The 72,089-nt window shown below is 36.7% G+C and overlaps 2 protein-coding genes and 1 long non-coding RNA gene across 5 annotated transcripts in view; all 3 read right to left on the bottom strand.

Annotated features, from left to right (window-relative positions):
* Window positions 1–2,504, bottom strand: part of LOC124173040 — a 6,984-nt gene extending 4,480 nt beyond the window's left edge. For 2 of the 3 annotated variants that reach the window (XR_006868351.1, XR_006868352.1), the window contains exons 1-2: window positions 1,817–1,903; window positions 1,363–1,579 (exon numbers count right to left, since the gene is read on the bottom strand). This is a non-coding gene — a long non-coding RNA (uncharacterized LOC124173040). Of the gene's footprint in view, window positions 1–1,362; window positions 1,580–1,816; window positions 1,904–2,025; window positions 2,090–2,390 lie in introns of those variants that run through there. The other variant, XR_006868353.1, reaches the window with a different exon arrangement.
* Window positions 2,505–38,529: 36,025 nt separating this feature from the next.
* On the bottom strand, window positions 38,530–60,360 carry LOC124173275 (zinc finger protein 271-like). The gene is made up of 4 exons (XM_046552793.1): window positions 60,170–60,360; window positions 59,665–60,028; window positions 42,471–42,543; window positions 38,530–40,486 (listed from the first exon to the last, which is right to left on the bottom strand). Exons 1-4 carry the CDS (start codon window positions 60,358–60,360, stop codon window positions 38,736–38,738), a joined length of 2,379 nt encoding a protein of 792 aa, XP_046408749.1. The 3' UTR covers window positions 38,530–38,735.
* Window positions 60,361–66,975: 6,615 nt separating this feature from the next.
* The window catches only part of LOC124173274, an 11,954-nt gene continuing 6,840 nt past the window's right edge, over window positions 66,976–72,089 (bottom strand). The window contains exons 6-10 of the mRNA XM_046552792.1: window positions 71,760–71,885; window positions 70,565–70,718; window positions 67,673–67,734; window positions 67,410–67,529; window positions 66,976–67,020 (exon numbers count right to left, since the gene is read on the bottom strand). Coding sequence (XP_046408748.1) covers window positions 66,976–67,020; window positions 67,410–67,529; window positions 67,673–67,734; window positions 70,565–70,718; window positions 71,760–71,885 — 507 coding nt within the window. The remainder of the gene's footprint in view (window positions 67,021–67,409; window positions 67,530–67,672; window positions 67,735–70,564; window positions 70,719–71,759; window positions 71,886–72,089) is intronic.

Here is a 72,089-nt window from a genome sequence, read left to right as displayed (position 1 = left end):
GACTCAGTAAATCATCTTATTCTCCTCAATAAATTGAATAAAATAGGAGTACGAGGGCAGGTTAACCAATGGTTTCAATCATACTTACACGATAGAAAACAAGTGGTAGAAATTAATAGTGTTATCTCAGATCCCCTACCTCTAAAATGTGGGATTCCCCACGGCTCAATTATAGGACCTATCCTGTTTCTAGCCTTTATCAATGACCTGCCTGAATCTCTCCTGCAAACTACCCCAGTTATATGTGCAGATGACACGAACATCATATTGAAAAGCAGCAGTTGTGAAGTATTACAGCGAAAAGTTAACGAAATGGAGTGCAATTTACAAAAATGGTTAAAATTTAATGAGTTAACCCTTAATGTTGATAAAACAATCTTTCTTGATTTTAATCCCACAAAACAGAAGTCTGATGCAATAAATTTAATTCTAGACAACTTTACAATCAAGGAAGAGCATCATACAAAATACTAGGAGTTTGGATTGACCGCGACTTATCTTGGGATGAACATATAAATAAATTAGTAGGAAAATTAAACTCACGTGCCAGTACTGTGCTATGCAATGCGCATATTAGCTAAATCCACAACCCTCGATGTTCTTCAGTAGTTTATTATGGGCATATTTACTCAAGAATAACACAGGGAATTATCCTATGGGGATCCTCGCACTACATGAAAAAATATTTCAAATGCAGAAAAGAATTTTAAAAATAATGAAACAGGTTCCTTTAAGAACACCCACCAAACCAATATATGCAGAACCATGCATTTTACCAGTACCATGTATTTACATATTAGAAACAGTGTCCTTCATTCACAAGAACCACATGTCTTTTGAAAAAAACTCTCATTTTCATAACTATAACACCAGATCAAATGAACTCATCCATCTAAAAAGCCATAGAACAGCTAAAAGACTGAAAAGTTTCAATCACCAAGGATTCAATATTTATAACAAACTGCCATCTGCAATAAAAGATCTAGAATATCAGAAATTCAAATTATCCGTTAATATCCTGAGAAAACATTTGTTCTATGATGTAAAAGAATATATGAACTGTGTCTTTTAAGATTTATCTTTGTATACTGTTCTTAACCAAAATGACCTTCTTGTTGTACTTCTGTTTTTTGTAATTGTAACTCATTACAACAAGTTGTATATTTTGTTTTGTGATGTAACTGACTTGATCTTTTTTATGTAATTGTACTTTTTGACGACTCCATGCAAATGTATTTTGCCCACGGATAATAAACCTTATTATTATGAATACATTTAAAAGGCACCCTGCCCTTGCAAGTCAAAGATGTTAATCCTCCCTTTAATCTAAACAAATGTTCACAAATATTGTTGCAAACTTACCAAATGGAGGCATGCAGAACTTCACGCCCAAGATACCCCATTCCTCACTGAGTTGAGAGCCATTTCATGACCTGTGACACTGAAGACCAGTTATAGCCTACGGTAATATTCAATAATCTTATCTCCATCCAATTTCACCCATGACTATGCAACAGCCTGCACTGTGAGGCCAGTATTTTTTTTATGTGGAAGAAATATTAACACTTGCCAAGGCATCCTGAAAAAAGGGGGAAAAAATTATCACTATGAGGCGTTCACTCTTCAGTTACTTAAAAACATGAGATCATAAAATTCCATTGAAAGTAAAGTTAATTATTGTATATGAAGACTAGTTAATAGTGATGCATTAAATGATTGCACACTCCAGTAATTGAGGAAAAATCTCTGCGATTCTGCTACATTTTACTGCTCAACTCAATATTTCAAGAGTGTTTGGTAGGGGGTGAGTTCTCACCAACGTGCAGTACTGAACAGTTGCACTCCATTGAATGAAAAACTTAAGCGTTCCATCGTGCACCCACAAACTCGCAGTATGAGCACCCACCAGACATACATTGATCCATACAATAGAAACACAACAGAACTAACTCAATGGTAATGAAAACTTAAGTGTACTGTTAATGAATTTCATAATGAACGACGGTAAACAGAGTCTAGACTTACCTTTCACGAATCCTGGCGGAATACGGTGGTTGAACCCTCGAAGAGGCTTCTAACTTGCACTGCCCTAGCCAAAGTAAAAAAAACTTGTAACCACTGAACACTTTTTCTCACTAAGAACACGATTTAACAAGAGTTAAAATCACTCGCGAAAACTTACGTTAGTGAAAAATACAAACGAAAATTCACGTCAGTGAAAATTAGGAATACAATAAGGTCAGAGTACGACGGGTGGACATGATAATCGGATATGAAGGTGAAATGAAATGAAAAGTGATAATGGAGAAGCTGAAACCACGTTAAGTTTGACGGATGAAGTAAATGAACAATTTATGTGAAAATGAAAATTCTTGAGAAAATCTATTTACTAAAGGTTTGGTGAACGAAAACCGTCCCTCAACCATTCAAAAAGGAGAAAAGCATCACGACGAACACAAAGCATGAATTCACATATCAACAAAGTTAATATGTGTTAATATGGCCACCGGCAACCAACGCCGGATAGCGGGTTCTTCCCAAAGTGCATTTCGCGTTGCGCGCACGATGGTTTCGCATGGCTTCGCTGTCTTGAGCAGACGATATGATCTAGCGTAAAATTTCATGTGAAGGAGGAAATCGTAATGGTACAGCATTGAATTATCAATGGTATTTTAGTAATTTCACTTCGCCGATAATAAATATCCAGAGAATCGTCAACCTTGAGAGACGCTTATTATATTATCTCAATCTTTTTCCATCGCCACCGAGTGACTTGGAGACATATTAATTAATAAATCCACAAAATCGTCGAATAAATACCACTTATCCCATAAAACACATTATGCTAAGTTAATTGCGTAAGTCGTAAAACCTTTTATTTATAGCAGATCGATAATTAGAGCGAATGCATTCACATAAAATAGGATATGAAGCAGCCGTCCAAACTAAGCAACTTCACGGCAACGCGTTGCCGTCATGTTTATATCATCCACGGCGCAACGTCAAAGGATAAACTGTTGCCGCTTCGTTGCCTTGGACGTTTACATAAACGTCGGCGAGTGTGCTGGCTGGGATAGCTGGCTATTTAGTGTACTTGTTCTTTACTATGTGACAATATTATATACGAATGCATTTTTATATTTGATTCGTAATTGATTGATTTGATAACTTTATTATTTGCTAAAATTATATATGTTAGATGTTTATAAAAAAATTATGTGCTCGCGTATAAAAATTTTTATTCGAATAATTTTTTGTTTAATAATGTTTTGTGTACATATTATTGGTGCAGTCAAAAATAAAAGTGTGGTATACATGTAATTAAATCAGTAGAGATGGTTGCCTTACCGATCTTGATTAAAGGTGTTTACTCCATTCATATACCTATTCTAGTTATTATCTACCTATATGAACCCATAAATGTAAACAAAAATGCATCGTGTAACCACACAAATTGTGTAAATGCATGAATAGAAAATAGAACCTGTTCTGATATGGTCAATGCCTATGTACACATTCCATTCTGGTCCGCTAAAGTCATTCATGCATTCAATCAATAACTTGTACATGTTTATGTGTGGTGTAAACAGGTGTTAAAAATATGAGGGGATGATTTTGAAGTGACTCATGGATTAGAGAATGGGATGTGTTTTACTTTATTGATCAATTTTGTTTAATTAATTTTGAGTACATGGAAAATTGTTTGTTTTTAAATGTGTTACACTCAAAGCTTAGGTTATTTCTAGAATCATATTTGCACCCATTTTTGAAGTTTATTTACTGATGAGATGTGGTTTTTTTATAGATGAATTTTTTTATTTAATTTGGAGTACATGAAAAAAATAATTGTTTGTGTACAGATTGCAATGAACTACCTGAACGGGAAAGTCTTCTTTTCTAGTATATTTTGCGATATTTTGCAGTTTTATTTTAATGACTGTCTTCGTGGGCAGTTCTAAGTATTAGTGGTGAATGACATTGTTGAAGGAACAATTTGTGATAGTTCATGTAGCAATCACTGAGTCCCAGAGATACTTCATGGCTTCCTCTTGGTCACATTTCATCTATGGTCTTTAAAAATGATAAAGATTAAAAAATTTCATTAATGTGGAATGAAAAAAGTTCATGTTAAACGTACATGTTTAAAATAATGCAATGAACCTCAATAATATATCACTCATCGTTGGAAATACCTCATTTTTCGATTGTAAGCCTGTTGCATATGTAAACCTCTAGTGGTGCAATACGCAAATGAAGTCTGGTATCTAAACTAAACCTTGCTAGCCTGGTCAGTTATGAGCTAGGGCGTCAATGAGCATGGAGTTCGTGTAAAATATTTGCTGTCTTTTTCGTTGAAATTCGATTTATTTTTGAGGTCATATGTTAATGTGAACTTTTTACCCCCTTTTACTTAGTTATTCTCAAGTTTTTGCGTAGGCCTATGTCATAGAAATGAACGTAATATATTAGAAATTTTTAAAACACTGAGTATTTTGTGGATGATTTGTTTGTGGAGTGAACTGGTTTACAGGTAAAATGAGTAATAGCAGTGAAAAACACAAACTTGTATTGCCATTGGGAATTTCCTGTAGTCTTTACAAAGGAATGTGGTGCTCTCCTAAAATTACAAAGCTAATTTTTTTCGAGTTTAGATTAAGTTAGTTAAGGTTATTATTGTATGCAAATAATATTTTTGCATGTAAAATATATATATACAAGATAAATAATTCATGATTCTCAGTATTCTTGTTGCTAGAGAGCTTCTAAGTTCCCAACAATTACCAAATTCTTTAATGCTACAAAAACGCCCTGTGACATCAGCGAGTAAGCAGACTCGCTCCATGGCAGTAACAAAACAGTAGTGACGATAACAGACATCTACGACGATACTGATTCATAATGTGAAGGGTGTATGGCATTGGGCAATGGTTGACTCCGACTTCGTAAAGACGCATCCTGGGAACATTCTGAAGGTAGATTAATTCATGGCAACTTATTTCTTCTCCAGTAATGAAGATTTCTTTGTGCAGAGTTGTGAAGCCGCGAAATTGAAATGTTACATAAATTAAATCAATAATCTCATTTCCTAGTAATCTAAAGCTTGGTTTGTGTCTCATTTAACTACTGTCATTTACTCATTGCTTTCAATGTGTACTTGGTGCAATATTGGAATATGTGATGTAAACGTTTTGGAGAAATACAACGGATCACATTCTACGCTGATTTACTTGGCATTCCTAAGGTCTGGAAGAGAGACATACCGTGTTTCAGCAGGTTGTTAGGTTCAAGTGTTAATAAATTTGAACGTTTGCACTGTTGAGGCTAAGGTGATGCCAGAACATTAAGTGACAACAATAAGCTTATACTGTGGAAATTGCCGTGGATGAGGAGGATGAGAAAGTAATAAGCACTATTTGTCAAGATGGTGCTGCATCTTCCAGTTTGCATACACTCTTTAAACCTGTTAATTATTCAGGATAAATATTTCACATGACTGATGATGGAATTGACGTATAAAAAATTAATTGTAGAGAGAGATACATAGGTTTTTCTAAAACTTGGACAAATAGTCTACTGGCACCACTTAAACCTATTGTTTACTGGCCTATGATGACACGCTCAGCCAACATGGCAGTGGGTCATTTTGAGCGCAAGATTAATGTATAATTTTCAAAGTGAAATTCTACAAAAAATACGCAGCTTAGAGAAGAACTGCTTTCACTTTAATTTACGGTATGAAGGATATTTTTTTATCGCATAATCATTCATTTTCAGTAGAATTCCCCATTCCGAGGGTACCCCTGTGCAGACTTAGCGTGAAGAAAATGATTATTGTTACAACATATTCACTTCAAATGTGGCAGGCCAGATAACTGTAGAGGTTGCCTTGTATGATTTTGTCTACTTCGGAGTAAGTGAGGGGTTACATTTTATTGATTTCCTTAGTTATTGTTTTATTCCATTCTATGGGCATGCTTTCCATGACAAGTCTGAAATCTCTTGCATATGTTTTCATTCCTTTCGTAGGTTGCCTTTGGAAGTAGCCAACCTGCCACTTTATGCCCACTGTGGTTGAAAAGGCCCATCAAATTCAATGATTTCAGATATATTTGTCATATTTTGGATGCAGAATGTTATCTGAAAAATTTTGCAAAATTTTGTGTGGAAATTTCTTCAGCGTGATTGATTCTTTTTTCATTGTAAGCCCTGTGAAATCATTCAGGCAAGCAGATATTAACTTGTTCGTGTTGATGTACCATGTAGCCTGGCCTTAACAGTTTCAAGTTCATATCATCGAGAATGAAAAATTTAGCAAAAAGATTGTATTTGTGGGCTCAACTGATTATAGCAATAGAAAAAATAACTAAATCTTGTATTTGATGAATCACTTAACACAAAGGGCAAAGTATCATGCTTAGTGACTCCAACAAATATTACGTGCCATATTTACGAAAAAGCAATTCAGTTAGAGATCAAAATTTAATGGAACATTAAAGTTTTTAATGAATAATATTAAATGTTATGAAAGGACCTTTACAATGATCGACAGAGCAGTGAAAAGTGTTCAGCATTCAACAAAATACATAAATTGATTAATTTTTGCAAATATAACCCCTAAATTTTATGTTTGAGTTGAATGAAACAAATATCTTGAATTCTATATTCTTTGAGTTATCACAGACAGTTCCGTCTGGTTTTAGTTTAAGCTCATTATAATGTTGCAGGCGTTACTCATGCGAGATTCCCGATCGAGGTTACTCGAGTGGGGTGCTCCTGACACCACATAGAACATTAAAAAAAATGGGTTAGACAACACTTCATTTGAAAAAATTGCTAAGATTAATGTATTTTTAAGTATAGCATCATTGAATCTACAATGGGACATCCCATAAAGCAGTAAACAATTTAATTATGGTTATAAGCAGTTTCCAAATGCAATACAATAAAGATGTACAAATGGAATTAGATTTTATAGTAAAGGAATGTAATGGAAGGGAGAAATTTAACTTTGAGTTTAGCATTTAATCATCTGAAAGTACTTATTTTGATTTAAATCAACTTTCACTTGCAGTTTTAATGAGAAGGGAGAGCATCATCGTCACGGCAGAGGTGACTCACAATTGCCCAGAAAAACGATGCTCGATTATAGTGTTGACATGTCTGAAACAATGACCACTGTGACTCGGTGTTCCATCTGAGAAATTTTTGTTCACACTTCTAATACGTACCTGATAATACTTGGATTATCCTGAGACTATACTTGGGGGTGGTGTTCCCCCAAAATTTATAACCTAATCCTCATATGTCTCCTACAAAAATTACTTCTTTAGAATCTTCAATATGCACTGTGAATAATGTTGTCATGGCATTAGCACGGTAGTCCTTTTTGGCTGTGTGCTGACTCATATTTCTGTAACTTATCAAAGTTTTGTAGTCTAGGTTCCTAATGAAGATAAACACATATTGATATTTTTACACCTTATTTTCCTCGTCAGTGATCTTTAGAATTTCTCTTACAGTCCTTGGAAATATAAATCATATTACTCACGCAATTTCAATTATTGCACGAGCAACAGAACAATTTTCTTTTAATGTCTTTATTCTGCGGACGTACGATACATCTACCACTTCTTCCTTCTCTTTGCTTCATAGCACTTTCACAAGTTGATAAATGAGCAAAATAAGCTGTCTTACTTTTCAGCTCATTTGAGATCATTTTATTTCCGATCTCCTCCTTATCGACTACCAACTCCCTCAAAATTTTTTGCATGAATTTTGATCTATACATCTTTCTTCCTAGATTTATGTTATCGTACAGACTGTCCCAATGGTGGTGCGTCATTTTTGACCTCTAATTTTAGTAACTCCCACTCCAGCAAATATTCGTGAAAATTGGCATACTTGTGGGAAAAGGTCCTTTGTTTTGTTAAATGCAAGCAAAACTTTAGAATTTTGACCCTACAAGGTGGGCCCAAACCAAAATTATGAATTCGTCCTATGGGGTTTCAATGTTAAAAAAAATCGAGATAGGAAAAAGTCAGAATTTCATTGATCAGAATATCAATTCTTAGGTTTTCGGATACGAAGAAACCGAAAATAACTCTTTCGTTCATGAAAATTCAACTGTTGACCCAGTAAGTTCACGGTCAAGAACATAAGGGTGCTTTAGTCATTTTTGCTGTTCATTTATCAGTATTGTTGATATTTTGACCTTAGGAGGTCACAATGGGGGTCAAGGGTCTTAGAGGTAAACGTCGGGCCATCATGACAACCAGCGTGTCAAACCATGGGTTTTTAAGGGTTCTTACGACAGTTTTGCAGTTCATTTATCAGTATTGTTGATTTTTTGACCTCCGTAGGTCATAATGGGAGTCAAAGATCATGAAGGCATGCTTTGATATATCAACGAAACTAATGTCGCCAACCAAAGGGTGACCAAGTGAGTTGTGTGGTACACATAGTGCCCATTTTGTCAAGTCATTAACCTCCTGAGGTCATAATTAAGGTGGTCAATATTCACGGAGGTCTGCACAAAAATATCCAGGGAATTAACCGGCTAGCCGGAAGGTTTTCAAGGTTCCCCCAAGACAATGGAGCGGTGAACACCATGCTAAATTAAAGGTTTAAAATGTGTTCCAAAGGGTGGTGCCGTTCCCATTTCAATGTTACTAAATTTGTAATTAGGAATGGAGATTCGAAATTAAGAATTATTATTAATGGGATGGGGGGTTGATTTGAGCCAATTTCAAACTTCACTGTGCATTAAAATAAATGTAAAATTTTGGTTTATAGTAATGAGAAAGTCAGTCATATTTATAAATAATAGTAGTAGTCGCCTAATATCGCGCGTGGGTTGAAGACACAGCACCATTTTTAAAATATTGCTTCGTCCGAAAGCATAAACTGAAACATAAAAGCAGTGGATGAATTTCATTTTTAATTTGGCCAAATCATACAAGTTGATATAATATTTTCAAAAGACATTAAGAGCAAAGAAAAATAACATAAAACAACAGAATGAATAAGATAATAACCTGAAATGTGAACATAGGGTTTTTATTAAGCTTGTCAATCATCCAGTTGCTGAAATGCTTTCGATAGCCATGATCTCCTTCATGAAGCTCCTACACTATTCTCACTTTATAAGGCTTCAAGTTTAGAATTTTTAAAGGTTGTTGTAACACAGATCTGGAAATGTCCAATGAAAGTGCGCGACGGTGGATGGATCTTGATGGAGATGCAAAGACTGAAGCCACAACTGCGTTTCTGTGCTTTGATAAGATTGTTGGGTGCCCTTTACAATTCCTCTTCTTGAGATGTTCCACGATGAAACAATTTCCCTTGCTTAATTTTTTGTATAACCTGTGGTCCACTGTTCTTCTAAGGCAAACTCCATGCTCAAAGAAAATTTTACGAATCGTTTTGATGACTGACTTTCCATTTAATGTGTAAGTTTGGGAAGCTCCGACCGCCCTTGTGTGGTCCGCTCAAACTCCATTACCTTTATATTCATCTCTTGATCCCATATGTTATGTTTATGTTGAGAAAATGTTTGAGTTATCTATGATCAAAAATACAAATTAATATTGAGTAATGAAACTAATAGCACTCATCACTACAATTTCAGCTACTCCTGCATATTAACCTTCAGCTTACCTTAGCTTCCCATTAACAACAACCAATGCGGAATCGCCTTCACTTTGCTACCTAAACATGGAGAAAATCGAACGCTAATTCATTTTTCTGTGACGGTGCTGCAAGCTGGTGAGATTACGTCACCATCTCTCAAAGATGGGTTTCAATTTTTTAGTTGCCAAGCCACGCCTTCCGTGGTGTAATTGCGAAGCTCTGACCGCCCTTGAGTTCTCAGCTCAAAATCCATTACCTTCATCTTCATTTCCTGATCCCATATATAGGTAAATAATCTCTTAAAGGATCACAACCAATCAGATGAAAAACCGTTAAAAGTGATATCCTTCTTATCCATTATGTTCAGTCAAGAAAATCGCAATTTCTTTCACCCAAGTGTTGACTGGCAGTATCGTGAATTGGTTATCCCTGTGCCTCCATCTTTTATAAGACACTAAAGGTTAGAAAAGCCCGCTGTCTGTGGGTTTAAAGGCCTCATCCTGAACTACAGCATGATCATATCTCTTTTGAGTTGCATCTGAGGATCTGATCTGCCATCTTGTGGTTCAAATCCTATTATCTTAGAATTATTTGTCCATCGTTTTGGATTAAGATTTCTGGAAGTTTTAAAAAGGCATTAAAGATGTTTCTTTTGTGTAATTATAATCATTTCCCATGTCAGTAACAGAAGTAATTTATTTTATGCTTCAGGATTGCCTTCTCTGTATTGGGAATAGGAGAGCCGAGGAAGGAGCAAATACTAATTTCAACTAGATTGCCTTTTCTATTGGGTAATTATTTGCAAATGCATTTCATTTAAGTTTTCTTAGTATTATGCACAATAGCATGATTGCCCTACTTTGAATAAGCATGCCTTTCAAGTGCAAGGTTTTTTCGATAATGTCGTCCAACTGAGTCTGAACATAATTTATAATAAGAATGATTGCAAATATTTCTTGTGTTATATCCATGGGAAGTTTTTTGCCACCATGTATTTCATACCTGTTCCAAAGTTCACAGATTAAATACGATATTCCAAAACTCTATTTTAATGAAATATTCATTTTTATATTTACGGTGAAATAATCTTATCGCAACGTTAGTGCGTAAAAATAGCTTGTGGGAGCTCTGAACCATGTAACTCAGAGGCTATCTTTAGTCATTTCTCGTGAGCTGATCATTTTTGACTTTTTTTCAGAGGGGGTTTTGATTTACACAGGCGTTCGCAATTTTGGCATGCCGTCTGAGGGACAGCTGCATTTTTTAATTTTGAATATTTTCAAAATTACTATTTTAAGTCTAAATAATTATCGCTATCTTGTCATTTTGGAGTAATAAGGACAATAGTCTTAAAAATTAACTTTTTTATTACATATTTACTAGAGGACCTGGTAAACCTCACATCACCTTCATTTATCAAACTATGTATAGAAAAAATCTATTCTTCGTTCATCTTGCAAAAATCTGCTGGCTAAAGTGACATTCTTCTCCCAACCATGGCACGGATTATGTAATCATTATGTTATAAATAATTATATCAACAATTAGGCACCTACCTTTAATTTTTTTGGTTAGTGCTGTTTATGGGTTATCTTTATTGAATGTGATTAATTAATAATACTGGCTTCTGTTTGGATTAAAAATTGTTCTAATGAAGAAGCATTTGCAGTTCTTGAACAGTAGTTTGCTTCACTATTGGCTCGTGTGCACAACGCCTACAAGCTTTCGTATCTGGATTGCCCGTGGGGGTAGAGGCTAGCCAGTGTGTTCAGCTTAGAATCCATTGCCTTCATCTTCATTTGGTTATGCCATGTCTCAATAATCACACCATAAATCACAACCAATCCGAATAAAAGTAGTAAAAAGTTATATCTGTCCTTATCCATTATGTTCAGTTGAGAGTATCGCAATTATTTTTGCCAGAGCGATGACTGGCAATATCGTAAATTGGCAATCCCTATACTTTCATTTTTTGTAAGGCACTAATGATTAGGTAAGCCCGTACGTTCTCTATGGGTGTAAAGGCCTCTTTTTAAGCCACAGGACGAGCCGATATCGTGCAAGTTGCATCTGATGAATTGATCCTCCATTTTTTTCTTAAACTTCTGCTATGTGAGAAGTGTTATTACATCATTTTGGATTGAGATTTCTGTGAGTTAAAAAAGGCATTAGAGAAAAGTTTGCTTCATGCGAGTATAAAAATTTTCCCATGTCAGTAACCAACTTAATTTATTTTACATTTCAGGATTGCCTTCTATGTATTGGGAATAGGAGAGCCAAGGAAAGAGCGTTTACTGATTTCCACCAGATTGCCCTAATCTATTGGGTAAGTAGTTTCGAATAGAATGAACAGAAGACGAAGTGATTGATTAATAATTATTCCATTGCTAAACATTGAGCACGCTTGTTGTGTCCTTTCAACATAATCGTCTGAGTGATTGAGGAATTGGTCGTGCCTCTAGACACGATTTGCTATACCTTCTTTATAGGATGCTGCCTCCAATTATGCGCAACGAATTTTATCTTCGTCCCGAAGCTCATCGCGTGTTTGAAAACGCTTACGTCCTGGCCACGCAATTGTGCATGTCAGATGGAATCTTTTAAAAGGAGCTATTGTCCATTTTCAACGTATTTCAAGGTTACACAGTCGATTCGGTAGTCCCATGGTTAAGTAAAGTAACATAATATATGTGATGGTGTATATGGGGAAGACAATTGTGAGCTAAGTTGTCTTGCATTTCTAAGAGGAGAGAAGGAAGTGAGGAGGAAAACCTGGTGTAAGCATGCCTTCAATTTATGGCACCTAGGGGAATAAGACTGCGATTCATTTGGCAGAAAGAAATATTATACCTGACTTGCCCTCCAGAAAGTAACCGAGCAAATATTGATAATTATATGATGTATTTCTAACCATGCCGGCATCCGCCATTAAGAAGTTTCTCAGGAACATTTTTTTCTATTTGAGTACAAGAGGGCAGCACTTTTCTACAACATTTCAATGAGTATGACGCGTTTCGGCTCACAGAGTCATCATCTGGTACGAGACTTGAATATTAAATATTGTGGGAAAGTGTTACCATCTTTAATTTAAATATTTCAAACTTCCACTATGTAGCACCTGCATCTGATGAATTTCATCTATTGTTCTAATTTCTTTCTCTTTTCCTCTTCTTTAGCAGCCTATTTTCCCATCGTATTATGTCACATGATAGATTTTCGAGCATATCATCTCTATTTTCATTCTAACCTCACTTCCCTCATTATTATAGGTTCCGTAATAAGCGATTGGTGCTCCTGCTTGGTAGAAAACTGTCCCGACATTTTTAACGTAGCTATATATATATTTTGGTCTCCAGTGGGATTGTTATTTCCTCATAAAAACGATGGTTGTGAGTGATTGAATTTCAAAAATGCCATTCCAGAGCAGTTTTCTTTATATTCTGGGTTGCATAGTAAGCGAGATATTTTTTCTCTAGTCACGCTTAAACTAGTTGTTATGTTCCCACACTGCTATTGACAAGTTTTAACATGTTGCGTACTGGGGTATTTAAATTCCTTTTAACCCCCTGTTCCGGTAGTTATTTAAACATCACTCACTGAGCAAACCTTCCATCTGAATAAATACCATAACTTATTTAAAAATTAAAATTTTTTCATGCAATTTTGAATGTAATAATTGAGTAATTTCAGAATCTCTTTGTGGTGTGATACTCCATGAAACATTTCCCTTGTGGAGTGGAATGCAGCAAGTTGAGCACACACAACTTGTTTCTTTTCTAATGCTTCTCGTAGCGCACACTTTGCATCTTCTAGTGTGATATTTTTTCGTCCCCTCTCCCACAATAGGAACGAGATGGTGTTTCCTAAGGTCTCTCGACAAGCGCTGTGGGTGATCTCTCGAAGGGGCCCACCCCGGCTGATCATCGCAGTCATCGTCTGCGGATGATTCATTCGACTCCTGGCTACTTGCTGCCCACTCTTTCACGATCTGGAGCAAAAAGCCTTTGAATTGAATGCCATTATTTTTGTATAGAGTTTTATAAACACTGAAAGCGTTGAAAAGAGCACGATTTATTAGCCAAAGCACAGCTTTCTTCGACCATTTCATTGTTTTTCTCATGAGGAAGTAATAGGATAAGTACATATCTACCCTTTCAACACCTTTCATGCACTCGTTGTATTTTATAATACAAGTGGTTTTTTTGATTCCCTGTCCTGTAACCCAATCTTTTACCTTTGAGTTACCCATGCTGGCATTATGAACAGTGCTAATCATTCTTACTTACCTCTTGTTTTTCCAAACCACTAGAAACACCTCACCTTTACGAGAGAACGTGCTCTGTCCATTTTTCAAATTTTTTGCCTCACTCTTCAACATGGTAGGGAGGAGTCCCCGATTTGGTCTTATGGTTCCAAACGCTCTTACTTTGTTATCTAAGAGCAGTTCTGCAATTTTCACACTATTATAATACATATTTGTCTTAATAGACATGATGCCAAAGATTGAGATGTGGCTTCAAAAGAGACAAGATGGTTTGTTCTAATTTTTTTCCCTCCGCCAAATAAATTTCTACATTACTAATGTAGCCAATATCACTTTAGCAAACCATTCCAACTAGTAACCCATATTTTACAATTTTTGCTGGATTATAGGTCTTGATTTTCAATCTTCCTCTCCATGGAATCATGGCTCCATCAAGTGACAATTCCTGCTTTGGTTTGTATACATTTTGAAAAATTTCAACCAAGTATTCCACGGTGGGTCTTATTTTATGTAGTCTATACGAAGTATCAAAGAATGCTTTGTTATCATTAAAATGGCACGCTTTCCATATCTGCTCAAATCTGTTTCGCGTCAGTAGCTCTCTAAATATTTTTGTTTCGATGAAAGGATCTGTACTCCAATACTCCTTCAGTGTATCTTTCCTCACTTGACCCATCAGAATCGAAATAGAAAAGAATTTTTTTCATTTAAGCCATGGTTGTTTGACCACTTCCCTGTTTTTTGCGATTATTTGTGTTTATGCATATTTTGACAGTAATATAAATTGGATTGATGGCACATCATTTCGAAAAAATCATTGTGAAGAAATAGTGGGACTAAGTCCAGGATATTAGTGGAATTTTCTGGTAATTGCTTCACCCCAGGTTGGCCCAAAAAGTGCTCTAAATGTCTCTCAAAATCTATTTTTTCCCATGAAGTAGAACTTCCTGCCAAAGTATTGTCTTTATTTTCACTTGCATCAGAGTCACTTTCACTGATAGCTAGAGGAATGGATTTTCTAGTTTTCATATTCACCAAAACATTAGAATCGCTTTCACTTTCGTCGCTCTATTCGTCATACCCTAACGATATATCTGACAAATCATCAGCACACAAATCTAACACAATTTCTTCTTCATCCAATGTCTTGTCCTTCTGATGTGATGCCATAATATGGAATATTCTTATGAGTGGTTTTTAGAGCAGAAATGCGAGTAAAACTTGACACCAAATGCACTTTTTACTGGGACTCGGGGACACACCAACTGCTCTAGACACATTGGGAGAGGAAACTAACCCAGAGGCAAGAAACAAGAAAGAGAGCATCAACTTCCTCCATGACATGGACGAAAAGAACTGGGGGCCTCATTGTGAGTCCCTCAGTTCCTTTTGTCAAGAATGTTTATGTTTACGGAGAAGAGTAGTCCACTTGCTGAGAGTGCATCTCGAAGAAGCAGCAATGCAGATAAGGGTCAAACTCGCTAGATAAAACGAGGCCATGTGGATAAAGTCTTAGGAAATAATGAGCCAAGGCTGTGGGGTAACTCAGGAAAAAGATAAATAAGATGCCAATGCTGGTAAGAGAAGGAACGCTGATTCTGGGTGGAGGTGTTGATATTGGAAATATGTGCCTATTAGGGCATAATGCCTTTGGTTTAAACATGGTTAAAAAGCAAATGTTTAGAATATAACTTTACCCAATCAAACATTATGATGCATCAATTCATTATGAATAACGAAAAACTGAAAAGGTACTAACAAATACTTATTGTACGCATTAAAATTGATTAGGTTGATGCACCTAAATGACAAGAATCTATGTCATCCGTCCAAAATGTTCAGGAAAAAAATGACAAGAATTCTCGCCATCCGCACGCAATGGGTTAAGATACCTAATAATTTGATGTTTCTTCTTTTTGATTGCAGCCAATATTTAATCTTTTCAAACCAACGCTGATATTGTGTGTTACTCCTTGCTGACCATTTTCACCACGCCTGCTTCATACAGCCAACTTCTGCTGAATCCAACGCCCGCTCAAATAAATTATTTCTTTTTTCCCAATAATGGCGAACAACATTCCTAATAGCAACGCTGAGCAATTTGTTGAGGAGAGGCTCATTGCTGGATTGCTGACTGGCTCATTCCTCCAGCATAAAGAGCTGCTGGACTTGTTGGAAGATGTCGATGTTCGGTACATGCGACAAAAAACACTCTTGCATGTTGGTGTGGGACTTGGAAAAACTGACTGGGTGGAAGAGTTATTGGCAAGAGGGGCCGACACAGACATTACAGATGACAGTCAACAGAATGCATTGTCATCAGCTGAGGAGATGGTGCGGCAGTTCCCTGATGATGTAGAACGCTCAAAAGTGCTGCAGTTGGTGACATTGGTTCACAGGAGGGACCAAGTTATTTTGCGTCGTCTGGAAGCATCTAATAATAGGAGCACTGATCGTTTGACAACCGTGGCTAGCCCAGAATGTGATATTGCATCTATTAGGTCCTCCTTGGACTCATTGAGGCGAGAGATGAAATCTCTTATGCGACAGCTGAGCTCATCATTGGAGGAACTCAAGGCACAGGTGTGTGGACGTGATGCACTGTTGCGTTGCCTGGAAGAGGCCGTGACGTCAACAGCGGAGGATGTGACGTGTATCAAGTGTGGTCTTATTGGGGAGACATCTTTAAGTCAACCTACATCCGATCCGGCCAGAGCTAGGCAGGAGTGCGTGGACGCCATGATGCGAAAGACTAGGATAGTGTATGGAAATCGAGTTGATGGAATGCGTAGATTGTATGAGAGACTATACGATGAAGATGAATTCACTGCTAGCATTATTAAATGTTTGAGTTGGAATGATCGGGTGAAAGTGATGGTGGATCTGGAATATAATCGCATTGGAAGGATGAAGGAGGAGTTTGTGAATTTGGATGGGGCTCTGGAGAATGGGAATAAATGGATCTCATACTGTGACTTGGAGAGTGAAACTCTATATTTTGGTGCAAAGGATACTACATTTAATTATAACAAGAGCATAAATTGTCTGTTAGCTCGGGGCCTTTCTCAATTATCTCTCAAATTAGTTTTTAACAATGAGGGGAAGCCTTTTAACAAGGGAGATGTCGAACATGAGCTTGAGTGGATAAGGGCTGTAGAGGAGGTGGAGGAGAGGAGGAAGAGGGGACAAGAATTAGAATGGAGTATCACTTATGCATTGGAACGAAGGACACAGTTGGCAAGGGTTCATTATCTCGCTGCCTCTGTCCCTCGTGTTATCACTCAAAATGGATCCACAGAAGGAAGAGCTCTTCTGCAGCAGCAAGCCCCTCTCGTCTTCCCAATGTACTCTGGCCATGTGATGCAAGCACTGCTCGCCAACACTAGGGTGAGTACCATTTCTATGTCTTACGCTGCTACTTTCCCTTTCTCTATATACCCACAAAACCAATTCATCAACCATTCTTATCTGTTGTCCTCCCTTTTGTAACCTATTTTAATTATATTATTGTCAGGAAATGGAATGGATACATAGATGTCTTTGCATTACAGTCTGAAGGGTTTTTCTTCGTTGCTATTTGGTAAAAGAGATTAAAATGATCAATCCAAATGTAAAATATTTGCACCTATTTGGCATTTTTCAGTATTTCGTGGTCGTCATAAAATTATTATAATAATTTTTTTAATAATGAAAACAAAAGAAAGCGTTAATTCACTTATTAATATCACACCAGTTTTGTATAATGCAAGATTTATTAATAATTTATTTAGCCAAATGAAGGTTCTGGATTGGAGATATGTTTGGCATGTTGTGGTGAAATGATACGTCTGGCGTGTAATTCAAATTTCTTCTTTGTGTTCCTTGAGAAGTTTGATTTTATGGCTGCGGAGAGTTTTTCTTTTACCTAATTTACTTCCATGAAAGTATATTAACTCATTCAACCACTCCATACTCGCAGTCTGAAATTACTTTCATTAGATAGCATGAGTTGTGGCTGTGTAAAATCTGCTCATAAACAACATGCATTTAAGATGGCAAATATTGAAGATCATCAAACTCCAATCCAATGGATACTAATATTTTAAAGTTTAAGTTAATATAATATTGTGAGGTTTAAAATGACCAATATTCAGATCCATGAAACATCCATTGATTCATACATTTGGAAATTCTACACAGTTCAGCTAATTGTTCCCATTTTTTGACTCATGAAAGCAATGAGTCTGTATAGAACGTGGGTTTGTTTCATGATATTTGATAACTTTGTGTAATGTTTGGCATAGAAGTTTGTAAAACTGGGGTTATATCTACTTCTGCTATCAATAGAAACCTAATGATGTCATTGTATATTGATTGTGATGTTATTTTTACATCCTTTTATTTCTATTTTCTTCTTTCAGCGGTGAATGTGGGGTGAATTACTTGGGAGAATAGGATGGAGCCAGTCATGAGGACGGAAATGCCATTTATATTCATTTTATTTTCATCAACGCCTCTCTTTTTTTTGCAAATTTTCCTTTACTCTGCTGCTGTTGCATCTCAAATAACCAATAATACCCCTATTTATTGTTTTTTTAATGGAATGTTGTGTATTTTTCTGCTTAATCTAGTTATCACAGTTAGGAATTTTTTTGTGTTTATTTGGTGGAAATATAATTTAATTTTTTAATATTTTATATTTTTCTCAGTTTTCAGTAGTTATGTTCAATTCCAATTTGTTGTGCTCAATATTGTGTATAATGTGTTTTCATTTTTCATCTTATTCACCTGGAAGGAATTCATAGGTAGGGAATTTTCCTTCGCTCTTCTTTGATTGATGGAATACTTGTATTTTTTATTGTATTTCATTTTATAGCTGTTAGCCATTGTCCACACATATCCATTAGCTACATATTTTGCCTGATGTTCTCATTTTCATCTATGGTCTTAATGTAAAGTAGTTCATTGGTGTTAATTTCTACAGTGTTTGTTGACCAATGCCATTGCACGTTATTTGCCTGCTGTTGGCCACTGATGGTGGAAGAATAAAATTTTTAGTGAAATATAGTATGAACATCTTCTCGCAAGAGGTGATTATCTTGTAAGAGTTGATCTATTATTTAAATCAATGATTTTTAAATTGATATGGAATTATTTCAGTCATTTTTATCGAAGACTTGAATGAGGTTATTTTTATTGCTTCCATTAATTAGCATACTATTTGGTATTTTAGCTCTAACCTTTCAATATCTAATTCCTTGTAATTGTTGTTCATTTTTATACAGTCTGCTCTTTCTTATACTTTCTGTTTCAAAGGTGCAAGGGAGGAGCATTGCTTTCATTCAAGAATGCATATTTTAAACTACATCCTTATTGTAATTACTCAGTAGACAAAAAAAGAATATGCATTTACGCTTTTTTGTAACCAACTTCATATGTCTCTTAATTTTGACGTGTGCTGACATGCTATTCAAGAGGTATAGTGATGGATTAAAGTTGATTTTATTTGCTTGCATTTATTGAAGCTATTTATACTTTTATATTTTATACTCTTGTGACAGTAGTCATCCTTTGGGAGTGGAGATCGTTGGGTCTATTGTTAATATAGGCTTTGTATTTATCAAATCTTTTAATTTGGGTGAACAGATTGTTTTTTATTTTTTCATGTACTGCTCAGTATTACTGCATAATTTAATTATTCTCTGTAATATGGCATTCATTTAGTTCTTTTTGTAATCTTATTACCATTTGAAAAACATATCTTCTTCCTGCTACATCAGAGTATGAGAAATATGGTCCTAAATATGTAATGTTCACTTTACTTGTAATTGATAACCAATGAGAGTACTTACATTTGGAATACTAGAATAAATATGCTCCGCTTAAATATTCTCACTATGTTTGTAGGCCTTTTTTGCAGATGAATGATAAAAAAACCTTTCTAAAATCATTCCCTGTAATTTGTTCCTTTTGCATTATATCCTAGGAGCAAATGATAAAGGCTATAGCACGTAAGTATAGTAAAATTTGCTTGATTCATATTTGGGATTATGCTCTCGAAAGTAAATATCTAGAAACCCCTTGGGCGAAATTTTTAGAATCCTAGGTGGTCCCACAATCCTCATATGGTAAAAAACATTTTTTCGAAAAATAAATTCCCGAGTGACTCTTAGCACAAATAAATCTGAAAAAATCATGAACATATATATTTATATTCAACAATACTAACTCTTTTCGGACCTTTTGGATGGAAATTGAGGTCAGGAAATTTATTTGAAATTTTTATTGACATTTAGGTTGTGTAAGTTATCTTTGACAGACTTCTACATAATTATTTTTTGTGTATCTTTTGTTGGTCTTTTGAATCACCGTGTTAGATTTGCTGTTTTCCCTTTGGAAAATCCTCAGAATTCAAAGAACCCCAATTTTGTTGATTTTCCCCATTGTTTTTAGCAGATTAACTCATCTGCATATCAATTTATAACGATTTTTATGTATTTTTGTTTTTTTTAATTCATTTTTTATGGCTGGCAGTAATCCACATTTTACATGCATTGATGGTAAATAATAACTAGCTGTGATTGTGCCTGTAAGTTCAATATGGGTATATATTAAGCTTATTAATATATTCTTTATCGAATTTCAATTTGATAACTAATGGAAAAATGTTGAAATTTTTATCGGTGATGTTTTCAAGCATTCAATTCTACGTAGACTCACAAGATGTGATTTCTTTAGTTTGAAAAAGTATATCAATACTTGAATATAATCACTTTTTTCTTATAATTGTCACATCTGAGCCCACAAATAAGTTTGCATTCATTGAGGCTTTCGAGAGGCTGGCAAAGAATTATAAGATGAAGTATTAATTAACTATATCTAAAAAATAATAACACCAAATTGGCATAGAATTGTTAAGTCTGGCATTTTATGTTCCAGGAAAGTCTACGATTTATAGGATACTATTTCACTGATAGAAAGGGATACTAACATAGTGAACACACGAAAACAATTATACTTCAGGTCGTAATCACTTAGCCACAAGATGCATGAATGTGCAAAACAGTTTACGGATCATGTATGATTTGCTATGTACACGAAGAAGGAAATCGAAATAGTTGAAAAACTGTTTGGATGGTTAAATAGTTTGAGTTGTCATGAAAATGAGTTCCTTCAAAACTCAAGGGAAGTAGCAATTAGCACTCAATCCTCCGTCATCATGTGGGTACGTCACAAACATCGATTCCACAATGATAAATCAATGAAGTTTATGAAATTATTATTCTCAAATTCAGATAACCTACAATGTAATAAAGAATGACCTTTCTTCTCTTCAAGATTATCTAAAAGGTTCAGTCTCAACCGTAAAAATATCTCTTTCAGCTTTCAGACAAAAAATGTTTCTATTGGATCTAATATATCCTTCTTTTGAATGCTCGAGGAATTTATGGTATATGCATCTTTCTAATTTTTGACCTTGCTATTTGATACTCAGTTCTTTTAGTAAACACATCTTTTGTAGAGCGATATATTTTTTCCTCCAGCTACCTGGGAGTACCAAAAATATTCAAATGAAATGCATGTGTATTTTTTCATTTTCTGAAGAGAACTTATGTTGGTCATATCTTAAGTAATTTTAAAAATTTTATCTGCAAAAATCTGTAATTTTCTTGCATTTGTAACTGAAAGCACATTTTCACATTATTTCACTTGTATTTTCGGGTGGTATCATACTAGATTCTGTTACAAAGCAATTCAATGTGCATTTTATGAAATAGTATTTTATTGAGTCTGCCTTTGAATTTTTTATTTATGCAGAAATTTATTGTGAAGGTGCATCAAACATAGAAAATCATTTAAACTCAGATATTTAAAATTACTCTAGCTTGAAGTGTGAGTTATTTCTTTTGGTTTCCAGATTCCATGATCATAATTTTCCTCTATCGCTAATCAAAGCTGAGACGGTACTTTTCAATTTTGTTGGCATAATACGTAGATACATTTTAAGAGTGAAAATGAAAATAATCAACCTTAACATGTAAATATTGTAATTAAATAGGATTTCCTCCTATTAGTTATATTAGGTATTTCAGAATCAATAATAGTTATACCTTTGCTACACCATTTCAGTTGGTAAAGCCAAATTAACCATCCAGATTTTGTACATTTTTTCCATTAGATATGAATAGAATATAATTTTTTCATTATCTCATCTGAAATAGTGTCGCTATAACTGGATTTCTAAAAAAAGATTTTAAAATCATGTTCTAAGGTACATACTTTTCATGCCAATTGCTTAATGATTATTACTTATAATTGATAATCTAAAAATTAATAGTCTTACAATAATGAATGAATATATGTGAGAAAAGCTATTCATCTCTGATTTATTGCTTTTTGTATCTGTTAACTTATCTTTGTAGATGAATGGCATAATATCCTCACTTATGGGATGTCCAGTTTTCATTTATTTTTATTTTTTTCATTCACATTTATTGGTCTTTTTTAAATATGTCCGTGCATGATACTATAAGGAAACAATATATCAATATTTTGCAATATTGAATTCAATAATTATGCATTTAAAACTGAATGCCTATTTTCTTATAATTGAATTATTTTCTTTAGTGGTATCATACTATATTTTGTTAAACAGTATTTCAAGGCACATTTGGGGAAATAGCATTTCATTGAATGTGATGTAATTTAACTAGGATTTTTTTAAATTGTGCAGCAAACTGTCGTGAAGCTGTATTCTATATTGCGTATAATGCTCCATTCAGATCAAATTTAATTAGGCTGGCTTAAAGTTTCAGTGATTTCTTTTGGCTTGAAATCAGTATTCCATATGGTAAATCGGATTCAATTATGATATTTTTTTCTAACAAAGTGCAGGGGGATATCCTGATGTTCCATTGCTATTTGCCATGATGCTTTTTAGTGCTTCGCTCCATAGCCCACTTCATCCTTAAAATTTGTAATCTAATCGCTAATCTAAGGTAGTGATATATTTTTCAATTTTTTATGCATATGATATGAATACATTTTAAGAGTAAAAATGAAAATTATCGAGCTTAACACATGAAAATTTTAATTAAAAGGCGGGTTATTCCACGTCAGTTCAGTCAGGCATGGCACCCACCGACTCAGATTTTAATAAAATTTTTGTCACTAGCTACCATCACCTATCTAATGACCCATGTAAAATATTTCCTCTCTCACTCTCATAGTTTGCAAGATATGAGGAGTCGAGGTTTGAGACGTTTGCTCAGAAGTGGCGCTAGTGGGAGACAAATTCCAGAGTGCAGGGCACAGGGTAAAAATTCATAACTCAGAAACAACATAATATATTTGAATGAAATTTTGACCCCTTGTCTATCCTTGTCTGTAGTAATGTCTCATATTCCCCTTGCATTGTTATGTTAGCCAAAATAATATCAACAGTTGTTAATTAACCAATTTTTTTAGCTCAAAAACATTACTTCATATTTTCAGAATTATCACCAAAAGACAGAGTAGTTAACTCATCCAATTTTTTTTAATTGAAGGCTAATATGTGCTCCATTATACTGTGAAATAAAAATGGTGGTTTTTTGACTGCCACTATGAGTATTTCAGGTTTTACTTTTTTTTCTGCCTCCGTGAGAGGGATTTTGGACGCGTACTGTAAGATAATAAGCATAAGTGTATCCATACGTTCATGAGGATATACTTGTGATAATGGTCGGTAAATCTAAGTCCAAACATGTAGTCTAGTGAATGAGGCTCTTGTTCATATATTTTTTAAGAACAATACGTGGCTTGTGGCAGCTGAGGGGAAAGAGAGTCTAAATGGCTCAGAAGTTTGAAATGATGCTCTTTCCCTGGAATTTACCCATTTTTCAAGTGTTTAATTTATGGAAAAATGGCATTACCTATCATACATATGCAGCAGGTTGTCACCAATTTCCACATTCCCTGATGGCAACTGGAGTATTAAATTTCTATTTCACTGGGAGACGTAATGCTGACATTATGTGCTACATTGTTTTCTGCCTGCCGAAGAGGTTGCATAAGCATATATACTAACTGGCTGCTGGGCCGTTGCCCAGAATAAATAATGCGGTCTTAACTGGGAGAGTCGCTGTTATCTACCATCGCTTTTCGAAAGTTTTTCTTATTTATGGATTTAATTTTACTTTTCTTGCACCTTATGTGCAAAGCACGAGCTTTACCTCAATTTCTCCTTCACTTACCCTGGAAGGGTATTAAATTGTATCGACTGCAAGTAGAGCAATCAATTTTTGTATTGTCGCCAAGGAGGCCAGGATTTTTGCTTATTTATCTACTATAACTACTAATAGTACAGTACCAATCAATTTGCAATTGACCCACTGGCTTCAAAGTTGGCAGAGGTTTGCGTTGTTTACAACAACTCCGTTAATTTTTGTGGTATAAACAATTTGTTTTCGGCAAATTGCTAGTAATGGATGTAGCTATTTTATGACAAAATTTGAATTTACAGGATCATAAACTACGGGAAAACCAGTCTCAAATTTGGGCAACTTTATTTTACGCGCAAAATATGGGTACTTGTGTGAGAAAAATTGAGTGCAGGAAACTTTACTGAGCCCAAGATTTTTTAAAGTACACCACACAACGAAGAAATAATTTTTTTCCCAATGTTTTCTGTTGCATTGAAATTGTTTGCTTTGTTTAGACGCTATAGCTCTTCAAACTCAGGTATCTTGCATTCTTTTACAGAGAGGCAGAGGACTGCAAATGTGAACGGCCTTGCATGATCAACATAAAATTAGTTGTATAAACCCGGAGTTATTCAGATTTTATCCATCTCCTAACAGTTCTCCTTTTCTCCCTTGAAATGTCATTACCCTCTTTGCGATGTGTAGTGAAAAGGTAGTTCAGTCGCACCGGCGCTTTGCTTACTGTAAGGGACGAAAAATCCCAATTTATTTATTAATTACACAATACAACATAGGATGCACATTACAAAAAACCCATGATGAAATACCTATCATATCCTGAATGTTATGCAATCCAGCCTTGCCTACGAAATGAGGAGTGCTGCGTTTTATAAGGATGACCACTCATGTCTGGAAAATGCTTTGTTCCTGTAATTTTCCGATAAAATGTTTCACAACGAATATTTGACCCCTAAACGCCGCGATGCGCACCGAGTACGCAACATACAATAATCAGGGTATCCACTCAACCATTAAAACCTTAAAACCGTGAATAGGCCGTGAATTTCGTCTATCGTGAAAAACCTGGAAATAGCCGTGGAATTCGTCGTAAAACCTTTGAAACTTCTCAAACTTGATTATAGATCAACGATTGACGGGTCAAAAAAAATAGGTCAGTCACTCGAAGATACTGTCCACGCATTTATCTGCACGCGTATAATCGAGGCGCAAATATTGGTCCGTGTGTCATGACGACACACAGACCTTAAGGCTGTGATTGGACGACCTTTAACCAAAGCGATCATTAGCCCTGGCAAGAAATCGGACACATCTTCACTTCCCTGTCACCCTCCATTTTCTCACTCACAACCTTTGGCCGGCCCTAAATTTTGCTAACGATAGGCGACGTCATAAGAGCCCTTTCATTGCTGCGTTTTGCATTCCCGGCGTTTATCGCGTTTGCTATATTTGTAGTTAACTTGCGGTCAGTTATTTTTTATGTGATAAATATATCTTTCTAAAATGGCTTATTAACAGACCGTGAATTTGACGCAATTTAGACCGTGTAAACCTGAAAATAACCGTGAATATTATAATTTAGTTAGAGTGGTAACCCTGATATAGAGGATGTTAACCGCTTCCCTACGCAGGGCGTGATTTCACAGCCTGAATTTTCTGATGCTAAAGGAGGAAGGCCGGCTTTTCACGGCTTGAATTTTTCGAAAGAAAAGGCCAAAGGCCGTGATTTCACGGTTTCGCGGTCAAGCATGCCAAGTGGGACCCAATCGACATTAGGGTCCCTCGGCGCGAGAGGTCCAACCCTTTCCTATTGTCCGTGTGGGGATTACCTCGGCCCATTCCGGCTCTCAGTGTCCCACTCAAGGAAGGTGCTCATGGTCACTTATTTGTTTATAAGGTTGAATAACTAAAAACGTTAATGTTGCATTTTTTGAAAATCAATGCGAGTAGTTACATTCTGTATGTTCTGCTGATTGGTTCCAAATTTTAAACGGAATTCTAGCGTTCATAATAACGGAGTTGATCATCACCTGGAACAATTTTTGGAGACGCTAAGGTTAGATGTTTAATTGTTATTTTTATAACTTACTAGCAAGTTTATAGGAGCGATATTGTAATGATTTACATCTGAAAATATTCGTTACTCTGTTAGCTACATTCTAAGTGTACATTTGCGGTGAAATTCGATACAATATCCGATTTAACTTCTATGAAAAAAAAGCCCTCGTAATGTAATAAAATTTGATTCTCTCAGTTCTTTGTCGTGAGCCAAAATTACAGCGGCTATTTTCAATAACCTCTTGCCAACCTTTGAATACAAAGGTATTATAAACAAATTTTGCTATAAATACTGATTAATGCATATCCTAAAAATTCGTAAATTTAATGTACCAATAGGGAATGGTTTACGTGGAAACATGTTGTGAAAAGCATTCCATACCATTGCAGGAATAAGAGCTGCTCTACCCAGGTAATTACTCTCATATTGTTAGTACCCTCATTGGTGTAAGTATCCTCCTACTGAAATATGTACGTGGATGATAATAACCTCACTCTTCTCGGAAAAGCTCATTTGGCTATGATATAGTGCCGTTTTGCTGAAAACCCTAAAAATAACCGTAGAAATTCGTTTAAAAGTTCTACAGGCATTGCAAAATGAAAGGAATACATTGATGAACTAACATTTAATGCAACAGTAACAATTAAAAAAATTAAAATTGCACTGGCACCAATAAACTGACCGCAAAAGTACGCCGGGATGGGCTGCCTTCGGGGAAAAGGGTCGAGGATTATATTTGCTCAGTTGCCGCGGAAAGGGTCCGGCACCCCGCTAAAATAGGTCATTAAGGGGAGGGAGCGACTACCTGGTCAGTCCCAAGCCGAAAAAAAACTCCGTACGGGGCGAAAAATAAAATCTCAAACCCTTCGTAGAGCCTAAAGCAACTTCCCGCGAAGGAGCTCGGCGCGAAAAGATTAATCAAGCATCTGAATGTCTCTTCATCCACAGCGCATTCAAGTGTGTTTACCAAAGTCGCCACTCGCGTCGCTGACGGAGAAAATTAATGCGAGTTTCACGGGGAAATAAGGTATAATTAGTGGTGACAATCAGTCACACCAATGATGGTATTATCTGATAAATTCATTACTTTTCAGTGCTATTGCTCGCAAGTTGAGTGGATCGCATTGCACACATTTCGGACTGTTTCGAAAACAGATTAAAATGGAACCGATGCAATCAGATCAACCCTTTCCCATCTATTCCGCGCGGTGGATCACTCATGATATAATATATCATGGGTGACCGTCAATATGATATAATTATAGCAGTGCATGCGTGAGGCACAGAGCTCAGGGAAACATGTCTTAATAATCACCCATTAATATTGCCTGTGGTCGGAAAGTTTCCTTCGATTGATAGAGTAGAGAATTTATAATCCTTATTTAAGGCAAGTGCTACCTGCTAACAGCGGTGCTTATTGCCTTGCACCAAGATGGCATCACACCGCGGCGTCAGGAACCAGAATGACGTCACACGGGCTTTTCACAGCATTCATACTTGGCCGTCGCGTTTTCATGCGCTTGAAAATTTTCACATTTTATTTGATCGCTAAAAATAGATATCGTCATTTAAAAAGCTAAAAACGTGAAATACGTACTCAAGGGGTAATCTTTCGATTTAGGCAATTAAAATAAAATAGGAAACCACCCTTTTTTTAATTTCAGATCAGGAAATTATCTAAAAAAATTATAATTTTGCTTTCTTCTCTAAGATTTACCATTTCCAAGAAAAAGCCATTCAAAGTTAGCTGCGAGTGTATTTTTTCCGCTCTCCGAACATTATTGGACGGTTCCAATTGCTAACAAAAATACTATGAAAGATTATATCTCATAATAAATGTAATTTCTCATCTCATAAAATATAATAATGCATTGTGTTTCTATTGTCTATAGTTGGGTGATTTTTTTCCTTGAAACTTGGCAGGAATCTAAAAAGACACCAAAATAACCTTGTCGAATAATCATTTCCTAAAGCATTCGGTTCTCGCCCTACCAAAAGATTATTGATTAAACACACTTATTTTTATTTATTTTTTATATAACAACTCTCGATTATCCGGGCTAATGATGAGGAGGAGCGACACGAATAATCGGAAAACACGGAAAATACAAACTTTTACTTAAATTTCTTGTAATTTTCATAATTTGCATAAATCAAGCAGTTACAACAAAACAACAATCATGAATGGTAAATGTTAGAGATAAAAGTACACAAACAATTTCGTACATATCTTGTCTACAATTTTGATCTGAACAATTTTTATTGAAAAACTTATCGTTTGGCCCTTAAATGCAAAAAAAACTCATTTTCGTGACCTTTGACCTTGAATAAAACTCTTTGCACACACGGAACTGATGGGTTCTTTTCAGGATTTTATTAGAATGGTATTATTAGCGTTTCTGTGAATTTTTAGCTTGTTGGGAATTTATGCAAGGGTCGATGTCTATTTTGACCGGGCTAATAAGTTTTAGGAACATATGCGTTGTAGTTTCAACTTACGCGTAACTGCTTGAGGTCAAGGTTGAACAATTTTCGCCAGAAAAACAACCAATGTCTATGGAAGTACCCACTACCTAATATGAAATGTACACAGACGTATCCTAATGTTCGTGCAACCTCGATGGCTCAATGTTGTTTTTATTGCATAAACACAAGGATTACAATTTGGAAGTAAAGCTCGTTGCGGATATAAAACTTCTACATCTACATAATACCCTGCGAGCCACCTCTAGGGTGTTTGGCAGGGGGTGACCAATCGCCAACATGCAGCATGCATGAGGACCGCCACATGTACACCGCATGGTCATAGAAATATTACACATACTAGCAAAATATACATTCATGTTCATGCAAACAAAACTTACCATTGAGGAGTAGTTCTCGGGTTTCCAGCCGGGTCATAGGTTTTTTTTGGAACCCTAGGGCCCAGCTAGAAACCTGAGACCTCTTCCTCCAGTCTATTCGCCGGGAAAACCTTAGATCCTTCAAAGCTTAACAAGGGTTAGTATTTTCTATTGCAAATCCATGCCAGGTTAGAACCAAGGGAAAAAAAACCTGTAATGAGTTATCCTAGCGAGTGACGCCATTAATGCTATTAAAATATTGATATACTGATAAATAGACGTTTCAGCCTCAGTGGGTCTATTTCAGAGCGTTCATTGATTCGTTCATTCAGCGTTTCTTCTTCATCATTTTTTCTAACTTTCACTCTCCTCTGCATCACTTGCTAATAATTCTTCGATAGTCCGATGTGAATTGGAAATTGTAATATTTTTATGCTTGCTGAAGTCATTACGCGGTGTCCATATTTTAAAAATAACCACGCACAGGAAGTAAACCCGACGATAATCACAACACAGCCTGAAAGAGAACCACACAGCAGGAATGGTTTGGAGGACCAAAACGCGTGGTTTCGAACTCCATCGAGAGAAGTGTAAGAGACCGAATGCTGGCTCGTCATGTTCCAAAGCACCTACCTAAGCATCCCACGCTCTCTCCGTTCTTTTCCTCTGCATGCACCTTACCTGCACATCCCTCTGGTTTCCGGTCGCTCCTTTCCCACCAATAGGTACTGCAACATCAGCGACCTACGAGCCTCACACGCCACGGCGATGGCAACGAATTGGAGAGGTGAATGCCGAATACGTGGGGACGCCTAAGTTGGACTTGGGAGAGTAAGCAGCTTGGCAGCGGGGAGTCGATCGCGGGATGTAGACAGAGCAACATCTACTTGGGGGATCAATAAAAGAATGGTCTTAATCTCTCAAAATATTTCAATTATGTTCCCTGTACTTCCTCTGACGGACCAGTAGCGGTCGTAAATCTTACAGAAGAGAAAATATCTCGAAGGAGCCGCAGTACATGCTGACTCTTAAGAAATTCTCGTTTACTACTGCCCGTGAAAGAAGAAATGCAGATCACATCACGTGGCCCCTTCGCTTAGGAATAACGAAGCGAACCCAACACACTACGACCTTGAGGTAATGACACACAAGAGAGGGACAGAGCGAGAACAGTGAACTAATGAGGAAGATAAAGTGTCTCATGCTAGAGGAGCTGACCCTTCTAGACTTCTCACAAGCAGCGTAGCCGGCAGTTTTCAAGGTAGTAAAGTTAAAGAAAGGCCCTTAATTTTGGGACGAAATTAGTCAACTCGCCGGCATGAAACAGAATTTCATTGAAACATTACAAGAAAAATTGAATAAATAAAATCACAATGAAAACCGTAAAGAAAATAAACATTATTTCAAAAAACACAGTAAATTGTTATAATTTCAAATAAAATATTTAAGGGAGAAAAATTTTTCATGAAGAAGATCAGTAAGCGTTGTCGGTGCGCAACACAGCGTTGAGGGGTCAAATATTCGATGTGAAACATTTCATTGAAAAAAAAATACATGAAAAAACAGGCCAGCATTTTCCAGCCGTGAGTGGTCATCCTTATAAAACGCAACACCCCAAAATTCGTAGGCAAGGCTGCAGTGCATACAGGATATGATAAGCATTTTATCACGGGTTTTTGTAATCTGAGGCCTAAGTCCGCAACTTCAATTCTCCTTTCTCCGGAGAAGGTGTTTCTACCGTAGCTTTCTCTCGACTGAAGTCCGTAACTTGGCGGAGAAAACATCAGTTCCTGGCCACTACCGGAGAAAACTCTAATTCTCGGAATCGGATAGGAAGAGCAGATAGGTATGAAAAATATTGAATCCGAAGCCGGCGATACCGTGAAGAACCGATAGAAATGCTTTGTTTCAAATGAAAAAACGAGCGGGAAATCAAACGATTCTCACTTATAATAAGGGCTACATCAATAATCATTAAAGTTAAACTTTCAAATAAAAGAAATTGATGCATCGAAATTATAATTGGTAGTGGATAAATCGATTTAAATCCATAGCAGATATATTTGTTCATTAGTACACACAAAAGAGTATATTATACCATTGAAAAAGGAGAGACTACTGCGTAACACCAAAGCATTTTAATGTTTTAGATGTAGGTAATCTTGTATACAAACGACCGCTGCATTCATTGATGGAATATATGGCATATTTTTTGCACTGCAGATGCTTACTTTCATTGGTAAATGCATGATGAGTATGGAAAAACATAACTAGCAACGCCAGTATTACATGCATTTATACTTGAACATGTGAAATACACAATGTTGGAGTGGAAAAAGAAAATTGAAAAATTTTACTCCGCAAAAAATAATTGTAAAGAAAATAACGTCACGGTAAATGTGTGAATGGTACATATTTATTACACTGCAAATGCCTATGTGCGAGCAATTAGTAACATATGTTCACAAACTCCCAAAATGTTATAGTAAAGGAAACACAACAACCTGCCTCGATACATTTAAAAATTTCAAATACTGACAGCGTAGAAGAGCGAATACATGGGGAAAATGGTTTACTAGAGGTATTTATATAGAAAACAAAGCAAAATTACCCTTACATGTACATATTTATTGCTCATCATATCACATACAGCACGACAACGCACACATTCCTATCTTTATGATACTTATAATCATTATATTCGGAATCAACTGTTTCAATAAAAGCTTGGCCCACAATAAATATAAAACAATATTATGTAACCCTAATAAAACATGATAAGTGGTTTTCCAATCTATTTGCACACACTAAAAGAATTTGCACTCCTTGAAGTTCGAAAGGATTCTTCACACCTCACTTCCTACTCATCACTAACGACTTAGAATCATATTACGTTATTTCACATCAACATTGCGAAGACAATTAAATTAATAGGCTGAAAAAAATTGCCCAACCCGTTATTGTAACACCAACAAACTTCGAATTTTACTATCACTCTTACCGTAACCAAGATATGACCAAAACAAAAACAACCAACAACGCAACGAAATGCGTAAAATGTAATCACTGCAAAGAGCTCAGAATCTCACAACGAATTGGGAATTGGTAATAGATGCAATACGTAATAAAATGAAACATAGAATGGAAGAAACGAATGAACATTAACAGGCGTTCGATGTATCCCTAATGTACGACTAGTTCAAATATGAAACATATCCCCTTCGCAATAGTAAGATACCTTTGATCGAAATGTATACGGTTGATTCGTAGCCTAAGTTATATACGTACGAAACAATTTCGTCGAAGATGTTACATTCACAACACACTTCACTCTTTACTTCATCGTCTACATGCAATCAATTCACTAAGGGGTACACTAAGGACATAAATTTTGCTTACTTATACTAGAGGCACAATGAAAGTTCACTGCACGCACTTTCCTTGCAAATGCAGCCATACAAAACTTTCAATTCCTGTCACTAAATACACTACATACGTTGCCTGACTAACTTGAAGAATGTATTTTCGTGTCATATTTTGGCACAAATACGTAAAAAATACATATGATAATACATATAGAACCGCAGTTCGATCGCCCACAACGGTCCGCCATTGCTATTTTCCTCGTTTTCTCCTAGGGAGAAAATGAATCGCCGGGTCCCGGGCGGGTGACTCCGAAGCGCCCGTCCAGGGTGCGTCAGTTCCTCCAAATCGCGTTACGGAAGATATTCTCCAGGAGAAACTCTTTCTCCGTTACTGGGAGAAAGTTTTCTCCGTTACCGGGAGAAACGAGTTACGGACTTCAGTTGGATGAAACGGGTGCTTCACGAGTCTAATTTCTCCCAACTCGGGAGAAAACGAAGTTACAGACTTAGGCCCCAGGAACTAAGACAGAAAAATGCCATTCACTCAATCTTAGAATATTCTCCTCATTCGATCTTCTTCCGACACTTGATTTATTTTGTCTCTTGTGATGTTTTTCTAAAAGTTCACGAATCACGGATAGATGGAACTTTTGCATTGGCATTTTCTCCTTCGTTAGGAATTTGTACAATGAATAAGAGTTTAACATGGAAATATCAACCAAGTGGAAAAAAACTTTTTGTACCACTTTAAGATTTGCTAACACTTTCAATAGAGCTCAGCATCATGTCCGCCTTGTCGACAGCCCCCATGAAGCGATTATAGTCAACGAAGCACCCAGGTTTCTTCGTCACTACTCCTGTTTGCCTATCTTTCTTTGTCGTTTCAATGACTCCGGCTAAGTGGAAAGTGGACAACATCCACACTTCTTTTTTGTCGCACCATTTCAAGGCTACTAATTTTTCAGATGACCTGAATCTCAGCTCGCCTTTAATCAACTTCTCCTCCATTTTCGGCATATCCCTTCTACTCCGGCGAACCGTTCCGCAAGCATTTGTTGCCCTGTCATGCTGCCAACAGAATAATGCCGGGCTGGAATACCAGTTGTCCACGTAAACGGTATGGCCTTTATCCAAATAGGTATGCATAAGAGTGGACACAATATCTCCGGATTTGCCTAAGTCCGCATGCTGCTCCACAATGTCACTTTTTGCTCCCGTATACACAACAAAATCCAGGATGAAACCAGTTTCGTAGTCACATATAACAAATGTTTTTATGCCGAATCTACTTCTTTTAGACGGAATGAACTGTTTAACCTTTTCCCTACTACACAAGTATATATACGTGTGGACGTTTCCTGACCCGGGAGTCGACGGGCGTATATATACGTGTGAGATTTTCCCGGCCAGGTGATCGAAAGTCGTATATATACGTTTTCTAGCTCCTCCCTTTTAGGACGGTCGTGGGTTTACGACGTCTTTGTCTCGGGACCCAACGCTTCGGGGTTTAGAATTAACCCTCGGAATCCGGGAGCAGGTACCAGGACCCTTCGTCTTTTATAACCCCTCTCAGCGGTACAGGACAGCGGTCATTCAATTGTTTATAGTAAATTTTTGAAATAAATATTTGTCCATTTCTCAAGATATATACACTTAGAATTGAATTATTTGTCTGTTGAGCAGCGTTTACAATTTTTAAACGAAATTGTACGGCAAATATTAACTTATATCTCGAGTTATGTATTAACATCAACATGGAAATTGTTGCTGCATTGAATGCGTTAATAATGGCCTTAGAACTTCGTTTAAATTTTTACAATGCTCAGATAAAAATGAGGATTTCAATTCAAAGTCCGTAATTTACGTGCAAGCAACAATTATCCATTTGCTAAATATATATAAGCAATACATAAGTTGACCGCGAATCGATGCCGCAGGTATGGTCGTAAACCCGGAAATGAGGGAGCACAACTACTTTCGGAGTCCGAGATAATGCAAAGTCCCAGCGTGGAGGGGTCGAAAAAGGTTCAGCGAGACCCTTCTTAACGAATGCCCTCCAAAAATGCTCCGTACTATGAGAAACAAGAGTCTCTTGGGGCTCAGTACAGCAGTCATGCTATGGAGAAAACTCCGCCGTCTCGAAAGGGTTAAAGAAAAGTCGTCCCTTAAACAGTATTAAGCTTTCATCGATGCATAAGTTTTTAAATGGCACCAAAGTATGGCACCAAAGTGTTTTTAAATGCTGCACGCAGACGATCTACCACGGGACATATTTTAACCTCTTCCCTACGCAGGGCGTGATTTCACGGCCTGAATTTTCTGATGCTAAAGAAGGAAGGCCGGATTATCACGGCTTGACGTTTTCGAAGCAAAAGGCCAAAGGCCGTGTTTTCACGATTTCGCGGTCAAGCATGCCAAGTGGATCCCAACCGCCATTAGGGTCTCTCGGCGTGAGAGGTCCGACCCTTACCTATTGTCCACGTGGGAGTTATCTCGGCCCATCCCGGCACTTAGTGATCCACTCAAGGAAGGTGCTCATGGTCACTTATTTGTTTATAAGTTAAAATAACCAAAAACGTTCATGTTGCATTTATTGAAAATCAATGCGAGGAATTACATTCTGTATGTTCTGCTGATTGGTTCCAAATTTTAAACGGAATTCTATCGTTCATATTAACGGAGTTGATCATCACCTAGAACAATTTTTGGATAAGCTAAGGTTAGATGTTTAATTGTTATTTTTATAACTCACTATAAAGTTTGTAGGAGCGATATTGTAATGATTTACATCTAAAAATATACGTTATTTTGTTAGATACATTCTAGACGTACATTTGCGGTGAAATTCGATAGAATATTCTATGTAACTTCTATGAAAAAAAGCCCTCGTAATGTAATATCATATGATTCTCTCAGTTCTTTGTCGTGAGCCAAAATTACAGCGACTATTTTTAATAACCTCTTACCAACCTTTCAATACAAAGGTATTATAAACGAATTTCGCTATAAGTACTGATTAATGCATATCCTAAAAATTCGTAAATTTAATGTACGGTAATGTATGATAAGGAATTTTTACGTAGACACATGTTGTGAGAAGCATTCCATACCATTGCAGGAAAGACAACTGCTCTACCCAGGTAGTCACTCTCATATCTTGGATCTCTGGTCAGGTTGCACCTCACAGAGTTAGTTCGGGACACATTAGCGCATTAATGTTTTCTTGGAAAAACTTATTATCCTCCAACTGGTAGACCCAAGAGTATATTGGTGTGAGTATTCTCCTACTGAAATATGTACGTGGAAGGTGATAACCTCACTCTTCTCGGAATAGCTCATTTTCTTTTCAAAATGTTCTTGGCGTGTATTCAAATTAAGCCGTTAACTATCTGTACACATTCCGCTACCTATACCAGGGATGGTTTCTGTGTAATCCTGCTGTGCGACGCAGCACATACCATGAATGATAGAGAACTGCACCACCCAGGTAATTACTCTCATATCTTGCTTCTCTGGTCAGGATCCAGGTGGTCTGCTTTGTGCCCCTCACGGGCTTATTTCGGGACACATTAGTGCATTAACGTTTTCTAGGAAAAACTTATCATCCTCCAACTGGAAGACCCAAGAGTATATTGGTATAAGTATTCTCCTACGGAAATATGTACGTGGAAGATGATAATCTCACTCTTCTCGGAAAAGCTCATTTTCTTTTCAAAATTTTCTTGGCGTGTATTCAAATTTAACCGCAAATGTTCTGTATGCAATCCCCTTCCTCCTCCTGCAAGGATTTTTTTTCAAATGATGAAAATTTGCTTTAAAATAATATTTAGCCATTTCAAACAACAAATTTGTATGATTCAAGTATGAGAATTTTTCGGGAAAATATTCTTCTAAAAAATTCTAAATGTATCATTCTCATGTTTTCAGAGAACTAGAGAGCAGACACAAATGAAGGGTGTGGATTTTGGCATCATGGATCTAAATTATGTTAATATCATAAATCGTAAATACCTAGAAGTAGGCTAGGAACATTGAAAGATTTCATTCCCTTTAAAGTATTTGTTGGTCTATGATATAATGCCGTTTTGCTGAAAACCCTAAAAATAACCGTAGAACTTCGTTTAAAAGTTTTACAAGCATTGCAAAATGAAAGGAATACATTGATGAACTGACATTTAATGAAACAGTAACAATTAAAAAAAATTAAAATTGCACTGGTAAGAATTAACTGACCGCAAAAGTACGCCGGGATGGGCTGCTCTCGGGGAAAAGGGTCGAGGATTATCCCCACTAGGAAAGGTCATTAAGGGGAGGAAGCGAATACCTGGTCTGTCCCGAGCTGAAAAAAAACTCCGTACGGGGCGAAAAGGAAAATCTCAAACCCTTCGTAGAGCCAAAAGCAACTTCCCGCGAAGGAGCTCGGCGCGAAAAGGTTAAACAGGCGATCTCCCTGATTCGACTCTCAGTTGTCCGAAAAATGAAACATCCTCAGGATCGAGAGATATCTATCTCTAGTCATCAGCTGGCCAAAAATGGGAGTCTTCATTATAATATCCTTCGTGCAATATTCGTGGAGAGAAAGTTTATTCACACGTGGCATCAATAGAGTTATGGTGAGAAAGCTGTAAATTTCTTCAGTGGTAGTGTATCTCCATGTTTTTATTCGTGACATTGTAACTTCCGAAGAAGTCTCCAACGTGTACTAAAAAAACGATTGGTTTCCTGTGAAATTAAGGTTACCAAATCAGTGGAGAAGTAAAGTTCAAAGAATTACCTAATAGGAGAACTTGCAGACAATACCGTGTTACAGCCAGAGGATGAGGAATCGAAATTGTGGATTTTTGGAGTGAAATCCCCGGAAAACCAATCCATGCCTTTGGAGGTAGTCTTTCTTTTCTTGGCCAGATCTTCCACCTCATTTGATGTGTCATTCGAAGAAGAAACGGAGATGTTCAGTTGATGTGTCGATTCAGCACTCTCTTCTTCACAAACCGAGACATTTTATTCGGAATCGGCATCGAAATCTTCATCTTCGCAGTCACTCTTGATAAAAAAAACTCCAGTATTGAGTCATCTGGTAAACACCTTTTCTTAGCCATGATGAGAAGAAATGAAATACGTACACAAATTGTTGCAAAGAGAGAATCCACCTCGCACACAGAAATAGTTATTGTAAATACGGACAACAGGACGTCACTGCTTGCTTCAGAGCCAAGTATGAAGTGAGAAACAACTCAAAAATGAGGAATTAAAATAGGCACTCACAGACATACGGATGCACCCAAGGTTTTCCAAATAACCAACGAGAAATAAGGCTTGTATGAGAAAATCGCTGTGAGAATATAACCTCCCCATGAAGACTCATTTGAGAGCTTCATAAATGGGAAGATAATAGTTCTTCAGATTTGGTTTACCGAGAAACCACGGTGAATATTATGAATTCTGTGAAAAAGCTATTACAGCAGCACAACACTATGAAGGTTTACAGGTGGAGTGTCTTTTAATGGGTGTATTCGAAGTCTTTTATCTGGAACGCCACGGGGGACCTAGCCATCTAGCTCTAAAATGTCATTCTAAAACACCACCAGCCAGACTCCACAGGGATTACCAATGAAGGAGTCTACGTAATGGCTTTTTTACGATGCATATTCTAAGAAATATGGAATTAACATCCCTTATTTCTTCTTCTTGTCATTAGAAAAATCGTCACCACGATCTTGCTTTTGGTAAAAAGGTAGGTTAAGAGGCAATAGGTTTTCCCAACTCCAAATCCGAAGAAACGGGAAAGCGATATGTTAGAATACTGGAACTCGAAATGAAATGACATATGAGAAACACGGAATAATGCCACAACGAACGAATTGAACCACAAAGTTTTCCAACGGCTACGCCAATCACATCTTCGACTGTTGTTCTATAACTCCGTTGATATTAACGTTAGAATTTCGTATGAAATTTCCATTTGGTCAGAGAGACATTAATTTTTAGCAATGAATTTCAAAAGTAATCAACAAATATTTTTTTTTGGAAAATACACTCCAAAAAGGAGTACTTGACCGCGTGGAGAGGATAGGAAAGGGTCGACCTCAGCGGCCGAAGAAGGGACTGGGCTCGCGCTAAGTGGGGCGACCGTGTCCGTGGGTCTATTGTGTCCGCCACGGTCACTTTTTCTTTACCTGTGCCACACATGTGCGGCAGTCGTTGGTTATGGTAGGAAAATTCTCGCCGCACAGGTGTGGAATTCGTTTTTCAGGCAAGAAAATCCTCGCCGCAAATGCGGGATTCGGCGCGAAAGGGTTAAGACTTATCCCTGTCATGTGCTTGCTTGTGTTGGCTAAGGTGAGAACTCTGGTTGAATGACTTGCAGCAAATGCCGCATGAAAATGGTCTCTCTCAAGTGTGTGTACGACAATGTATGTCGAGTTCACTCTTTTTAAGGAAAGGCTTTTTGCAAACATCACATGAAAACGGCTTTTCTCCCGTGTGTGTACGCATGTGCCTTGTGACGCCAGAACTCTGATAGAATGACTTGCGGCAAATGCTGCATGAATAGGGTCTCTCTCCCGTGTGTGCACGAGTGTGCGTGACGAGGTTGTCCTTTCTAGAGAAAGCCTTGTTGCAAACATCGCATGAGAAGGGTTTCTCCCCCGAGTGCGTGAGCATGTGTGCGTATAGGTTGCACGTCTGAGTGAATGACTTGCTGCAGACATTACACGAATAAGGCTTTTCCCCGCTGTGTATGCGCATGTGGTTATTGAGGCCGGTCCGCTGACTGAATGACTTGCTGCACGCATTGCACGAATAAGGCCTTTCCCCGCTGTGCGTGCGTATGTGTTTGGTGAGGACAGATCTCTCACAGAAAGACTTGCAGCAAATGCTGCATGCATAAGGTTTCTCCCCCGAGTGCGTCCGACAGTGTACGACGAGCCGATTCTTACTAGAGAGGGACTTATTGCAAACATCACATGAGTAGGGTTTCCATCCCGTGTGCGTGCGACAGTGCACTACGAAGTAGCTCTTTGTCGAGAAAGACTTATTGCAGACATCACATGAGTAGGGTTTCCCCCTCGTGTGCGTGCGACAGTGTATGGCGAGTTGTTTCTTCGTAGAGAAAGAATTACTGCAAACATCACATGGATAAGGTTTCTCTCCTGCGTGTGTGCGACCGTGCATGATGAGGTCTCTTTTTTTAGGGAAAGCCTTACTGCAAATATCACATGAGTAGGGTTTTCCTCCCGTGTGTCCGAGCATGTGTTTGACGAGGCCACTGCTCTGAGAGAAACGATTGCAGCATATGCTGCACGCATACGGCTTTTCCATGGTGTGCGTACGCATGTGTCTTGTGACGTCACAACTCTGATAGAAGGACTTGCAGCAAATGCTGCATGAAAAAGGTCTCTCTCCTGTGTGTGTTCGACAGTGTATGACAAGGTTTTTCTTTGAAGAGATAGGCTTACTGCAAACATCACATACATAAGGCTTGTCCCCTACGTGTGAGCGCATATGCTCATTTAGATGATCTATTCTAAAGAAGCACTTTTCACATATTCTGCATGAATAATCTGACAATTCAGCATCACCATCTAAATTTCTGGCACCAAGATTAGTCTGCATGTGTTTGCTGACCTCATCTTTGGAGTTGAATCCATCTCTGGTGCTGAGGTAATGATACGAACTTTCGTTTGATCTGAAACTATTCCCTGGATTCTTGATTAAGTAATTACTACTCTCTTCATTTTCTCCCACGACTGCCTCATTGCCACTGTCTGCTTTTTCTCTGGTTTCGATACAACCAAGGGTATTTGTGGCATCCAGTGCATCACAATCAACCACAACAAAACTCTTTCTGGTTCCAACTCCACTGATTTTAGATGCTTGCATGTCTTTCGTATAAGATTGTCCATCACTAGGAAATAAGCACGATGTTCCCTCACCATGAATGAGAGTACTACACTTTCCCAAGTCTTTATCAATCACATTCCTTCCTTCCTCTGCATGAGATGCTTCAGACTTGGATTGAATGCATGTCACTGTAGTTGAGGGGGGAATACGGCCATGTTTTTCATCAGTCCTTACATCTCCTAAAGCCAGCAGGTATGAAGGTGATGATGCTTTCATCAGCGATCTCTCAGGAGCTGGAAGCCCTGAGGAAGAATCTCACATTAACATTATCACAGTTTGAAATGAAACCTAAAACTTGATGACATGACACCTGGATGACGTTTGAATGCTAGATTTTATTTTAGTGATAAAAAGGTAGCAATTTAGATCGATCATTACCTAAGTTGCTATAAAGACAAAATATAAGGGGAAGTTAAAAGTGTAGATAATTTTTGTTCATTAAAATCCTTTTCTAATTTTACCAAAGAAAGCATACGTCAATAGTTATCTCATGCCTGGCCAATGATTGCTCTTTTAAAATGGAATAAGAGGCCTTTAAGAATTTGCTCATTTGTAAGGTGGAAAAGTGAGGAAATGATTGTCTTATTTTTATACCCTAAATGTTCAAATAAAATGTAAAAGCCAATGTATTATCATTAGTTGAATATTCTGGATAAAACCTATACCGGCTTAGTTAATCACCAAAAATAATTGTGATTCAATTTTGTGGCATTTCAGATGGGTACATATAAAAATATTAAGAATTTTCATTTTCCTACATTGTAGGATCACAGTTAACCCATATAACAATTCATTACATAATTATCTAAAATATTTTGTGGCTCTTCAATTTCGATATGAGTGTGATTTTTAAACAGGCACATCAAATGCCACAGATATATTAGCTAAATATAATTAATAAGTTTACAGTCAATAACACTCATTCCTTGGAAGTGGCCATAATTTATGGAAAAAATTATCAGAATTCTCTTCACATGTTCTGCAAAAAAGGGGAAACATCCCTAAAGGAACAACAAATCCTGTCCACAATCATGGCCATGTCTGATTCATGAGTAAAGTTATCAGACAGTCTACTTCATTTCCTAATTTCACCACAATCACAGCACTGTCGACGATTCCTTTTTTTAGTATCCACAACAATCAAGGATATTTTGCGATATATGACAACCAACATAATGTGCATTTCCATGCTAGCAGAGCCAACATCAATCCCAAGGACACAACGATGTTTAAGAGGCATTATCACTTTAACTATTGCTGCTAGTACAAAAAAATCTACGATTTTTACTCACAAATACCACCATACAAAACAATATGTAAGTTAACACAAAGCCACTTATGGTTTTAATGGTAATGGAGGATGTCAGTTGGCCATTTATGACAATATTGTACTGAAACAAAAATCCTCCCCAAACACTTCACTTCAAAATTGTTAGTCAATTAAGTACGTATTCCATATTTATTATATCTCTGGTTATTGTGATTTTATTGCAGTGTATTAAGGTTGCTATACACAACGAATGATTTCATTGATGATACTGATCATGCTGAATGAATGCGTGATCATTCAGTGAAAATTAGAATATGTTCTATTTTGCTCGCAAGACCCTATGAATGATCACGTGATCATTCAGCATGGTAATTCACCGTGTATAGTGGACTTTATACTATGAAATCTTGTCTAAACATATATGATTACAAGTTGACAGTGCACAGCCATTCAGATGTTACCTTAGGGCATTTTAAGGTTAGAATAAAACTGATACAATGCTTTACTTCATAGTTTGTTGAAATAAATATTTCTGTTTCAAGATTACTTTTACATTGTTCATAGGCATTAGTCAAGGCATTTATACATTTATAATAGTGTCAATTTAATAGAGAGTTTTGATTGGAAAGAAGAATTTCATTTTTTGGGCTTTTTTATGAAGCATATCTTGTAATCGAATTTTTGGATAATACAAAGTTTTTGACTGGTCCCTTGATGTTCGATTTATCCAAGTTTCAGGATTGGGTTTAGAAACAATAACATTTTAAATCCAAATATGATTTCTGTATGTGGGGTGTGGCAAGGTTAATAAAAATATTAGCTTGAAACATTAGCTGAAAAGTAAACTTTGTGAGGATTCGAAACTTCTCATCATAGCCAGATCTATGGGGAGGCATGTGCAGTTACAACAAACCCTCAATTGTTAGAATTATTAGCTAATCCTATAGAGAACTCACCTGCTGCTCCCACTGTAGACTCAACGTCCATTGCCAAATTTTCAATGAACTCTCCATTCTCATTTAAGGTAGGCTGAAAGTAAGCAATGGAATTCCCAATATTAAGCAATGAACAGAGAATATTAAATAAAATAAATAATGAAGGCAACTTAAGTATCACATAGTAAAATAAAAGCTGGTAGCATATTTCCACAACATTTTAATGTATTTGACGTATTTCGGCTCACTGAGCCATCCTCTGGAGTAACAGGCCGAAACCAGAGAGGAGAAGAGAGGGCCAGCCCTTATGGGGAAAAGGATATACATGTCCTGTTGTGAATTGCTGTCGAGAGAGGGCATTGACGTAATCTCGCACGGGTAAGCTGACCTTGGGTCCTCTCCCTCCCCTCTTTCCCCTCAAAAACTGTTTGACAGTCGACACCTCGGTCCGACGGGAGACGAAATCAGATCGGGCTGTGTGTGGGAGAGAGCTGTTGGGACAAAAGAAGCGAGGATAGGAGGGATTTTCTTATCGCCTGGCGAGCTGCGTCTTCTACGAATCCTTCCCTCTTCTCTCTGCTTGGCTCTTCCCGTTTCCACTGAAAACAATTTTACAACATGCAGCTGTGAATAACTGTTGAAACAGTCTCATACAGTTCAAAGAATGCGGTCCGAAGGCAAGAGAGAAAAAAATTTCAGGGCACCGGGACCCCCGATTTGATGGTTATAAGTGAAAAATGAAGCATCCTTCATTATTGAAAACTCATAATTATGTAATTTAACCTTAAATTAATCATCGCTTCCGCAAAAATATTATCCATCTGTCCAAAAGAACAGATTCTTAAATTCGGAATGCTTCTCCATTCCAGGTCATATTCCTTTAGGGAATTTTGTTCTGTATTGATAAACTAAACGACTAAGCTATCAGTGAGAAAACTTCAGGGAAGTATCCACTCGACCTCCAGGGATTTTGATGAAATTTGAGAGGAGATATGCACGAATATCGAATGGACGCTCAGAGGATTTCAATATAAGACAAGGTCTCAGGCGTTATTTGATGGAATTGCTTCATGTTTAATGAAATAAAACATAGTTATTTTATTTCATTTAACAGAGGATTTTATATTCAGCAATGTGAGACTCAATGAGTCCTTTGACCAAGTTCTGCAGCCTTTCGCAATACGGTACTGGCACAAAGGCAAATTTGAAAGATAATAACGTTTATTGTATTTTGTCGGAAGAGATAAGCCACTTTGTGAAACTGTTTGGGCTCCATCAAATGAGGCAATTAAATATTATCTGCTGATAAGTTGACGCAAAAGTGGAGACAAATTTATGAAAGTAGGAATCTTTCGTTCGGAGTTTCTTATTTCAGGAATGAAGAGCATATAAAACGTAAAAGTTGGCGCACAATAACATGCAAAAAGAATCACACAAAATAGTTCACTATCTCAATCCATTTGATTAACTCAAACATTCTCCTGCGAACAGATGTTTTTCATATACGCTGAAAATAGGGTATTTTCGGGCAAATTCTAAAGTAAACGATCACACACACTCTCCTACAAAATGTTTTTCCTCTGTTCGAAGTTTTTTTTTAACGTCTGAAAACATTTTACTAGTTTTTAATCGTAGGGATAAAAGTCCCTAACAATGGAGAAAATTGAGGGCTTTACTACGGGAAAATGATTTATAGATAACATGTCAGTGAAAGTATCTCCAGAGGGGCTCGTCAACCGGTCGTTTGCAGCTAGAACTTTGAACTTAATGTTGCACACTGGGAATGAATACTGTAATAACATTGAAAATCAATATTGTATTGAATAATTTGTTATCTAAGACAAAAAATTAGTTTTGGCTCGTTACATTCTTTTCAAAAAGTCAATAAATATCTAAAGTACATAGCATCAAATATTTTGTAGCCTTCAATGAATGGATAACTCAAAATACTTACGCGATGGCGGTTTAAGGTTTTGGACGTTGGATTAAGTCCACAAAGTTTTATTTGTGATCAGGGAAGCTGAAACAGAAAAGCTATAAAAGACATGGTCATCTCGTTTGAAAAACCTTACTTCGAGGTAAAAAATAGAAAAATTTATTGCATATTTGATATGCCTCATCTTGTGAAATCTTTAAGAAATAACTTACTTACTAGTGACTTTGTAGCGGATGCAAAAAATTATTTCATTCGAAAATATCCGCAGTGTCCATAAGAGCGACACTTCGAGCTCAACCACAAGAGCAATGTGGAAATGAATGCCGGCTTATTTGTGGCCAAATGCCTTTCAGAAGATGGCAGTGAAGCTGACAACTCAAATATTTAATTTGTCCGTCGCCGCCGCAATCCGTGCGAGTTGCTCCACAGGAGGGCTGATACTATCATCAGCTACCTCTACTGCGGACTTCATTGAGATGATAAACAACATTTTTGATTTGCTCAACTGTAAATTAAATGTCCACCTTTGTGATAGCAATTTTAAAACCAAGGAGCTGCTGCATGAAGGGCATCGGATAATAAGTGGGATAACGAAAGTAGACAGAAGTCGACCTCCGTGTTTCGACGGCTTTCTTTTGTCGATTAAGTCAATTATGGCACTTTTAGAATCTAGAGAAGAGGGAGTTGCGACAGCAAAACTAAACCAAGACGCCCTGGAAAACTTTTTCTCCGTGATGAGGCAGAAGGGGGGATTTAATCGCAATCCCACAGTAAAGGGATTCAGAACGAGCTACAGGCAAGTTTCAGTGCTGAAAGAAGTTTGCTGAAACCTCCTAGATCTTCAGGCTACGACGTCGATGATAGCTACATGCTGGACATACAGAATGAGGAATGGATTAGATCCATGGAGCCATGCTCTTCAACTTTGCCTACCGATATGGAAGAAGGTGAAGAAGACACTTCAACAAACTCTTCCGAGGTGCATGTTGACGTCAACTCTGATATCGGAACGGATGTGATCACTAGAGCGCGGAAAAAAAGTCTTCAATTTTTCAAAAAAGTCGCCTAAAAAGTCGTCAATATTTTTGAAAAAAGTCTTTTGAAAAGTCTGAGTTGTTTTCATGAGAAAGTGGCTGAATTTAACTGAATTAATGGAGGAAAGAGGGTATAGATTCGGATTCATGGGTTTACGTGTTATATTATGGACTTTTAAAACAGGAGATCACAATAATTTACAAAATATTTTGTTAAGTTATGAATAATTTTGCTTTTATGATCAGTAATTGTTTAAGAATATAGTTTATCCCTGTAATTATTTAGCTGAATTATAGCTATCTTCTTTTTGAAATAGGGATATTAAAGTCAAGTTAAAAGCTATTGATAACAGATTTTATTAATTAATTGCATGATATAAAATAAAGGAAAAAACTTATTTTCATTCACTTTGTGTTGTATTACCAAAAAAATATTTAATGAAGCAGTGATAGATAAGGTATTTTTCTATGTTTTCCATGGTAAATGTTGTGCGACGTTCGGTGAAAATGAGTTTAAACGTCGAAAACGAATGCTCAACTTCACATGTTGTAATAGGAGCATATCTCAGCGTAGCCACTTCACTTGTGGTGTTTTTGTAAAACATAAGATGTCTGCCCCTTGACCTCTCCGTTGAGAATCTGAGCTATACCAGTCATTGACTTGAAGCCTTCGTTTTTATCCAAAACATTGCACAGTTTGCCATAAATACTTACGGCTTGTTCGCCCTTTACACATTCAAGTTTCTTCTTCTCATCCATTATTGTTGACACCGAATCACTGAGGCTCAGGATGGAAGATTCGAAATATTTGATTTTTCCTACCAACAACCCAAAGGATGCTGAAATACGTATCATATTCAATGGGTGTGTTCTATCTTCAAAGAGTTCTAGAGCATTTTCTATACATTCTGCATCGTCTTCAGGGTCAATATTCTGCATAAACTGAAGTAAAAAATTAAAAGTTTTCCTCTTCTTATATAGAACGTGTAGTTGTAGTTATTTTTAACTGAGCAAAATTGCAGGAATTCTATTTCGTATAATGAAATTGATTCATCGGTCACAATCATAACTACAAGTAATTGCTTACATTCTTAATTTTCTCGAAGTGTTGTGCATTGAACACGCAAGCTTCCAGCCAAGTTCCAAATCTCGAGATGACTGGATTCGGAGGCAATGGCAGATCACAGCAAAATGTTTTGTATATTTCCACGCGCGATAGTGCTTTCAAAAATACCTACGAAAATATTAAATATTTTCTGCAGTAATATATTGGAAATTTTATTTTTATTTTTTTAACAGCTAGTGCCTACCTGCTTAATGGTAGAAACCCACTTATTTGCAGTGGGAAATATTTTACGAATTTGTAGCAGGGTACTCTGTGAAGATCATGCACTTTGCAAGTGATGTGAATCACTTTAGGGTAGAAAAACACCAAAACATTGGCGGCTTTAACCATGTACGCTGCTCCATCGGTTAGGAGATGTAGTAAATTCACTCTAGCATTATTATCTCCAAACAAGGAAGCTTACTTGCAGGTACTTGTATAGTGATGCATACGCGGTCTGCTTGGGTTCTGAAGACGTCTGTCCTTTCACCTTGTAAATTTTCTTGGGCTGAGCTGCACAAACGAGCGGACGATGGTCTTGTAACGCTTGGGGACCTCAGCAAATGACTGAAACTTTACGCGGCTTACTCGAATAAATAAAATTGTTATTCAAGTGTACCGGGACAAGCCACGGTGATAACTTTTTTTGGCTAAATGGTTTTTCCTCTGTGGATTTTCGCACAATTTGTGCGTATAGAATTGTGTTCATACAATGTGTATGCATTCACCAGTCCTTGTTGTGCCTTCATTTTTCCTCTTCCACCGAGTGCCAAGAGCGCATTGTTTGCCTCTCTACAATGTAGGCTCATTTCGTAACCATCTACACTCAACGTGAGACATTCACTTCGTCGGAAATTCTTGATAACCTTTCATATATTTGTATTTCCACTAACTTTATTCATTTTTTCACTAATCTCCAGCAAAAAAGTAGAGTGTAGATAGCATACATGCGTAGATAGCATGTATAGATAGATAGCTAGCATACAGTGTAGCGCTGTCCCCTTTTCAGCAGACCACCCGGGTTCAAATAAGTTGGTTCATAATGTCCCTTTGTGAAGTCTCTGGACACCCTTAGCAAAAAAAAAGGGTGAGGTGGCCCAGGGAAAGAAATAGTATGAGAATTTAACATGCAATTGGATAAGTACATGGTTAGCTCTAACCTCACATAACCGAACAACCTTCGAGGTGAAGCACTGCATGGGTTTACTTCATGAACGGTGGAGTAATCGAAAGAATTCATTGCAGTTTCCGGAGCTATTAATAATTCCGCGTCAGCAATTGTTAGTAGCTTACATTTTACGGTAAATATCTGCTTCGTGTAGTATGCACCGCATAATTAACAAGATTTGTCCGACACAAAGTTGAACAAGTGTGGTAACAACAGCCAAATATTAACTTTGGCAAGTATTTTCAATAAGAAGTCCCAGAAAAGTCTCCTTTAATCGAAAAAGTCACGCCACATCAAAAAAGTCTCTAAGAAAATCATTAAAAACGGTTTTATTTAATGAGATTGGCGAAGATTTGTATTTAAAACCACAAAAGTCCCACTTTTACAAAAAGTCGAAAGACTTTTTTTCCACGTTCTAGTGATCACCCTCCAGTAGGGGCTTTCTCTAGCTCGATAGCAAGTCTTATCGACGTTGCTGCGTCGTTAGCTTAACGAAAATCTTCACTAACGACAATTGGTTTTCTCTACGCTCGCTTAACGATATTTTCTCGATAGCACTAACGAAAAATGCCGATAGCTTATCCGGGGACTCGGGAGCCCGTCTTAAGCTTATCGACGCCCGCTATAATGTTTTTAGGTATCGGTTGCTCAGTGCGTGGTAAAGTTATGATTCTGCTACCACAAAGCGATAAAGGTATTTTTACTTGAAAAATTATAGATACACTTTTGCAAAGGAGATGGATAGCATTTAAACGTTTAGCAGCAATCAATGATTATAAAAAGTGGCAACAGAGACATTAGTTTTTGCGGGGGAGTGAACATGTTGTTTGAAGTAGATTTAAGAAAGTTATTTACCTTGTAAAAATAATATTTACACATTCCAATTATACCTAGTGCTCCGATTATTTTCAGTCGGTAGTTTATTTAGGCTCGATTGATGGGTCTTAACTTTTTAGGTAGGGATCTAACCACATCTTGAGGAGAGAGCAAATGTAATTAAGCATCTAGTGCAGAGAAGACGACTTAGGAATGTTCAGAATACTAATTTTCGCCGGATTTTTAATTCAAAACAACCTTTTGAATAACCCCCAATGTGGCCGTAACACTGACGGATTTTTTGACGCCTTTTTTTGGCTGGCTAAAGCCACCGTTCACGAAAATAATTACGGTTTCCCTCATTTACTCAGAACGCATTAGTCGTCACTTTTAACTTTTGCAATGCTGTTAAACTAAGTCCCAACGAAAAATACGCCTGTGTTTTGATGGGTACATGCATACACTTATTTTAGTATCATTTTCAGCTGCTGATTGCAGTGATTTCCTATGCCTAATTGTGGCTACCAACGACAAACCTATGCTACGCTTTGCTTTTGTGTGAATTTAATCAGTAATTCGATGCCTCAACATAGTGGGCGACTATAAAAATATTTATATTACTTCCTTAAATGCACATTTTTTTCTATGTTTACTATATCGTGCTTATCTTCGCTTTGCGTAGAATATAATTATAAGTAATAACAGCACCAACAACATTAACACTTCCGTAATCTTGACTCAAGAAATTGACACTAAAAAGCGTTAAGTATGTGACACGAGTTCACAATCACAACACTCACGATGATTCCTTCCATGACATCCGCGTAATCTCGGTATTTTTTTTATCAACGTATTGATTTAAAGCATCTCAAAATATGATGAAAGCGTCAATAAGTTTTTCTAATTGAATAACTACCGCTGTGGAAGTTGTGGACTTAAAGCGGAAATAAGGCAAACGATGTAAACAAGCCGTGGCTGAAGATGCACTCCGAAATTTACATTGTTACAATACTAATAAAAATAATTTTGTTACTACTATAATAACAAGTGTAAAATTATTATAGGCGTAGGTGAACGAGTAAGTAGCAGAAAAAGTCCTCTTCAAGATAATTATACTTGAACATTACGATACATAGTGCACCAAAAGTAGCCGATATTCTTCTATCGACGACTGTTGAATCCTTGAATATAAACGCTTATTTACACTTGTTTCCCCCTTATTTTATTTTGTTCTTCATGGAAATATATAACGACACATCATAAAAATAGTAAATGAATCCACTACTAAAATAATACTCATCAGTTTTCTCCATCATTTATAATTCTTTTCCAAATCGACCGGTGCGTTCTTTAGCAGCTTCTTGTTTTTTTGAGAGTAAAAGATTGAACACCAATGCAGCTTCCACTTAAATCTTTATTAGATACGACCATGGTTTCGTAGCGATGCTACATCATCAGGTGAACACCATCACCACCTCATCACCTGACCTGATGATGTAGCATCGCTACGAAACCATGGTCGTATCTAATAAAGATTTAAGTGGAAGCTGCATTGGTGTTCAATCTTTTACTCTCAGTATGATTGACTTCCACAGAGTACTGCCTGAGACAGTGTCGCATCTTGTTTTTTTATGGTCTATGTTTATGTTTATATGTTTATGGTGACTATTTATCGTTTATTAGTTACCGTAGTTAGGCACTGCTTCTTGATGATACCGAACGAATAAATCTAGGCATTGTGATTGGTTGAAAATTCACTAGCCTCACTCGCAGGCGCCGACGGTGTATTATTTGCTATCGACGAGCCATGGCCTTGTTTTGCAACGACGAGCTGTCATTAAGGTCAGATACAGAAACACACTTTCGATAAGAGGGTGTCGTTGCAAGAGAGGACTTTCGTTAACAGCCCGTTAACAACAATTCGTTAACGAGTTAGAGAAAACCCCTACAGGATGTAACTAGGGAGGGGGCAAGCCATGGTTGTTCAAGTAGTAAAGTTTAAGCATGAAACCAACATTTTAACAAAATAAAACAGTGCCTAAATAGTTTCAAAAAAGGAGGGGGCAGCTGTCGCCTCCTGCTCCTTGCGGGGTACGCCCATGTTTGTCGGATCTCCCACTATACGTCTTCTAGTTAATTCCCAGGCCATCTTGTATATCCTTTAAACTCTCTTATATCTCCCCTACTGTCCCATCTCTCTATGCTTGTTCTTCTCTCAGCTGCCTATCTCACCTCTCCTGTTCTTCTGTGAATGTTTAGTAGTACCTGTATTTCAATTTCTCTCCTCTGTTCAGTCTCAATCATAAATTCATCCATTTTTATATTGAGGCCTTCTTTCACTGGTTTCAATTAATTCGAAATAATAATTTACCCCTGAATCGCTGATCCTCGTTCTCTCAGCATGTTTTTCAAATCTGATCATTTGTTTTTCTCGTAAAATCTCTGGTCACGCCTGCTTTGATGAAAGTTCCACAATCTACGCAACTATAATTCAGCTTTCCAATGGCATTTGTCTGAAGGAGTAGTCGTACCCTACATGTTGTGGTGCCAATAGTAAACGTTTTAATTAATTACACAAATCAAATAAATAGAATGGATAAATTTTCTGGACGAATTATCTGGAGCGACAATGCATTTGACCTAACACCACAATTTCCATTCCTTGACTCCATTTTTGTTAATTTTGTAGTGGACAACAAGAATTGTAGTCAATGACATTTGATCCTTGTTTTTTTTCTTCCGTTTGACAAGGAGAACTTTAACAATGTTCTTCTTCAATCAAAAACAACTTCAAAGATCATTACATAAGTTGAAATGAAAGCATCGATTTCTAGGACTTTCTTTCAAATTTTCAAGCATTGTGTCAATGACGTTCTTTTCTCGTATTTATTAATTAAACTATTGTGAATGATTTAAATAGACAGTCCTTCACTTCAGCCACTATATACTGACCTGTTTCAATCTTGCTTCACTCAAATGTCTCTAATAATTCTATCATTGTGTGGTAGTTTAATATGTCGTAATATCACCATGCAACAATTTGCTTGTCAATTGAATGTGTTCACTTGTTTTATATTCTTCTGTGTTGGCCACGGTCTTAGAAAAAGATGTGGTTTCATTAGCTGCATGTATATATTGGGTCTCAAGGTGATGACACACAAGCAAAAAACAAAGAGAGAGCAGTGAGCTAATAACAAAGACATCTCATGCTAAAGAAGTTGACACCTTTTGACGTCTCACTAGCAGAGTAGGCAGCAGTTTTCAAGATACTACAGTTGAAGGAAGGCGTTTACTTTTCAGACCAAATTCGCCAACTCACCAGTGTGAAACCAAAAGTCATGGAAAACTACAAAATAAAATTTTTATAAATGAAATCACAATGAAAATTTATTGGAAAGCAAAAAACGTTCCTTCAAAAAGCACAGTGTTTAAATTCAAAATAAAAAATATCAATGAGAAAAATTTTGGCATGAAGAAGATCAGTAGGCGTCCTGGGTGCACATCACAGTGTTAAGGGGTCAAATATGCCGTATGTGTGACATTTTATTTGAAAAAATAAATGAACAATCAGGTATGCATTTTCCAGCCATAAGTTGTTATCCTTATAATATGCAACACTCGTAAATTCGTAGGAAAGGCTTGAGTGCATAAGATTCAGGATATCCTTGATGTTTCATCAATAGTTTTTTGTTGTGTCATCAGCGGTTTATTTTTACAGACATAACGATAAAAATGAAAAAATGCAACATAAAAATACAAAATACCGCTCTTATGACTTGGGGGTCAGAATATCAAACTACGAATTGCTGTGTAAATACCTTTTAAAATATAAAAAACATTTCTATGGAAACTAAAGAATCTTAAAAAAATATAACCTCCGTGGCAAGTTATGTATAGTTGGAAACATGAAGAAAAGTATTATTACAAAAAAGAAGTAATCTTTGAATCATAATGTTACGGAAGTGTTATCAGAGCTACTCAAAAGTATTTTAAAGATGTATTTTTTAAATTTTAAAATGGGTAAATACTGAAACTCTGTACATATTTGAAAGCTTAATAGGAAGGACCAGGTTCGTAGAAGGCAGAATGAGATGACAAGTCAGACGTATGGTTCCACATGTTTAATTCACAGAGCAAAGGTACAATCTCCCCTTCCGACATACAGCCACTAGTTGTCATCCTTATAATATGCAACACTCCTACATTCGTAGGATAGGCTTGAGTGCATAAGATTCAGGATATGCTTGATGTTTTATCGAGGGTTTTTGTAATGTGTGGAACATCGGCGGTTTATTTTGTACAGGCATAACGAGAAAAATGCTACAAAAATACTGCTTCAAATGTATTCGAAATGAAAAATACCAAATACTTTTGACTTGGGGGTCAGAGAAACAAAGTACGAATTACTATTTAAATACCTCCAAAAAACACAGGATTTTCTTTAAATTCAAAATAAAACATCTCAATGAGAAAAATTTTTGCATGAAGAAGATCAGTCAGCGTACTGGGTACACATCACAGTGTTGAGGGGTCAAATATGCCGTATGTGTAACATTTTGTTGAAAAAAATACATCTACAATCGGGCCTGCAATTTCCAGCCACGAGTGGTCATCCTTATAAAATGAAACACTGTTAAAGTCGTAGGCCAGACTGGACTGCACAGCATTCAGGATATGCTAGGTATTTTGTCATGGGTTTTTGTAATGCGCAGAAAATCAGTGGTTTATTTTTTATAGTCGTAATGAGAAAAATGTGAGTACAGTCGAAAACATTGATAAATAGGAGGTCAAAGGATCGGCCTCATTTTCTCGCTTCTAGAGGTTTCTTTCTTACCCGGATTTTCACATAAAAAGGTTCTGGTGAGACACCTCTAATTTACAGAGGTACAAATAAGGGAGTAGGGAGTAAGAGCACAGGGAATCTGCACTTATTAACTTATTATGTAGGCCATCATATACACACTTTAAATTATTCACAATGTTTACAGAGGAAGCTATAAAAAATAACATAAAATATAATGTATAAATATCTTTTAGATTGTCCTATGGCATTATTAATTAGTTCTTTCGATCCCATAAATCTCATTACATTTTTTTCCTTTTTGAAACAACTCTACAACGCATCTCGATTCACTGGATTCAAAGATGCAACAATTTTAACTATTGAAATTTTCTTCTCATCCCAGCGGTGCCAAACCATTTTTCCTTAAGATCAAAACCTTGTAACTCCCTTCAGAATGGATGTATGTTAATGACTTCTTCACTAAAAATAACTTTGCAGTCTTCTGCTAATTGGAAACATCACCATTTACCCAGGTCTCCGTTGATGGGGATTCGAAGAAATGCATTTCAGTACACAATAGGGTGGTGCGAAAAAAGTCAAGTTCCAAATTCAGTGTCGTAATAGCGCGGAAAAGTTGCGATACGTTAGTACAAGAAAAACAAAAAAAGAATTATTAAAATCGGACGTCATCTTCCGATCCCGCAAAGCACCTGAAAAAATTACAAAAATGAAAAAAATTGTTTTTTTTTTTTGTTGTAAAAAAAATAAATAAACTTTATATTTTTTAACGCTATAGCTAAAAATGATTACAAATAGTGTAGATTATTAGTAATACATACATATACATGGCTTTAAACAGTTATATCCCATCGCGCAAGATCATTAAAAATGTATAAAAATTGCAAATTAGCCGATTTTTCAGAGTTATGTAATAATTACTTATGACAAATTTTAGTGAAGTTTTAGTTAATCCAGTAGATCAAAAAGAGACAATATAGCTGACCACTACACTTGAAAGGCAAAATCGTGCTTTAAAAAGGCAGACATGTTAACCCTGTTGAAATCGAGAGTGAAGATGTTAAGGTTTAAATGACGCCACGCAAAATTTAACAATCCAGGAGCAATTTGATGACTTTGAAGATTAAATGTCTAGAACATCCAAGAAAAATTTGTCACCACGGCAAATGAGGGGAAAATTACAAACTACAGCTTTGCATTGTGATTGTGACCGTGGAGCTGCTGTTATAGAATCAAGTGCACTTGAAGACATTGGTGTTATAACTGGAGGAGATACTTCAAGTTCACTGAATGATATGATTTTAGAAGGGAAAGGAGAAATACTAAAAGCGATTTACAGTAAATCCAGTGGGGTAAAATTACAAACTACAGCTTTGCATTGTTATTGCAAATTGATTTAGGTGAACTACACGGGTAATACTTGGAGGGAAGGATAGACGATACCTTAGTGATAGAAATTATTGATTCGAAGGAGTACCGCTGGACAGTTAAAGAGGAACACCATTTCCTAATAATAGAACTGTTCTCTGTGTATGTAAGTCGTGTTTATCCCAGCTTCGGGTCTGCTAAAGACATTTGGCCTTCATATTATCTCATTTCTCTGATCAAGGAGTATCGCTGAAGTACTTAGATTTAGTTTGCTGTGATGGTACGTACACCAACATTGGATATAAAGGTGGCACTATGAGAGAGATCGAAGAACACATTGGACATCCGCTGCAGTGGGCAGTTTGTTTGCTTCATGTCATTGAATTAATTTTCCGCCATCTTTTTCAGTATTTGGATTGTGAATTAACTGGCCAAAAATCGTTAAGTGGGAATTCTAAAACTGAATGATTATGGAAAGCTTCCAATACTGCATTTCCAAACAATTGAATATGAAATTCTACAAGTGGATGGATAAATTTTGAGCAAGGGCCAAAGATACCTTGTTAACATAAGTCAAGCAATTATTTGTGGTGACTTTCCAAATGACTTAGCAAACCGTGATCCAGGACCATTTTCAAATGCTAGATGGCTTACCTATCCAAATCGAGTTCTCCGACTTTACGTTAGTACCGAAAACCCCTCAGATGCTTTTGAAGACGTAGTTACTTTTATTTTAAATTTTACATGCCTGTTCGTGTTTACAGAGCAATAGAAACCTCTTGATTCTTGACTTAAGATTAAAATAAAGTAGTTTTCCCGGTTATTGAACGGAACTCTTACTTTGCTCACCCAGAGAACGTATCGATGGCGATGTTTTTTTTTATAATAGGAGGCACATTAGAGAGCAACGGCTAAAAAGAGTATTAAAAGCCACAGACTTAACCAAAAGGCAAACCCATCGGAAACTTAATTACTCCTACCATGGACTTCAAAGCAACTGAATATATAGAATTGATTGACCGGAGTATAGTAAAACTATCTACTCCACCTCTTCTTCGGAGGATGACCAATGAAGAAATAGCTTCCTTCATTGAATCAGGCGATAAAACAGATTGGGATATTAAATCTTACCATGTCACACGCAAGCAGTGGAGCCGTGAGTGAAATTGGTAACAGAGGCATCCCTTAAGCTTTGTGGTTATCTATCCAGAGATGGATTTATTAGGGCTATATTCAAATCAAGGTCCATTATGTCAGACTTCACCACCAAATCGTAGTATAAAGTAGCGTTCAAAAACTAAAAGCTAAAAGTAGGACAAAAAATGTAAATATTGTACGTAGCACTAACCCTCATTGGTTGGATTGAGGGAAGGGAAAGGGTTGAACCCGAAGTAAGGCCACCTCCCCCGGAGAGTTCTGGGATGTTTAAATATTATTAAATCATATCTTAATAAAGGAAGAGGTGCATAATCAAACATGTATATTAGACTAAAAGTTTGAGCATAAAATATTACCTCAAGTAATTATTACACAACTCTGAAAAATCGCCTAATTTGCAATTTTTATACATTTTTAACGATTTTTCGCGACCGGATATATTTGTTTAAAGCCATGAATATGTATATATTACTAAAAACCTATACTATTTGTAATCATTTTTAGCAATAGCGTTAAAAAATATAAAGTTTATTTAATTTTTTGTACAACAAAAAAAAAACAATTTTTTTCATTTTTGTCATTTTTTCAGGTGCTTTGCGGGATCGGAAGATGACGTCCGATTTTAATAATTCTTTTTTTTGTTTTTCTTATACTAACGTATCGCAACTTTTCCGCGCTATTACGACACTGAATTTGGAACTTGACTTTTTTCGCACCACCCTAGTACACAATAATCATTTATGCTGAGTGGTGTTCTTTTAGGTTGTGACGTAATTCTCCTTGGGTGTACTCTCTGTGTGGGGTTATTTTTATGCTTGGGGATCACTACGATGACTACAACAGGTACAAAAAGATAAGAATTTTCAGGTGCCAACAAAATATTGAAGAATTAATTATGTATTTGCAAGTTATTCTGATGAAAGTGCAACTTTGACAAGTGAGGATGTGTCACACAAGGGTGTGAGAGAAATCACTAGCATGGTTTCAAGTACTTAACCACCAAAACCATTGCATTAGTGAAACCATAGTGAAAGATTATGGGCAATTATTACACAAAAAAGTAGATGGGTCAAATAGCAGATTTCTCAATCTTGAATATCAAATTCAAACAGTAAATCATTGCTCGAATATTCGAATATGTACCTCAAATACTAGAATCGCATAAGGTATATTGAACGCACTTCTTATTCTATTTCCCTTGATGAATGTATAAATATAAAGGTATACAATGGAACCTCGATCATCGTTTTTCAAGGGGATGGATGAGAAAACGATGAATGCGTGAATGTTTGACTAGGTGGCCTATGCAGCAGGAAACCCACGATTTTGGTGAGTAATTGTGATTTCCGTTACAGGATTCAAACAGGAATTTAGTTGATTAATGGAATATTTTTATTTTATGGAAACAATTTGGGCATATAGTTGATTTGACTAACATCTCTTTCAAATATGCAAAGGGGACACCACCTCGCAAAAAATGATTGCATGTCATCTCGGCATTTAAAATGCTATCTGATGTATACACTCTTATCTACCAAACCTCATTTCAGTGGCTCGCCCATCTGATACTGGGCTTCATCCAACTCCCTATTTTCAACAGGTAGATCACTTTGCCCTGACTCCTACTGTCAAGTGCTAGCGGACAAGCAGAGGCAATTTGAAAACACACACGTGCTTCTCCACCAGGCTTTCTTCATTATTTTCAGTCAATCCTAGGAAGTTCTCGCAAGATAAGCAGATGAATTCGAATTGCTAGCAGAGAGAAACCAAATATCCTGAGAAAAATATCCCTTCATCTGTAACTGTTACAATACATTTATAGCATAACTCATAAATTGTAACTTGATATATATTTGCAAAAAAATACCCCATCAACTTCCCAGAAGCTCGGCTGCGAGGATATCGAGTTTCGCCAGAATGCAAAGTCTCCGTCGTATTTGGCATTTATTTCCTTATGTAAATGCTTAAATAAAGTCAGAAATATGTCGTGTTTGGTCTTATTCTTTTTTTACATTATGCACACATTACTAATATTTCAATCCAATAAAGGTGTAATATCAATTACCGAAAGTCATTTTTAGACACCTTTTGGGTTAGCAGATAACTCACGCAGCAGTTGACCTCCAGAAATGGGGAACTTTGAAGCAGGTGAGCAGAAAAAGGTCAGTGGGGAGAAAGAGGGAAGGGTGAAGCATGATTTTATTATTCTCCTTCAACTTGATATTTTCTTTTGAAGCTTTTCATTTATGGTCTTTGTAATATGAACCCTGCGCGAGCTGGGGCCTTTTGTTCGATTTTGGAGAGGAGGAAAGCATCGGAGAAGGGGCCGATGGCTGATGGATGGAGGGGGGAGCGGATTTTGGGAATTGTGCTATGTAGTTACTATCTCACTATCGCATTGAGGTTCTCCTGGTGGAGATTTTCCGATTTTTTCACCCTATCATTTTCGGTTCCCACGTCGAACTCTTTACACCACTCTAATCCGCCAATTTGATGTATTTTGTCAACTTGCCTGTAAATGGCACTGCATGCACTAAACGACTAGAGTTCTCTACAATTTTCCGAGTAAACTACCAACGATGTGCGTGCGACAGTGTATGGCACAAAATTCAAAGCATTAGAGATTTTACCTGTAGCATAATTATTCGAGATCTCAAATACTTTCTAGTATTTTAGCATTCGCGGATACTATTCACGCATTTCTGCAAAAAAGGTTTCTCTCCTGAGTTTTTTTGCATGTGATTGGTGAGGGAAGAACTGGAAGTGAAAGACTTGCTGCAAATCTTGCGTGTAAACAATCTCTTGTCTGTGTGTGTGCACGCAAGTGTCCGATGAGACTTTATTTTCTATTGAAAGATTTAGTGCAGTGACAACATGAAAAAGATTTCTATCCTGTGTGCGTATGTGTGTGTAGGATGAGTTTCTTCTTTATGCTGAAAGTCTTTGCGCAATAATTGCACGAAAAAGACTTCTCTCCTGTGTGTACACGCGAGTGTTGGACGAGTTTGTCCTTTCTAGCAAAAGTCTTTGCGCAATGCTTGCACGAAAAAGGCTTCTCTCCTGTGTGTACACGCGAGTGTTCAACAAGTTTGTTCTTTCTACCAAAAGTCTTTGCGCAATAATTGCACGAAAAAGGCTTCTCCCCTGTGTGCGTATACATGTGTTGGACGAGTGTATTTTTTCTAGTGTAAGCCTTTGAGCAATAATTGCACGAAAAGGGCTTCTCCCCTGTGTGTAGACGCAAGTGTAGGATGAGTTTCTCCTTTTTACTGAAAGCCTCCGCACAATATTTGCACGAAAAAGGCTTCTCCCCTGTGTGCGTATGCATGTGTTGGACGAGTGCATTTTTTGCAGTGTAAGCCTTTGAGCAATAATTGCACGAAAACGGCTTCTCCCCTGTGTGTACACGCAAGTGTAGGATGAGTTTCTCCTTTACGCTGAAAGCCTTTGCGCAATAATTGCAAGAAAAAGGCTTCTCCCCTGTGTGGGTGCGCAAATGTTGTATGAGTTTCGCCTTACTAGCGAAAGCCTTTGTGCAATAACTGCACGAAAAGGGCTTCTCCCCAGTGTGGGTGCGCATATGCGTCATAAGGTTGCCTTTAAGAGAGAAAGACTTTGCGCAATCACTGCATGAAAAAGGCTTCTCTTCCGTGTGCGTGCGCATGTGTCGAGTAATGTTAGACTTACAGGCAAAAGACTTTCTGCAGATCGTACACGGATAACGTTTTCTTTCTTTGTGCGAACGCATGTGATTGCAAAGACCGCTCCTCAGCTGGAATGACTTGTTGCAGACGCTGCAATTGAAAGGCCCTCCTTTTGCGCCTCCTACCGCGTCATTTCTGAGTTTTCTCGTGCAAGAGGTGGTGGACTCTGAGGACATATTCTGCGTGCATGGTTTCCCATCCCCATCAGAACTTCCCACTCGTTCCGCAGTTTTCCTCTCTCCAATTCCACCACAGATTTCTAACACAGGCATATTTACTTTTTGCATCGCCCCTCGTCTTTTCCTTTTCAATCCCATCAATGTCTCAGAGGTGGACGACTCACGAGAATCATTACTTTCTTCTCTTGATGCGGGGACTGTGAAAGACTCATCTTTTTCTATTGATGATTCAACACTAAGATCCAAATTGCTGGTAGCAGAATGAATTTCCATGTGCTTGATCAGATCATCATTGGTGTTGAATCCATATCTGCAGTGGGAGCAATAATATAACTTTTCGTTTGAATTTTTACCATTTCTAGGACTTTTGATGAAGCAATAACTCATCTCTTTTTTGTTTTCCATTTCTGCCTCAATGCCACTTCTTCTGTTTTCACTGACTCTGATCAACGTAAGGCTACCTGTGATATTTGGTGCATCCCTTCTATCCCCTACAACAGTCATTGTGGCTCCCTTTCCACTGTTTCTAGATGCTGGAATGTGTTTCATATAACTGTGTCCATCATCAGGAATTGAGTAAGACAGTACCTTGTCAGCATGATGAGCAATGCCTTCTTTCAAATCTTTATCCTTCGAATTCATTCCATCCCAACATGGGGATGCCACAGTCTTGGTTTGAATGTGTGTCACTGAGGCTGATGAACCAATACAATCATCGTTAAGGTCAATCCCTACATTTCTTTCTGCCAGCAGGAATGAAGTTGGTGTTGTTTCTATCAGCACTTGGTCAGGAGTTGACAGCCCTAGAAAAGAAAATCATATTACAATCTAGGACTCACAGATCTAATTTTTAAAAACATTTGATAGATTGAAACCTATTCCCTTTAGTAAATATTTTCGCTGGTTGCTAAACACATATAAGGTGTCATTCTCTTTTGGCAATTTCAATATTGGTTCGATTATGTCTGAAAAGGGAAGGCATCATAATAATCACTATATTGAAATTGTTGATGAAAAATGAAATCATCCTCTATAAAAATTTGTTCATTCAAAAGACAAATGTGTGCTCAGTAATTTTGTATTATGTAAATTGTAATGTTCTTGAAGCTGATATTTTAAATGACAAATAATTTTTCATTTAGGAATACTTAAGGAGAGAATAATGTTTTCCTTTCATTCCTTTGCAAGTAGATCAGAAGTCAGTCTTTTTTGGTAATTTCAATAAACTACAATTTTGTCCAAAAAGAAAAGTCAGGCATCAAGAATTATCTCATATCAAGCTTGAGATTGCTGAAGAAAAATGAAATCATGCCCTTTTAAAAAATATCCATTTAAAAGACAAAAACATGCGTTCAGTGGTTATGGATTATACACATCGTAATGTTCCTTAAGTTAATATTTAAAATTGCATAGATTTTTCTTTTGAGAATACTTGATGAGAAAATAATGCTGTCCTAATCCTTCTACGTGAGAGAACAAAAATTATCAAAATATTTAAGGATATAATTCCTTTAATGTTAAATTGCTCCAGATTTTAAATATGAGTTTACTTTTAGCAGCTACATATTACTTTTCAAAGAAATAAGTAAACATTTTTCATAAAGTACTTAGCAATGGAAATCACGTGTGCCATGGAAGAGTTCATGCATTTCTATTTAAAAATTCACACCACATTTTTGTCAAAAAAGGAATGCATCAACCATGAATCAAGCGTAGTTAACAATCAGAGGTAAATTTGATAAAAAAATAAAATTTCTTAAAAATTAAATAATTTCCTCCTTTTGTCCGCTTGAGGATAACTTAAAAAGTCATAAAGGGAGCAATTACATTTTTCCAGGTTGAATATGATATCCATCTAAATCATTTCTTGATCAACCTCCTGATGAGATCCACAAAAGTATATTGAAATATTAGGGATTATCATTTTTTTAATCAATAGCAGCAAACTGCAACACACTATTTATTAAATTTGAGTAGTGCTGCAACTTAGCAGTATTGATTTGTCTTCCGGTATTTATTTCTGAAATCCATAATATATCTACTTACTATCTGTTACAAAGTATTTTCTGACATGATTCACTGTTACACCTAACCAAGAAGTTGCAATGCTTACAAAAATAATTGAATAAGGCTGTGCATTCCAAACTTCAAGCTAATTTTATAAATTCAACATGCTAATACCACTTCTGGGCTTACACTCTCAGTACATTGTGTTCACTAATTTGGCTGTAATTAATGCTAGACATCCATTTATAATTCAACAATGCCTAAATAATTTTAGTATTTCTTACAGAAGAGTAAATTTTTGAAAATCATTTGCAATATTTGGTAAAAAAAATGCACTAGCAATGCAATGAGTTGAATGTGGATTCGTGCTAAGAAAGGGTTCTACCGTCCACTCCAGTGGTTGGAGTAAGGAACCGGCTGGGTCCCAAATAAGAAGGAAAAGGATACCAGGGTAACTCAACCCCAAAAACAAAGAACTCCATGCGAAGAGGTTTCAAATATTATCATGCTACCCATAGCATAGAAAACGTTTTCCTTCCATAGACACAGGCCAGAAAGAATTCAGAATGACATTTGAGTGTCAAAACTAGGCAAAAAGTAGGCGGTGGAGTAGTGCATATATGGGTGGAAAGTACTACCGGTGTTATGTATTTCAACATGGATGTATCGCATTTCTGCCAAAAGAAGTCGGAAACAATTTCATTCAGTCATTTCACTGAATTCTACCCACATGTTTTATGCAAATACCACCCGTAGTTGCACAGGCACTGGTTTCTCATGCTAAGCACTCGTAATGGATCATTAATAATTAGAAATTTTTGTCTATAACACCAGTCATAAAGAACTCATTTGTTAAATTTCATTGACTGGACTAGTGATCAGATCTTATACGAATCTTTCACTGCCATTAATGCAATATGTCTTTAAAATATGAAATTTTACTAGTCAATGGTCGCACAAGTTAAATATTGATAGACTTCAGCAGAACAAAATATTTTACATTAAAAGGGCTTCTACTTTACATAAATGTCAAAAGAAATTGTGATAATTCATTACATTTAATCCATTACATTTACAAATATAATACATTACATTTCATATTATTAGAAATCCAGACCACACAATGTAAAGATAAACATTCTCTCATATTTAAGTGACATGTAAACTAAATAAAACAAAAGTTACACATGGATGACTAACTTAGGGTCTTCATGCTTCAAAAAAGTTACAACACCCTCTCCACGCACATATATTTGCAAGACCTAGAGTTTACTCACCTATAGCCTCAGTCATAGAGTCATTGGTCATTTCAGAATTACCAATCACTTTTTCGTCCTCTGTAAACAAAGGCTGAAAGTAGGAATCAACTCATTAATCATGAATGCACATAAGAATCAGTATTATTTTACTAAACGATTTTTTTACAATATAGAACTTTCTTCCAGACATACACAGCAATGAACACTTTGTAATTTCTTTCAACAATGAGTCAGCCTTTGAATAATTTTCATTCTAAATTGAATAACTGTGACTTAAATACTGCGCCATTCATGTAATCATTTATACAATTTTTATCGTTGACTTCATTTTCTAATGATTCATACCGAGTGAAGAATTACTTTAATAGCAGATAGTAATTCCATTACCCAATGGAAAAGTAGCCACTGTCCATGGAAGCGATATACATTAATAACATTACCAACCCTACCAAGGTTATAATTCCTGATTCTTCATTACTTCTGTGGGTACACGTCACCCTTGAGAAAGCGACCAGAATCGGTCGGTAATGTTGGGCCATCCCAGTAATTGACATGGTGACATAGCCCAAAAGTTTTTATTCTACAGTAATAATTCCTGTGCTGCAAAGAATAAAGGCTATATTTTCGCACAGGGCAATCCTTTTACAAAGTAAATATCTGTGTAAACGAAGCAACAATTCTTCTGTTTTGGTCCATTATATAACTAGAAAATTCCATATTTATTTAAGAAAATCATTCACTTAATTGTTCATCCAACTGCGGTCTTAACCATGGTCAGTAACACCTTCGGCCTACACCATCATCTGAACAGGAATAGGGTGGTTTCGTGTTACAGTAAAACCTCAATGTAGTGAACCTCTTTACATCGTAAACCTCCATACTTCGGATCAACCCTCTGGTCCCATCAGATTTACATGTAAATTTATAGGCAAACCTCTATATAGTGACCCTCTTCATCTCATAAAACGTCCATGTATCATACCAACGAGACACCCCCAAGACCGCCTAACTACCTCCGCAAATCGTACCAGGACAACTAGAGACCATTAATGCAGCCGCGATTATGTAAATGGAATGACATTTTCAGCAATTAATTTTTCTGGCTTTTTTTAAAATACACCTTAAATAATTACGTTTACCATTAGTTAGGGCAATTTTGTTCCATATGAGAGCATACCTGGCAGTAAATAAGAAAAAGGCATCCAACTATCGTAATCAAATTAAGTGACAGTAAATGAAGACGGAACACATCGTTTTCTCTCGAATCATGGACAAAATCGCGCAATAGCACTTGCTTTCTTTTACTTATGGCTTTATTTTCTTGCAGGTGCCTACATACTATGTTCAGTTAATGAAAGAGGCCGCCAGCGCACCCTGAATCACTTGCTGGCGGAAATATTTCCACTGTCTTCACTCTCGTCCATGGAGACTGAATTACTCGACCCCATTGCTACTTCCGCTTCTAAAATGAAAATATTTCATGAATTCACCGCGACTTGAAATAAATCAAATACAGTTTTGCAGTTATTTTATTCCCATATTTCTCGGTGTAGCACTTTCTTACTACCGCCTTGCTAATTTTTTCGAAGCTTTCATGAACGATGGTAGTTAACAATTTATTGCACTTAACAACAGTCATACGTCTTACCTGCGTATTTATGCCGCAAAATCTGACTCTTCCATCAGGAGTCCGGGTATCGGAATTGGTTCCAGCAATATTGAATGAACATCAATTCATGGGCGACAACGTAAGGTGAAGGAGACAGCTAATTAGCTGATACGCGGTAGGGCAATGAAATTTTTTACCGTCGCCGCCACATCCTGAAGTAGTCCGCCCAGCATTCTCACAAATAAATCACTTCCTTACGCAGAACTAGCATTTCTGTGAGCCCTCAACTGAGTTTTTCTTTGGAACGCTATGTGCATTGTATTTTGGAGAGAGGGCTTTCAACGAAATTTTGAAAATTACGCTCAATTTCTTGTCTATTTTTTGCAGTAGTCACGTGTTTATTAATTTTTTATAATCTTTACAAGTCACATGTTATAAGAATGATAAATCAATTTTCTAAAAGATATTATAAGGAGTATTTTCAATTATTTGCCATAACATATGAAAATTACATAATTCATCTTAGGCTGATGATGGATTCGAGAAATAAAATGCGACTGCTTGACATTACCACATAATTAGCAATTTTCCTAGCCATCAAAGAGGGCAGGCAGAAGAAAGACATAGCAGTGACCTATGGAATGCCATCATTCACCCTGAAATCTATTTTAAACAACCGAGGAAAAACAGAAGAAACTGTATATCTAGGCTGCACAAATAAAAATAACTCAGGCAGTGACATACGAGGATGAAGAAATTATGTTTAGAAATATAAAACTAATGCACTTTCCTCCGAACACTTAGTTAATTACAACCCTTAGACCAGGGAATTATTTCTTAGGTCAAAAGGCATCAACGAAAACAGCTAGTGATTTATTAATAGTGAAAATGACATTAAAAAGTGCTTATGGATTTTATTTGAACATTGTTTTGAAAGAGTTTGAAATATTTTTTGAGCAAACTCAACAACTAATTTTATTTTCTAAGAAGGCCTCTTGAACAAGTTACTTTTACCTTTGTTTAATCATTAAATTGTAAATATATGTTTACCTATGCATGCATACATGTTTAAATATATTAATATAATGGCTTAAAAGACTGTAGCACCTTTCATTTCCCAAGGATATGAAAAAATGGCGCCTACCACTGAAACCTCTCCGTAGTGAACCTGCATACATCAAATTGCCCAAATTTCGGTCCCCTCCATTACGATGTAGAGAGGTTTTACTGAATTTTTTATTGCCTAAATCCAAAGATTATTACCTCTGGAGTATGCATTTAACACTTTTGGATTTTAAATGACAATATCTTTTTTTCGCGATTAAATGAAGTGAAAATTTTCAAGCGCACAAAAATGTGACAGCCAAGTATGAATGATGGGAAAAGCCCATGTGACTTCATTCTGGTCCCCGCTGCCATCGTGTGAGGTGACCTTGTGGCGATGATATGTGAGCAGCTGTGATGCAGGCTGCTAGCAGGGAGCAGAGTACCCTCCTAGCAGGAAGCGCTTGGCTTAAATAAGGATTATTATTCCCCTGTCAAACGAAGGAAACTTTCCGAACTTAGGCAATTTTAATAGGTGATTATTATGAGACGTTTCCCTGAGCTCTGTGCCTCATGCATGCATTGCTTATCTCAGATGATATAAAACTCCTATCTACTCATATAGAAACTAGGTCCCTATGATGTCACGTGAAGTGGCATCACATGGGCTCCAATCTGGCCTTTTTCAAATCAGGTTAAAATGGACCATTGACATACTCGGATTTCTAAAACGAAAGAATTTGTATATTATGTATTCACTAATGGTGGGTAATGAATCGCACCAATGCCTTTCATTTTCTATGATGAAGGAAACTACCCGATTGGTTACCTATGCATATAACTGTAAAGATTTCTATGAAATGTATAATTTTGTATATTTGCGGACAATGCTGTGTTTTTATTAACAGAAAAAGTATCTAAGTACTTTTTTGTAGTCAAGGGTTTGTTGTTTTATTTTGTTGTGAGTCTTTTAACAAATGGATGAGAATAAAAACTCGAAGTAGATATTGGATCCAGATTTTTCCAGGCTAACTGCCGAAGCTTGTATAGTTGCAGGAAGACTTCGTCCATGGGATACCGGAATGATATTTTTTTATCAATAACAGAATTTTTAATGCTACCACCAGGTTATGGTAAGCAATGTAAAGCAAAAGTGTTAATAGCTGGAGGTATGAAGAGAAGAATGAAATTATCATTTTGAAACAATAAGAGTGATAATGCACACCAACGAAGCTTCAGCAGAAAAAAGGAGATTTTAAAGGAGGAGAAGTTAAGTTATGGGTAAAGTTATGCCATTTTCCCTTGGGATTGAATGGTCACTCGCGTGCAACCACTGCTTCAAAACTCTATTCTGTTCACATCTGTCCTAGTCAGGTCTTGATACTGTGAATGCAAAGGATGCATATTCCTTCAAGTGCCAACCATGCAAAGTTTTCACAGACCCAGCCCCATGAGTTAAGTGGGATTTACTCACATTAACTCCTACGTCCCACACTTTTCTCCCCGGATAAACATTATTCAAATCCAAACGCAGAATTTAAAAGTCAGAGCAAACACTAGTTTGATATATATGACATTTTCATCGGCATATAAATGCATGTTACTGCTTTTTCAGGAGCAAAAGTCAAACATGAAGGTAATAAACAAAAGGGACAGATTACGTTACCATGTGAGACAAAAAATGAGTGCTTCTACTAAATGACGTCAGGAAAGATCCAGAGAAGAATGAATTCTTGAGACAGAAAAACTTAATATGGTAAAAGTGCACTTACCTCGTCATCAACTTCTAGAGGGTCTACAGCATCACTTGAGATGCCAACTGCAGTCGGTGAGTTAAATGCAGGATAATTCTCCTCATTGAGGAGCTCTTCGTTTTCCTCTTCCTCATTTAACTAAAAGGTAATGTTGAGTGTCACTCAATAAAAGCTATATAATAACTATAACATCTCTAATCAATAATAATAGAACCATGCTCTATTCCAGAGGCCACTCAAGCTGGTCGAAACTGTGTATGCCTGAGATTCTTATGACCGACCTTAACCCTTTTACTGCCAGCCCATTTCAGGTGGGATGTACAAAGAGTGCCAAGGCTAATTTCTGAAATTAGCATCATTTCAGATTTAAAAATTTTTCAGCTAATCATTTTTTTATACATCTAGATTTTTTTCCCAATTCTTAAGATATATTAACATGTTATAACCATAGATAGATTATGGGGGTTTATATAAATTACAGCCATTGAAAAGGCCACAATCACGAAAAAAGTGAAATAATTAGCGCCAATAAATTAGCCCCTGGCATTTTTCGCTCAACCAGCAAGGGCAGATATATTGGCCCGGTGGCAGTGAAAGGGTTAATACACTTGCTGACTCAGCAACAGCAAGCAAACATCGTCGCCTGGCCACCAAGGGGTTGTATATTTTGTTCTTCCAGCTTCACCAACCTAGATGTTTCAACATTCTCAATGTTGGCGAAAGATGCTGGTGGTCTTGACACCAATTCTCTTTTTGCTCTTTCATTTCTTTCCACTATTTCCGGGAAATTGTCATGCATTTCCTAAAAATGGAAACATTGAGACAATTCACGTGCATCCTGAAAATCTACGGAGCCAAAGTGCAGAGTTTAACCCTCATATGGATTTACGAATTTAGTTACGTCATAGGATTTACGGTGTCGCAGAGATGGTGTTTCATTTTTTGTTAATTTCTTTCAAGGTTAGCGTTTATTTATAAGTTTTCTACTGATAATGGTAAATATGTACATCTATTATCTTCATTCTTCACAGTGTTTTGCCAGATTTGACCCATTATTGTGGAAGTTATAACAAAAAACTTGAACGCTGCATTCTTTTCCATTTGTTGCCGTAATGCTCTCTATTCCTGTGCCCTATGTCTGTTATTTTCAAATGAAAACTTTAATTTTTTGTGCAATGGTATTTTATATATTTTTTCTGATATGCAATGCAGGACAAAATCCGCTTTTTTATGTTTATATTGCTTATATTTTTATGTATCTAAATACTAAAAATTAGGACCTAATAAAATTCGTTTATGCCCATGTGATATTATTTTGCTTCACTGCGTCCACCCATATGTTATATCATTGCAGTGTTTATAGAAGTGTAAGTTATTAAACGTTAATAATCGGACTGGTGTAGGTGAAGTGAGAAGAGACGAGTGTTACTTTCGTGATTTTTACAGGATTCTGGCAATCAAGTCAAATCTTATGAATATTGTGGGAGCTAACATCTTGCAATTTAAAAAAATAAAGTCTTATGGGTTTTGATATATAAAGAATATGGGATAATAAGCAACGTGTCAAAGAACCCAATGCCACTTTGGATGTGGAGCTAGAAGAGCCGGTGTTTTAACTCATACCACGGTGCTTATTCTCTCACTGAGGACGTTTCTTTAGTGATGGACGCGTAAATGTGATTTGTGGGAGTGCACCAGATGAGGTTTTACTCCTGGATTGGCGGGAAATCCTAAAAAAATAACCTCTTAGAAATATGGGTTATATGTGGTAGGGGAGAAGGAACAGGTGCCTACTCTCTGCTTGCTGAATTGCTGCTTGGTGTAATTCTGAACATAGTAACCACAGGATTTACCCAAAGGTGACTATCACCAAGTCAGGTAAGTAGACGCGAAGCGGAAAAGCTGCCCAAGCAAAACTAAGTTGGATGCCAAGGAAAAAACAACTTTGGCTAGCCATGAGTTTCTATTGATAATTCTTGTGAAAAGATGAAGTTCTTTCAATGAACATTATAACGGGGCGAACATTATGATTCTTAGGTAAAAGAGAAAGCAAAATTTGTATTTTAATATTTTCCTTTTGTTAAACAATTTCATTTAGTCTATAAGGTTTAAAAAATTAAATAATATGATTATAAATATATTATATCATTTCCTAAAAAACATAATTGCTTTGACATTAACATTGAGAGTGCAGTTCCTGATGTACCAACGATGAAATTCACGGTGCTGCCTCGGTACCTTAAATCCAATGACGTAACTTTTTCATTAGAAGCAAATAAAATGTAAACTGTCAACACTATGCAAACAAAATTATATACCTAGATGAAGAACAAAAAATAGACTATATTCAAATTTAAAATAATCCATTGGAATGGAAAAGTTTTACACCACTTTTAAAACCACGACCACCGCTAAGGTGCAGCAAATCCATATGACGGGTTAAAGACCTCAAGCGACTGCTATCACATGCCTCATGAGTATGGAGACATACACATTTGTGAAACTGCATGAACTATTGAAACCAATATGTCAGAGCACAAACGTTGCACAAGACTTGGGTACCCAGAGGGATCTAGAGTGGCCAACCACTGTATCGCATACAATTACGCCATTCTGATTAATGAAGCCATATATTTCATCTATGCAGATATATATATATATATATTGGGATCGGCTCAACAAAGAGGTGATTGGAATTGGACTCTCACAGAATGGAATGAATAGAGACGCAAGGTTTCAACCAGAGCAAAACATAATAAAAGGAATGGGAAGCATCACCTTTCTTTGAGAAACTTAGCAGGATTTCACAACAAGGATCTAATCAGGTGAAAAATATTCATGTTTAGGCTCTCTGACATAGCAAAGACTTTTACCTTGAAAGTAGACTAAATAAAGTTCACCACTGGAGTACTCAATGGATTGAAACACTTTTCTGTCAGAAGAATAGTGATGTTGTACAAAAAAGATTAACTTGCATGAAAACAGATAAAGACCTCAATGGTTTTCCGATATATTGTACAACTGGAAAAGTTGCACAACAGAAGCTCGCACATCTGAGGGTGACTTCCAATACAAATGCATACATACACTCAACGCAATCCTAATTTTGTCATACAACTAAGAATTTTACTCAAATAAAGGCCATGCTGCTCCTAGATGAGAATAAAACTTACCACAATATTGGCAGTCTTGCACGGGAATGTATACTTCAGTCATTTGAACGGAGCATGCAAACTGTAAAGTTTCTTCAATCGCATCTTGAATACATTCTTTTGTGCCAGCAGAAGATCCCGCACTGTCATTAGCTGCCTCCTCCTCTTTGATAATCTGTGCAGAAAGTAAAAGTGGTAAACAAGTCACCTACATCAAAATTAACAAATGAGTCATTCTCATCAGGCAAGGCCGTAGCAAGGGCGGGGATCAATTGATCCTCCCCAAAATGAAAAAAATTAAATAGATACTTTATGCTCGCTTGGTGCTCACACAACGATATTATATAGCTGCGCAGGGACATCTAGTAGTCCAATGCGACTTAAGTCAATAATTATCTAAGCGAATTTGTAGGTGCAGTGTGCGTAGTTGTAGTGCAGTGTGTGAAATAATAGTGCTGTGAATTAGAAGAGAGGTAGGTGACTTAAGGGCCTCGTGAGGGACCGCAGAATTGACATCGACACCGAGGAATTGATTCATCGTTTTACATTCATTACACGTCTTTAACCAAAAAACATCTCTATTTCCCGTCATTTATCGCATGCATTGCGTAAAATGAGAGTTTGTTGTGGGTTGCCTACCTTCAAAACTGCTTTTGGGGACACGAGAAAAGGTCATTTTCTCGATAATTAGAAGGAATAGAGCTGTCACGTTTGGTCTAAAATATCAACGAAAGACCAATTTATAAGCTTGGTAACTTGTAAAGCTAGAGCTTTAATGCTAAACATGTGTCGGTTGCTAGCAAGCAACTATGTGAGACTTTTGACACCTAAATGATGGGTAGCTTCTGACAATCACAAGTATTATTTGCCATCACATAATTAACAGCACACGTATGAAACACTTTGGACCACCAAGGTGCCCCACGTCCCCACTGGAGGGCTAATGAGGTTAAGTTTATCGGTCCTAGGATTTTATATAGTAATGTATAAGGCAAGAAAACTACTACACAAATGTACAACATTTAAAGGAAAAAACAGCCTAATTTAAGATAAGATAACTTGTTTGAATTATTAATTACTTTGAATCGAATGGGTAACCTTTGAATCTGTGTAAAAAGCAGAATGTTCTATGATTTACAATGACAAACGTTTAGATTTTTACCTTCTATCTCCTTCAACAAATAATTAAATTCCATTACAAGGTTTCTGTACATACCTGGGCATTCTCCTCCGGAGATAGTTCTTCCTTTGCCCCAATCAGCGTTTCGTCCAGGTCTGCCACAATATCTCCCCTACTCTGAGCCTCCACCTTTTCACCTTGGGAAGCAGTTAAGGTATTGGGCTGCAACACAATCCCCAATCATCATCATTAACGATTGAGATACAGAAACATAGAAATGCTTTTCAGAATTAGTCACACGAATAAAATAAAAGTTAGTTTCAAATGGATATATTCTTCACACTATCCAGAAATGTAATTAATGTCAGGAATTGATTATGTTCACACTTTTATTAAATTTACCACTCTTAATAAGTATCTATACCC

Source organism: Ischnura elegans (assembly GCF_921293095.1).
Source record: "Ischnura elegans chromosome 13 unlocalized genomic scaffold, ioIscEleg1.1 SUPER_13_unloc_4, whole genome shotgun sequence".
NCBI classification, from domain to species: domain Eukaryota; kingdom Metazoa; phylum Arthropoda; class Insecta; order Odonata; family Coenagrionidae; genus Ischnura; species Ischnura elegans.
The sequence above is the reverse complement of the archived record's forward strand: the minus strand, read 5'-3'. Positions and strand labels throughout refer to the sequence as shown.

Excerpts from the sequence above, each read along its gene's own strand:
- LOC124173275 (XM_046552793.1), bottom strand. The coding sequence starts at position 60,360 with ATGAATTCGAAGGATAAAGATTTGAAAGAAGGCATTGCTCATCATGCT. Across the intron at positions 60,029-60,169 it reads AATATCACAGGTAGCCTTAC|ATATGGATTCAACACCAATG; the intron begins GTTGATCAGAGT and ends CTCCCACTGCAG. Across the intron at positions 40,487-42,470 it reads GTCTACAGTGGGAGCAGCAG|GGCTTCCAGCTCCTGAGAGA; the intron begins GTGAGTTCTCTA and ends ATTCTTCCTCAG.